Source organism: Oncorhynchus clarkii, chromosome 13 (assembly GCF_045791955.1).
Source record: "Oncorhynchus clarkii lewisi isolate Uvic-CL-2024 chromosome 13, UVic_Ocla_1.0, whole genome shotgun sequence".
NCBI lineage: Eukaryota > Metazoa > Chordata > Actinopteri > Salmoniformes > Salmonidae > Oncorhynchus > Oncorhynchus clarkii.
In genome coordinates this window covers 46,461,880-46,532,321 of record NC_092159.1, presented here as the reverse complement: position 1 = coordinate 46,532,321, position 70,442 = coordinate 46,461,880, and the positions used below count along the sequence as shown (strand labels likewise).

At 43.5% G+C, this 70,442-nt stretch overlaps 5 protein-coding genes and 1 pseudogene across 18 annotated transcripts in view; all 6 read right to left on the bottom strand.

Moving 5' to 3' along the window:
• LOC139364898 (ubinuclein-2-like) overlaps positions 1-780 on the bottom strand; it is a 13,418-nt gene extending 12,638 nt beyond the window's left edge. For 5 of the 10 annotated variants that reach the window (XM_071102109.1, XM_071102112.1, XM_071102106.1 and 2 more), the window contains exon 1: positions 156-769. In XM_071102109.1, coding sequence (XP_070958210.1) covers positions 156-467 — 312 coding nt within the window. In that variant the 5' untranslated portion in view covers positions 468-769. The other 5 variants (XM_071102107.1, XM_071102111.1, XM_071102113.1 and 2 more) reach the window with 3 other exon arrangements.
• A 348-nt stretch (positions 781-1,128) lies between these two features.
• LOC139364897 (intraflagellar transport protein 56-like) lies at positions 1,129-8,311 on the bottom strand. Of its 2 annotated transcripts, XM_071102104.1 has the most exons (19): positions 7,955-8,181; positions 7,211-7,345; positions 6,977-7,069; positions 6,750-6,864; positions 6,620-6,669; positions 6,356-6,501; positions 5,896-6,067; positions 5,659-5,733; positions 5,451-5,553; positions 5,279-5,334; positions 4,991-5,029; positions 4,780-4,833; positions 3,524-3,587; positions 3,315-3,403; positions 3,119-3,202; positions 2,930-2,999; positions 2,727-2,833; positions 1,672-1,805; positions 1,129-1,465 (listed from the first exon to the last, which is right to left on the bottom strand). In XM_071102104.1, the coding sequence occupies exons 1-19, from the start codon at positions 7,955-7,957 to the stop codon at positions 1,354-1,356; spliced, it is 1,701 nt and encodes a 566-aa protein (XP_070958205.1). In that variant the 5' UTR covers positions 7,958-8,181; the 3' UTR covers positions 1,129-1,353. The 2 variants fall into 2 exon arrangements, with proteins under 2 accessions (XP_070958205.1, XP_070958206.1); XM_071102105.1 differs by lacking the exon at positions 4,991-5,029 and having other exon boundaries at positions 7,955-8,311.
• A 4,959-nt stretch (positions 8,312-13,270) lies between these two features.
• LOC139364896 (small ribosomal subunit protein uS2-like) lies at positions 13,271-20,149 on the bottom strand (annotated as a pseudogene).
• A 2,041-nt stretch (positions 20,150-22,190) lies between these two features.
• LOC139364895 (mitochondrial glycine transporter B-like) lies at positions 22,191-30,145 on the bottom strand. Of its 3 annotated transcripts, none has more exons than XM_071102103.1 (8): positions 29,967-30,145; positions 28,309-28,461; positions 26,446-26,570; positions 25,984-26,068; positions 25,690-25,869; positions 25,387-25,555; positions 25,000-25,166; positions 22,191-24,771 (listed from the first exon to the last, which is right to left on the bottom strand). In XM_071102103.1, exons 2-8 carry the CDS (start codon positions 28,321-28,323, stop codon positions 24,649-24,651), a joined length of 864 nt encoding a protein of 287 aa, XP_070958204.1. In that variant the 5' UTR covers positions 28,324-28,461; positions 29,967-30,145; the 3' UTR covers positions 22,191-24,648. The 3 variants fall into 3 exon arrangements, with proteins under 3 accessions (XP_070958204.1, XP_070958203.1, XP_070958201.1); XM_071102102.1 differs by lacking the exon at positions 29,967-30,145 and adding an exon at positions 28,588-28,713; XM_071102100.1 differs by lacking the exons at positions 28,309-28,461; positions 29,967-30,145 and having other exon boundaries at positions 24,439-24,771; positions 26,446-26,860.
• Positions 30,146-30,458: 313 nt separating this feature from the next.
• On the bottom strand, positions 30,459-61,832 carry LOC139364894 (myosin-9-like). Of its 2 annotated transcripts, XM_071102098.1 has the most exons (41): positions 61,570-61,832; positions 49,350-49,684; positions 47,800-47,956; positions 46,938-46,965; positions 46,700-46,793; positions 45,995-46,015; positions 44,050-44,142; positions 43,866-43,929; positions 43,330-43,428; positions 43,109-43,252; positions 42,930-43,025; positions 42,427-42,698; positions 41,988-42,161; positions 41,544-41,717; positions 41,307-41,421; positions 39,947-40,134; positions 39,658-39,779; positions 39,446-39,515; positions 39,176-39,336; positions 38,943-39,051; positions 38,683-38,814; positions 38,339-38,545; positions 38,110-38,247; positions 37,905-38,028; positions 37,661-37,832; positions 37,317-37,529; positions 36,911-37,055; positions 36,612-36,818; positions 36,400-36,504; positions 36,125-36,277; positions 35,740-35,988; positions 34,645-34,857; positions 34,317-34,529; positions 34,036-34,197; positions 33,775-33,903; positions 33,416-33,504; positions 33,175-33,298; positions 32,855-33,063; positions 32,561-32,669; positions 32,148-32,320; positions 30,459-31,908 (listed from the first exon to the last, which is right to left on the bottom strand). In XM_071102098.1, the coding sequence occupies exons 2-41, from the start codon at positions 49,677-49,679 to the stop codon at positions 31,800-31,802; spliced, it is 5,886 nt and encodes a 1,961-aa protein (XP_070958199.1). In that variant the 5' UTR covers positions 49,680-49,684; positions 61,570-61,832; the 3' UTR covers positions 30,459-31,799. The 2 variants fall into 2 exon arrangements, with proteins under 2 accessions (XP_070958199.1, XP_070958200.1); XM_071102099.1 differs by lacking the exon at positions 45,995-46,015.
• Positions 61,833-70,115: 8,283 nt separating this feature from the next.
• LOC139364893 (thioredoxin, mitochondrial-like) overlaps positions 70,116-70,442 on the bottom strand; it is a 7,966-nt gene continuing 7,639 nt past the window's right edge. Inside the window, exon 4 of the mRNA XM_071102097.1 lies at positions 70,116-70,442. This exon is cut by the window's right edge and continues 625 nt beyond it. The gene's annotated coding sequence lies outside the window, so the exon portion shown is untranslated.

Here is a 70,442-nt window from a genome sequence, read left to right as displayed (position 1 = left end):
CATATCTAAGAATACTGTAGCTACAGTTGGCCAACATCGCTCTTGTTGACAACAGCACCATAGCCTCGAGAGCTTACACTTCAAGCTGCCTACGCGTTCACCAGCCCAGCCTGCTGTGTTATCACTTGTAGCCTTGACTGATTTCACGTCTTTACCTGAGTAGATTGAACAAGTTCACTGTAGTTGAATTCAGCAGATCCCCGTTCGCTGGGTTCGGGCAAGGAGAGGTTCAAGCGCACTGTTACACGTTTAGTTTCCGCTGAATCCCCGTCACCGGATTTCACGACACCGAATGGACTAGCACCAGTACCACCTCCTGGCCTGGTTGCTGCACTTCCACCCCCTCCATCTTCCCCCAAACTGATTTCGGCCTCATCTTCCCGGCGGCGTTTCTTGGATTCCGAAAGCGGTGCATTGTTGTTAAAAGAAGAGATTGTGACAAACGGTACTTTTCTCGGTTCGGCCATTTGATGCTGACCGTCACAGAGTGCCTCGGTACGAACACACAAGGGAGGACGAGACTTCACTGAACTAACGTTACTGTAGCTTGCTATCTAAAATTGGGAATGTTCGACAACTGACGTTAGTTTACCATCTAGCTATATCAGGTAATAAAATGCCTTAAACCACACAGTGGTATGTTCTGCACCTCCCAGGTTAGCTCCGGGGCCTTTGAATCACGAGGAAGAGTAGTTTTAGTTGTTTCCATTAAATTGTTCGGTAGTTACCGCAAGGAGGCATCTGAAGTAGCCATCTTGACCATTATTATCATTATTCAGTGAGAGTAGTAACTGGGCGTGCGTATGAAAAGCGGAAACAGAACAGTCCGGGAGCAGTCTTTGACCAATCATAGGGCGAGAACGCCCCTCAAGAACCGCCCATTTTGCATACTAGCGCGAATATGGAGAATCGATTGTTCCCTGACTCAGGCACGCGGGAAGTTTAGACGAGGTTCCTTGAACACTTTTATCTGGACTGAACGCACCGAAACACAGGACTACCGTTCATTAGAAAATATGCCTTGAAACCAACCAATTCTAATGTTTTATATTTATGTATGCATGATAAGGACTGGTCTTTTCTTCATAAAACGTTATGTCAAGGCCAGAGATAGTAAAAGCACAGGTGTGGTATAATATTTAAATATTTATTCACATAGGAAAGTATGTACAGAATAAATGTGCATAAAAACGACACCAATACAATGTACTAGCAAAATAACAAACAGGAAAGAGATGAATGAATAATGAACAAACTGCCACTTATGGTGAATTTTTGCATTTGACTGTCAGTTTGCCCAAAGGACCCTTTTCTTCATATAGGCTATGCATTCTTACGTAAGGAATCATAATATCACAGAGAAACCCTGTTGTCCTTGGCCCATTTCTTCAGAATCCTGATGATGTATTCCACCTGAGGATTCCCAGTGTTCCTCAGCAAGGGCAGCACTTCCCTCAAAGCCTCCCTGAAAAATACACACAATTGAGCACATTATGGTAACATAAAAACTCACACTGTTAGACTTCAACAATGCAACATACAGCCCATCAGGTCAAAAGAAATGTGTTAGGTCACTGAGTGGAGGACAGATTATTTCAACGCTATACAAAGTGGTGACATTCATGATCCTACATCAATCCAATAGATTGTTAAGGTAGACACGGTACCTACCTGGGTTCTCTGCTTGCCAAAATTAGCTGAAAGATACCCACACAGGCTCCCCTTTTGCCCTCCCAGTACTCAGGGTTGGGGTCCAATCTCTCCAAGATATCAAATGCCTTTGCTGAGTAGTAGAACTGGCCCATCTGTAGATGAGAGAGAGAAGAGTTACTTACACATGGTGCAAATTTTTTTTTATTTTTTTTTTTTTTATTTTACCTTTATTTAACCAGGCAAGTCAGTTAAGAACAAATTCTTATTTTCAATGGCGGCCTGGGAACAGTGGGTTAACTGCCTGTTCAGGGGCAGAACGACAGATTTGTACCTTGTCAGCTCGGGGGTTTGAACTCGCAACCTTCCGGTTACTAGTCCAACGCTCTAACCACTAGGCTACCCTGCCGCAAATCAGTGGTGTAAAGTACTGAAGTAAAATTACTACTTAAGTAGTTTTTTGGGGTATCTGTACTTTACTATTTATATTTGACTACTTTTACTTTACTACATTCCTAAAGAAAAGTATGTACTTTTTACTCCATACATTTTCTCTGACACCTAAAAGTACTCGTTACATTTTGAATTAATTTACTTATCAAGAGAACATCCCTGGTCATGCCTACTGCCTCTGATCTGGTGGACTCAATAAACACATACTTGGTTTGTAAATGATGTCTGAATGTTGGAGTGTCTGTAAATAAAAAAAATCTTGAAAAAGTGTCCGTCTGCTTTGCTTAATATAAGGAATTTGAAATTCTTTGTACTTTTACTTTTGATATGCAAGTCTTTTTTTTAATTTTTTTATTACATTTACTTTTAATACTTAAGTATATTTAAAACCAAATACTTCTAGACTTTTACTCAAGTAGTATTTTACTGGGTGACTTTCACTTTTACTTGAGTCATTTTCTATTAATTCTATTAAGGCATCTTTACTTTTACTCAAGTATGACAATTGTGTACTTTTTCCACCACTGGCGCAAGTGCTCTCAGAATGAAATAACTTATGTCCTGATGGGGAAATTAAACATTTAGGAAGTTGAGTGATTTTGGAATTAATAAAGGAGAGTAACCTTGTAGCAATCGTTGGCAATGAGCTGCAGGAGGCTGAAGGACTCTGCTGAGGTCTCCATCTTCATGTAGAGCTCCCAGGCCAGACGGGCCTTCTGGTTCATAATGTCTAAATAGGACAACAGGGTTCATTGACAACAATAGAACAACCACACAGTGTTATATCAGCAAATGTTTACATCGTTTAATGAGAAGGAGAACATACAGCAGCGTGCCAGCCAGCTCAGGTACACATAGTCACTCTTGTTCTTGTCATTTTGAATCAACAGGAAGATCTGGGAGACAAAGAGAAAGCACACACTTTTAACAGACAATAAAACATACATTTGTACCAGTGAAAAAGTTTTAAAAAATGACATCATAATAACCCCAAAAGTACATGTCAAGGTTTTACCTCTTCAGCCTCCCTGTAGTTGCCAACAGCAGCTTTGGCCTGTGCATAGTTGAAGTTGAAGGCGTCATCGTTGTAGAAGTAACTCTGTGAGCAATGAGAGTTCAGAGTATTTAGAATCCATTGAAGAATGATAATTATAGAACATCAATATTCTATGTGAACACAAATATGTGTCATGGTATTACGCTGTGCTTACCTTGACAGAATTGAGGTAGATGAGCACATCCTCAAACTGCCTGAGCAGAAAGAAACAAGAAGCCATGCACTGTCTGCCAGGGATGGTGTCTAAGACACAGGGAAAGGAATTGTTAAAGAAAGCATCAGTGTAAAAACGTACCATTGAATTAGTGCAGTACAAAAAATGTTACTCTAGTCAGTATTTTAAATATCTGGAGGAGCACTCACCACATTCGCTAGCTGAGCCACCAACCAGCTGGAAAAACTGCTGAGCAATCTTCAGATGATCTCTCTGTAATGGAAAAATAACATAATTTCACACAAACAAAATCAGGCGGGTATCAAGGCAGAACTATAGATATACTGTACATGAATCTATAGTTGTATATACACTGAACAAAAATATAAAACACAACAATTTCAAAGATTTTACTGTGTTACAGTTCATATAAGGAAATCAGTCAATTGCAATAAATACAGATATGCATCTGTGTCACAGGTACCTTCAAAAAAGGTTGGGGCATGGATCAAAAAACCAGTCATTTCCTGGTGTGACCACTATTTGCCTTATGCAGCTCAACATATCTCGTTCGCATAGAGTTGATCAGGCTGTTGATTTTGGCCTGTGGAATGTTCTCACTCATCTTCTATGGCTGTGTGAAGTTGCTGGAGATTGGTGGGAACTGGAACATGCTGTCGTACACATCAACCCAGAGCATCCCAAACATGCTCAATGGGTGACATGTCTGGTGACTATGCAGGCCATGGAAGAACTGGGACATTTTCAGCTTCTAGGGATTGTGCACAGATACTTGCGACATGGGGCCGAGCATTATCATGCTGAAACATGAAGTGATGGCGGCTGATGAATGGTACAACAATGGGCCTCAGGATCTCGTCACGTTATCTCTGTGCATTCAAATTACCATCAATAATATGCAATTGTGTTCGTCGTCCGTAGCTTATGCCTGTCCTTACCTTAACCCCACCGCCACAATGGGGCACTCTGTTCACAACGTTGACATCAGCAAACCATTCGCCCTCATAACACCGTACACGTGGTGTGCAGATGTGAGGTCAGTTGGACGTACTGGCAAATTCTCTAAAAAAAAGGTTGGCGGCGGATTATGATAGAGAAATAAACATTCAATTCTCTGGCAACAACTGCAGTCAACATGCCAATTTCACGCTCCCTCAAAACTTGAGAAATCTGTGGCATTGTGTTGTGTGACAAAACTGCACATTTTAGAGTGGCCTTTTATTGTCCCCAGCCCAAAGTGCACCTGTGTCATTGAGCATGCTGTTTAAATTAATCAGCGTCTTGATATGCAACACCTGTCAGGTAGATGGATTATCTTGGCAAAGGAGAAATGTTCACTAAGATGTAAACACATTTGTGCACAGAAAGCTCATGAAACAAGGGAACAACACCTGCGCTTATATTTTTGTTCAGTGTAGTATCTAAATGTATCTCTGGTACACACCGACCCCATCTCCTGTCCGAGTGCAGCATTCACAACCCCCTTCAAGATGTACTCCTGAAAAAAAGGCAGGGAGAGGTTACAGCACATATGCACTTACCATACACCACAATCCATTGAGTTTATGGCTGCACTAACCCTGGCAAAGAGAAGAGGAGGTTTGATGAAAGAGGGGGAGATGGCGAGAGAGAGCTGGCTGCACACACACACTTACTGTACGCTGATGTACATTAAGACTAACACTGCCCTGAACCTGAGAGAGAGAAAGGGGAGGTTAATACACAAACGCCTACCACAAATGTCTACCCTGCAAACGCAGAACTACACCGCAAACTACACTATCCTTGTAGAAGGAGGAAGAGGAAAAGGGAGAGCAGGGAAGAGAGGGTAAGATTACTGGACCCTAAAATAGCTGAGGGACAGGAGACGAATGATAGGCGGGATGAAAAAATAAGGGAGGGAGTGAAATCTGGAAATGGTGAATGGAAATAGAGGAATGAACCTGTGGTGTGGTGGGTTCTAAGTCTTTGATGAGCTGGTAGGACTCCTGGACATCATCTGAGAGAGATAGAAAAATAAAATTACTATCCATATATTAACAGTAAAAAAAACACACTTAGTTATCAATCAGTTATCATTACATTGGCTAGTCAGTAATAAAAGTGGCAGCCCACCTTGTCTGAGGTAGTAGATGACCAGATTGAGACGAGCCTCAGTAATGACATCAATCAGTGCAGGCAGCACTTGCAAGGCCCCCTCCCCGCTACGAAACACCACCTGAACACCAGAGAAAGAATCAAAAGGGTAATTTGCTTGCATGCAGCTACACACGTGAGGTGCAAAACTGCTATGTTCCCTAGGCTGATAAATCATGACTCTCACCAGGTTGTGTCGGATTAACTCCTTGGCAAACTCAAAGGAGCTGGAGGAGATATCTATCAGGTTTTTCAGTTCTGTCTGAGAGAAGGAAAATGTGATTTTAGTTGTTTAATACTACAATGTTGTACACTTCGGAGTCACTGACTGAAGCCTTAGAAACATTAACAAAGCAACATTCAGACAAACAAGGTTTAATTTTGAGAATGATTTGCTCAGGACTCTCTTGTCAAGTTGCGTTACCTCTGCTGCTTTTCCGTTGTAGAGCCTGAAGTGGTTGCAAGCCTTGAGGTTGAGAGCGATGGTGGAGTCTGGGACGCTCTGCAGGTAAACAGCCAGCACCTCCTGGGACACATCGTAGTAGTCCAGCTTGTAGTAGCACAGAGCCACATACACATTCAGGGCCAGGAAGTCTCTGCAGCAGACACAGTATGAACAGAGCATGAGCTCCGCCGACTCACAGTAGGTACAATGAATCGCTCTTTCCCACCCTCTGACCTGCATAAGCAGTCACTAGCCTCCTCTCCAGTCTCCGTTATCGTCTCTCTGTCTCAACACAGGGAAACTATCACTCTCCCGCCCTCTCTAACTCCCCCTATCCTCATCTCATAGCCTGTGCCGCTACTCCCATATGTATCAGGATTACATTTGGAGTGTTTCCCGGTGTCTCTGTCACTCTGTGGTGCATTCTGTTGCCTGTCACCTGTTCTGCAGCAGAATGCGTTTGTAGATGTCGATGGCCTCCTGGTAGTGGGAGCGCATGTAGTGGATGGAGGCCAGGCTGAGCTGGTCCTCTGTCACATCCTCCAACTCCTGGTGGAAACCCATCAGCTGCTTCTCATCATTGAACTGGGGGAAAGAAAGAAATAGACCAGAAATAAGGGCATAATATAACTAATTCTGTTATATAAGTTGTTTGGTACCATAGCACTGAATGAATGAGCTAGAGATAAGGGTGAAAGCTGACCTTGTGAGCCAAATGGAACAGTACTCGATTCTGCAGCTGGCATTTAGGGGCTGAAAGAGGAAGCACGTAAGGTCACCTTTTGTAATAAAGCAACAAAATGTGAGAATGGGGAACAAGGTGGATGAGGTACCCTTGCGTGAAGCCTCCTCTGCTTCTTTGTAAAGCCCCAGGAAGAAGAGAGTACAGGCCAGGTAGACCCACACATCCGGGCGGCAGTCTGGTTTGTCTGTCAGGGCCTTGTATTCCTGAAGAAGGAATAGACACATAGGTTTTAGTTCATGTCTCACAAATAAAAAACAGGAAAATACTTTCACACATCCAAACCAATGTTACTGAATTCAATAAAGGTTTTCAAACCTCCATGGCTCTCTTGTAGTCACCAAGGTGGAAAGCACAGTAGGCCAACCACAGGTCTGCATCCTCCCCTCGCTCGCCAACATTGCGCTGAAACTGAGCAAATTGAACCATATTGATAGGATGAGCATCATATTTCGCAGACAGTAATGTAAGCACTGCATTGTTCAAAGATATAGCAGCGCTATAAACCTATATGTCACACTTCAGAAGGCATGCAGCCAGAATGGCATTTACCTCCAACAATGTAATGGCCCCCAGATAGTCTCTTTGAATTAGGAAGTCCTCGACAAGCGGTGACTTTTTTTCTTTTATCTTCTTATTTACTGGGATCTCCCCACCAACAGCTGCTGGCTTTACTCTGGACAGAATCTGAGAGAATGAATATGAAAATTATATAGAACTCCACAGCCGGTGCTGTCCACAACAGAGCCAGCCATAATTACTAAGGGCCCATCCAACTAGTTACTTGTCTCAAACCTGTGGCTGGGCTGCAACCTGGTCTCAAAGCATTTCGTATTATTCTCTATGTAAATCCCTGACACTCCCATTTAGAATGATATGTTATGTTTCGTATGAAATGTATTAATTTAAGATTGCCCATCACCCATTTCGTATGATATGTTACGAATTTGCTAAACATACACTATGTAACCATACAACCTAAGTAACCATACCAAACATATTATACTAATTTCAGTATCCCGATTTAAGTGTACTGTTACGTATGTTACGGTTTAGTCTATGAGACCAGGCTGGCGTGCTAGGTAACGTTAGATTTCTGCAACAACAACAAAAAATATAATCATCAATATAATCAATCAATATAAATGTTTACAGACTTCTTCGTGTGGTAGCTAACCTAACGTCAATGCTAAATTGCATAGACTACTAAGCAAAGGTTCAATAGCTAGCTAACAGTACGTTCATGTTAGCGAACGTTACGTTAGCGTAGCTGCATTCAGTAAAGCAAACACTTACCATGGCCAGTGGAGTTAGTCGTCACGAAAGCGCAGTAACAGCGCTCAGATAATCAGACAAGATAAATGTTTTTCTAATCAAGAAATATGTGCTAACCCAGCTAGCTAGTGTAACAGATAGCTGTCGACAAACATGGGAGCTCTTGTCGCCAAGCAACGTCCCCACCAGTCTTCCCCTCCCTAGCATACTGGTTTATCACCGTGTTAAGAGCTGGAGTTGTAGAAAGTGAATTATAGACGCATGGCGAGTATGCCAAAAAACATTAAGGTTTTATACTGCTAACGCTATTACACACGCTTGTCTTATAAATGGACATAAAGTCTCACATCCATTCACCATCACAGCAGATTCCTCAGTGGTTGAAAATTGTACCACTTCTCCCAATATGATGTAACAGGGTAATTTTGCAGCTACGGGCACTATGTCCTCGGGGTAATTTTGGGGGATTTTATTAATACACGTGTTTAAAAAATCTGGGGTGATTGTAGTGTGAACTTAACATATAAAGACTAAAAACAACTATATCAAGTATTTTAGCTACTTTTCAGATGCATTTTATACCTACATTCCACTATTTTACCCTTGTCCCCGACCCATACTTTTGTGCTTCAACTATGTTTTTCTATGAGAAAACAAGAATAATTACATATTATAAACTGGGTGGGTCAAGCCCTGAATGCTGATTGGCTGACAGCAGTGGTATATAAGACCCTATACCACAGGTATGACAAAACCTTAATTTTTACTGCTCTAATTACGTTGGTAATGAGTTTATAATAGCAATAAGGTAGCTCGGGGGTTTGTGGTACATGGCCAATATACCAAAGCTAAGGGCTGTGTCCAGGCACTCCAAGATGCGATGTCCTAAGAACAGCCCTTAGCCGTGGTATATTGGCCATATACCACATCCCCCATGCCTTATTGCTTAATTATATAATGTTATCTTGTAGAAAGAGTCAATTAAATAAATTCTATATCAATATTTATTGTGAGTATGCCCTTTATATTTACACAAAGTCAGTGGTTTAAAGTACTTGAGTAAAAATACTTCCTTGTACTATTTAAGTAATTTTTGGGGGTATCTGTACTTTACTATTTATATTTTTGACAACTTTTAATTTTACTTCACTAAAGAAAACAATGTACTTTTTACTTCATACATTTTCCCTGACACCCAAAAGTACTCGTTACATTGCGAATGCTTAGCAGGAAATGAAAATGGTCCAATTCACAAATTTATCAAGAGAACATCCCGTGTCATCCCTACTGCCTCTGATCTGGCACTCACTTAACACAAATGCTTAGTTTTTAAATGATGTCTTAGTGTTGGACTTGTACTTTTTACAAGAGTCATATTACTATGAGTCATTAAAAAAAACTTTTACTCAAGTATATTAATTGGGTACTTTTTCCACCACTGCACAAAATACACCTGTCCTTTGGTAGTGGTGCCATTTCCGCCACTGAGGGCAAACTTCCTCATAAATAAAGTTTGGCCAAGAGAATGTTAATTTAGTTACCATGGAAACATATTGAAACACTGAAGCATATGGCTGCAGTGGACAGTTGTTCCAGGTGTGCTGTCCAGAAGTTGAAGGAAACTCAAGGTAAATATTGCTGGTGTAGAGAATATTTTTTATTATCAGTCATTTCCAAACAGGCCATAATTTATTTAATTTGTGGTAGAATTTGGATTTTTTGTATTTATTTTGTGCTTAGTGTAAACGATATGCTAGATAATACTAGCCAAAGCATGCTAAGCAGTCTGTCATTTTTCTCCAAAAACTTTAGAAGTGTCATTTCCATCCCAGTCATTTCCCTCACAAACTTACAATGGCTTGTGAAAGTATTCACCCACCTTGGCATTTTTCCTATTTTGTTGCCTTACAACCTGGAATTAAAAATACTTTTTCGGGGGTTTGTATCATTTGATTTACACAACATGCCTACCACTTCAAAGATGCAAAATATTTTTGGGAAAACAAACAAGAAATAAGACAAAAACAGAAAACTTGGGCATGCATCACTATTCACGCTCCCCCCAAAGTCAATACTTTGTAGAGCCACCTTTTGCAGAAATTACAGCTGCAAGTCACTTGGGGTGTCTCAATAAGCTTGGCACATCTAGCCACTGGGATTTGATGCCCATTCTTCAAGGCAAAACAGGTCCAGCTCCTTCAAGTTGGATGGGTTCCGCTGGTGTACAGCTGTCTTTAAGTCATACCACAGATTCTCCATTGGATTGAGGTCTGGGCTTTGACTTGGCCATTCCAAGACATTTCAATGTTTCACCTTAAACCACTTGAGTGTTGCTTTAGCATTATGCTTAGGGTTATTGTCCTGCTGGAAGGTGAACCTCAAACAGGTTTCCCCTCAAGAACTTCCCTGTATTTAGCGCCATCCATCATTCCTTCAATTCTGACCAGTTTCTCAGTCCCTTCCGATGAAAAACATCCCCACAGCATGATACTATCCCCACGCTTCACTGTGGTGATGGTGTTCTCGGGGTGATGAGAGGTGTTGGGTTTGCGCCAGACATAGCGTTTCCTTGATTGCCAAAAATTTTAGTATCTCCCATATGTTTGTGGAGTTTCCCACATGCCTTTTGGCGAACACCAAACATGTTTGCTTATTTTTTTTCTTAAGCAATGTCTTTTTTCTGGCCACTCTTCCGTAAATCCCAGTTCTGTGGAGCGTACGGCTTAAAGTTGTCCTATGGCCAGATATTCCAATCTCCTCTGTGGAGCTTTGCAGCCCCTTCAGGGTTATCTTTAGTCTCTTTGTTGCCTCCAATACCCTTCTTGCCTGGTCTGAGTTTTGGTGGTCTCTTGGCAGGTTTGTGGTGCCATATTCTTTCCATTTAAAAAAAAATGGATTTAATGGTGCTCCATGGGATGTTGAAAGTTCTGGATATTTTTTTAACCCAACCATGATCTGTACTTCTCCACAACTTTGTCCCTTAGCTGTTTGCAGAGCTCCTTGGTCTTCATGGTGGCCCTTGCTTAGTGGTTTTGCAGACTCTGCGGCATAGATAGATTGCACACAGGTAGACTTTATGTAACTTCTGAAGGTAATTGGTTGCACCAGATCTTATTTAGGGGCCTCATAGCAAAGGGGGTGAATACATATGCACGCACAAATTCTTTATTTAAAAAAAAAAAAAAAAAAAAAAAACTTTCATTTCACAAATGGACTATTTGGTGTATGTCCATTACATGAAATCCAAATAAAAATCAATTTAAATTACAGGTTATAATGTAACCATTTAGGAAAAACCACCAAGAGGGATGAATACTTTGCAAGGCACTGTAACTGGTGGAAATGACCAAACATGTTAGTTTTATTTACTTTAGGCTTTTTAAAATCATGTTTCAAATTCATTTAATCTAGAAAATGCGCCAAGGTGTGCAAAATTTGACAACTTGTATTCCTTTTGTTTTTAGGAAGATGACACATGAAATAGACAGCCATAGAAACAAAATTAAAAGATCCTATACAATACCAGGAACATCTGCAAAAATACAGGGAGATGCTGAAAGAAAAAAAGGGAAATCTGAGTTTACAAAAACAAAGCGGCAAGAGAACACAATGGAAATGCAACCAACAGAACAGCAGATGTTCAAGACAAGTTGCAATGGAGACCTACCTATAAGGCAACAACACCTTAGTCACCAGATGACTTGCAGCTAGAGGGCAATATACATGCCCCATACTTACCTGATGCACACCCTGATACCCCTTCCTCATCGTCTGCAACAGGAATGAGAAGTCAAATACTTGCTAGAAGAGGTCACTCAGATTTTTGAATGACAAATGTTGAACTTGATAAAATACCTTTTTTTGTATGATCAACTGATCAAGAAAAAAAATAGAGACAAGAACCCCAAAGACAAAACCGCAAATATGGGAACTCTGAAGAACTTGAAGGATTTTGTTTCAAAATGCCATTATTGCAGAGTTAAAGCAAGTATCAAAACATGCCTAGTGCCAAGGACAAACAAGTGGCTTAAAAAATGCTCGGAGGCAACATCCTGAAAAAGTATGGCCTGCTCAAAGCTGCAGAGAATTTGGATTTTCAGCAAAAGCAACGAGGGCAAATGAACAGGCCAACAAGTCTTCAATACTCCAGGAAAAAGCAATGTAACAGAATTAGAACAGCCACAGAAGAGGAAATCACTGGATTCTATGAACGGGACAACAGTAGAGCAACATGGAAAGAGGAAGGCAAACCAGCAGAAGTGCTTCTTGAACGGCACAATTCAGAACCTTAATCATTATTTTAAGAGGGAATATTCAGAGATTAAGATGTCCTATGAATTCTGCAAAATACTTCCTTTGGGGTTGTCACGTCAACAGTCCATGATAGGGACACATGCCTCTGGAAATACCCACACTGACCTCCAGTTCATGGTGGAAAAACTACAATAAAGTGATCCGCTTGCAGCTTGTTTTTGTGCTGTGAGAACCAGAAGAGTGCATGTACAGAGTGCTCCCTTTGCCAACCAAAACCACAAAACATATGCATTTGATGCTGGTTCGAGTGGAAAACAAAGCTGGAGAGAGAGAAAAAAAAAGGAGAAAAGACAAAGGGAAACATGGAGGTCCCTGTACATTTGACAGTAAAATAAAAGGTGGCACACTACAGACTACTGGAGGACTTCGCCAAAGGATTGAAAAGAGAAGTTGGGGTAACACGTATACAACATTTGACACCAATACTCCAGAGAATGTAAAGACAAAACTGCAGAAAGAGTTGGTGCATATTGACTTTGCGGAGAACTCCGTGTAATTTCAATGAAACCCAGGCAATTCACATCAGTGATTCTGCGTCACCCTCTGCAATCTGGGCCCATCTTTCAAAAACACTGGCCTAATTCCTTGAGCATGGCCCTTCAGCTACTTTTGGAGTTTAACTTTTGTCTTATGTTTAACGGTTGATTTGTAAAAATTTTATATACACACGTCATCCCCAATTCACCCATATGATGTACATGAGTATGATTTGTTTTAGATCGGGAAATCAATGTTCAAATGTTTGGCGGAAATATCTTATTTTTCATTTATGTTTTCAGCTATCACAAGGTCATACATTCAGGCATCATGTGGAGTTATGAAAACCTTAACACAGACAAGTTCATGTACAAATGTATAAGTAGTGTTTTCAATTATATTATTTGCAACTAAAATTGATGGCTGTAGACAAATGTAACTTCCATCATGTCATTAGACGTCTGAGAAAAAGATACATTCCTGAATAGTACAGTCACAGCCATTATGAGATATTATTTCTAGACAAATCATAGACACCTGGTAAAATGGTGTTTCACTAAGTTTTAATTTCTGAAAGCTTGCAGGGCAGAATAACCCACAGTTTAATTAAAGAGCTGTACCCCTTTTGTCAGCATTAAGAGGGCTCAACATAAGGCAACAGTCTAATTAAATGTTAGTAAGTTTTTCAATGTGAAATGTAAGCATAACAGTTGTGTTAATATTCATGTAGAATTGCCGTTAAGGTCACTTGCCTACTACACTGTAGTGTTTAAATTGTCAGGGGTCAGTTTGTACAACAAAAAAGCAACTTATTGTACTGTCAAACATCAGGCCACTATTACTTAGGACCAAGCAGCAGTCTCCCCACCCCATTCAGAGGCCTGGGCAGTAGGGGCAGCTGACCAATCCTCAGTGGCTGGCTGGGCACTCCAGTCCTCTGCAAGAGAGAAGACATTGAAGAGGTGCAAATACATGACCAACAATCATACATTTCAGTGTATTTGAGTAGGTTAAACAATCAACCCGACTGATGACAATTATGGTGCATCAATTAGAGGGAGGCTGATGTTACACTCACAACACTCACCAGTGAACCCCTCAGCAGTTGGCTTGGCAGGAGCAGCAGCTGAAAGTCAAGCAGAAACTCAATTAGGATTACAATTAAACATGAGACCTTTCAGACAAACACATTTGATAGGTCCTGAAGTACCAAGAGTCATTTATATCCAACTCAAAATTAGATTTAGAAAATGCTACCAAGTGCATCAGTCAAGAAACTAAAACCAAGTCTTAGCATAGTGGAACCAGAAACCACATCTCCACTTTCCTTACCTGCAGAGAACTGCTGGATGGGGACTGAGGGCATAGCCATTCCCTCAGCTGCTGGAGCAGTCCACTCTCTCTGGAACTCCTTTCCAACAGCTTTCTCAGACTCAGCCTGTTCCTCCTTCTCAATCTGACAGGTAAAACAATGAGCGGCAGGCTAACAAGGCGAACAGAACATGCAAGATCCATTACTGTTGAAGGTAAGCTTGTCCTACCAGTAAATTTAGTGTATAATGGTGTCTAAAAGGCCTGCTTCTTACCTCCTCAGGGTCCCTGTAGAAATAGAGATCAGGCATGACCTCCCAGGGGTGCTCCCTGGAGATGGTGCCCCGCATCCTCAGCACCTCCCTGGACAACATCCACATCAGACCCAGAGTGGTGACCCTGGAGCACAAATCAGACCATGACCAACTACACCAATGAGACTAGAACACCTGTCTTTTACAGAAACATGTAGCAAGGCCTATACCAAATTCCCCTCCCTCTTACACACAGATGGAGCAAGGAGAGAAAAGAGGCACTGCGTTTCTGTAGCACACATCCTACACCCAGCACCGCACTGACAGGACTGCGCCGGGCTCTAACGGTATGCAAGACAAACACCAACCAGGAGACTCACATAGGTGTTAAGTGTATGAGGGCAAAGCAGTCTAACCTTGTTGTTGCAGGGGATGGCGATGTCGACATATCTGAGTGGGGAGTCAGTGTTGCACAGGGCAATGGTGGGGATGTTGACGTAAGAGGCTTCAGGGGCTGGTGGTCGGCACGAGGGTCCGTTACGATTAAGAGGCGGGGCTTCCCGAAGGCAGCCTGTATTTGATTAGTCAAGGTTCCGGGGGTGAAACGACCATGGCACCAGTGGCCGAGGCAAACTTCAGCACAGCTCTCTACAAAAATGTATATGAAAGGCTATTAGCGACCTAGCTGCAGACAGCATGTGTAACACCCATCACTGCCCTTGGAATCTAAAAGCAAGTTGCACTAGACTGCATGCAGAATTGATGTGGCCCAGGCCACTATCAAACGAAAATCATTGTGCGGAAGCCCTACCGATGTTACATCGAGAGCATCACTGGTTGCATCACTTCCTGGTACAGTAACTGCTCGGCCTCCGACCGCAAGGCACAACAGAGTGTAGTGCGTACGGCCCAGTACATCATTGGGGCCAAGCTTCCTGCCATCCAGGACCTCTATACCAGGTGGTGTCAGAGGAAGACCCTAAAACTTGTCAAAGACCCCACCCACCCCAGTCAGACGGCTCTCTACTACTGCATGGCAAGCGGTACCGGAGAGCCAAGTCTAGGACAAAGGCTTAACAGCTTTTCACCCCCAAGCCATAAGACCCCTGAACAGGTGATCCAGGCTACTTGCCCCCCCCTTTACACTGCTGCTACTCTGTTTATCATATATGCAGTCACTTTAACCATACCTACATGTACAAACTATCTCAATTACCCCGACTAACCGGTGCCCCTGCACATTGGCTACCCAGACTATCTGCATTATGTCCCGCCACCCAACAACTCCACTTTTACACTACTGTTTGTCATAAACTCATAAAAAAAATAAAAAATAAACTTCCCTTTTCAGGACCCTGTCTTTAAAAGAACATTCATAAAAACACAAATAACTTCACACTTCATTGTAAAGAGTTTAAAGGCAGTTTCCCATGCTTGTTCAATGAACCATTAACAATTATGAACATGCACCTGTGAAACGGTCATTAAGACACTAACAGCTTACAGACGGTAGACAATTAAGGTCACAGTTATGAAAACTTAGGACACTAGAGGCGTTTCTACTGACTCTGGAAAAACACCAAAAGAAAGATGCCCAGGGTCCCCGCTCATCTGCGTGAACATGCTTCAAGGAGGCATGAGGACTGCAGACGTGGCCAGGGAAATAAATTGTAATGTCCGTACTGAGAGACACCTAAGACAGCACGGACAGCTGATTGTCCTTGCATTAGCAGACCACGTGTAACAAAAACCTGCACAGGATCAGTACATCTGAACACACTTATGGGACAGGTACAGGATGGCAACAACTGCCCAAGTTAAACAAGGAACGCACAATCCCTACATCAGTGCTCAGACTGTCCGCAATAGGCTGAGATGCTGGACTGATGGCTTGTAGGCCTGTTGTAAAGGCAGGTTCTCACCAGACGTCACCGGCAACAACATCACCTATGGGCACAAATCCACCGTTGCTGGACCAGACAGGACAGGCAAAAAGTGCTCTTCACTGTCGAGTCACAGTCATCTCACCAGGGATGATAGTCGGAGTCACGTTTATCGTCGAAGGAATGAGCGTTACACTGAGGCCTGTACTTTGGAGCAGGATTGATTTGGAGGTGGAGGGTCTGTCATGGTCTGGGGCGGTGTGTCACAGCATCAGACTAAACTTGTTGTCATTGCAGGCAACCTCAATGCTCATGTGGTACCCTTCCTGCAGGCTCATCCTGACTAGAGGTCGACCGATTAATCGGAATAGCCGATTAACGGTGGGTTAACTGCCTTGTTCAGGGGCAGAACGACAGATTTTCACCTTGTCAGCTCAGGGGATCCAATCTTGCAACCTTACAGTTAACTAGTCCAACGCTCTAACCACCTACCTCTCATTGCACTCCACGAGGAGCCTGCCTGTTACGCGACTGCAGTAGAAGCCAAGGTAAGTTGCTAGCTAGCATTAAACGTCTTATAAAAACAACAAATCAATCATAATCACTAGTTATAACTACACATGGTTGATGATATTACTAGTTTATCTAGCGTGTCCCTTGCATATAATTGATGCAACGCTGGGGGATGATTTAACAAAAGCGCATTTGCGAAAAAAGCACAATTGTTGGACGACTGTACCTAACTATAAACACCAATGCCTTCCTTAAAATCAATACACAGAAGTATACTTTTTTAAACCTGCATATTTAGCTAAAAGAAATCCAGGTTAGCAGGCAATATTAACCAGGTGAAATTGTGTCATTTCTCTTGCGTTCATTGCCCGCAGTCAGGGTAAATGCAACAGTTTGGGCAACCTGGCTCATTCCGAACTAATTTGCCAGAATATTACGTAATTATGACATGACATTGTACAACCTTCAATGTAACAAGAATATTTAGACTTAGGGATGCCACCCGTTAGATAAAATATGGAACGATTCCGTATTTCACCAAAATAAAAGGTTTTGTTTTCAAAATGATAGTTTCCAGATTCGACCATATTAATGACCAAAGGCTCGTATTTCTGTGTGATTATGTTATAATTAAGTCTATGATTTGATATTTGATAGAGCAGTCTGACTGAGCGATGGTAGGCAGCAGACTCGTAAGCATTAAGTCAAACAGCACTTTCGTGCATTTTGCCAGCAGCTCTTCGCAAGCACAGCGCTGTTTATCACTTCAAGCCTGTCACCCTAATGGCTGGTTTAACCGATGTGAAATGGCTAGCTTGTTAGCTGGGTGTGCGCTAATAGCATTTCAAACGTCACTCGCTCTGAGACTTGGAGTAGTTATTCCCCTTGCTCTGCAATGGCCGCAGCTTTTGTGGAGCGATGGGTAGCACTGCTTCGAGTGTGGCTGTTGTCGATATGTTCCTGGTTCGAGCCCAGGTAGGGGCGAGGAGAGGGAAGGAAGCTATTCTGTTACACTGGCAATACTAAAGTGCCTATAAGAACATCCAATAGTCAAAGGTATATGAAATACAAATGGTAGAGAGAAATAGTCCTATAAATACTATATTAACTACAACTTAAAACCTCTTACCTTGGAATATTGAAGTCTCATGTTACAAGGAACCACCAACTTTCATATGTTCTCATGTTCTGAGCAAGGAACTCAAACGTTAGCTTTTTTACATGGGACATATTGCACTTTTACTTCTCCAACACTTTGTTTTTGGATTACTTAAACATGTTATATTATATTAAGTTAAAAGTTTTCATTCTGTATTGTTTTAATTGTTACAAAAAAATATATTTTTTTATTATTTATTTTAATTTGGTTGATTAATCAGTATCGGCTTTTTTTGGTCCTCCAATAAATCGGTAACGGCGTTGAAAAATCATAATCGGTCGACCTCTAATCCTGACATGACCCTCCAGCACGACAATGCCACCAGCCATACTGCTCGTTCTGTGTGTGATTTCCTGCAAGACAGGAATGTCAGTGTTCTGCCATGGCCAGCGAAGAGCCCGGATCTCAATCCCATTGAGCACGTCTGGGACCTGTTGGATCTGAGGTCGAGGGCTCAGAAATGTCCGGGAACTTGCAGGTGCCTTGGTGAAGACTGGGGTAACATCTCACAGCAAGAACTGGCAAATCTGGTGCAGTCCATGAGGAGGAGATGCACTGCAGTACTTAATGTAGCTGGTGGCCACACCAGATACTGACTGTTAGTTTTGATTTTGACCCCTCCCCCCTTGTTCAGGGACACATTATTCAATTTATGTGGAACTTGTTCAGTTTATATCTGAGTTGTTGAATCTAGTTATGTTCATACAAATATTTACACATCAAGTTTGCTGAAAATAAATACAGGTGACAGAGAGGACATTTCTTTTTTTGCTGAGTTAATATGCTGTCACTTTAACCATACCTACATGTACATACTACCTCAATTACCCTGACTAACCTGTGTCTGTATATAGCCTCGCTACTGTTATTATTCACTGTTTTTTTATTCCCTATGCATTGTTCACCTATTTTTTTTAACTTAAATTGCACGGTTGGTTTGGGCCTCTAAGTAAGCATTTCACTCTAAGGTACACCGGTTGTATTCGGCACACATGACAAACTTATTTGATTTGTTAACAAAAACCTGGGCCCAATCCCTCTAGCAAACTTTCGACACCTGCACACCGACATCGGTGCAAGGCTTTGTGCACACATGCAGTCACATCTATACAGAAACATGTCTAATTGATGGGTAAACACACGGCAAGTATCCAATTACACTCATTATTCACCGTGTCCACTACGCTGCCAGCTGAAGCTCTACCTGTCCAGTGTTCCTGGAGGAGATGGCCCAGACGTCAGCTGGGTTCTCCACGGCAACAATGGCACAGGCTGCCAGCAGTAGCTTCTCCCAGGTATTCCTCATGTTGATGATGTACACACCTGAGGACAAGGGGCAGTCAGTAAACCCAGATCTGTGTCCAGTTTACCCTGCCCAAATGTGCTCCATCTAGTGAGAGAAAGAATCAATAATCAACTCTAGTTCTGTGAGCTGAAGGGGACTGAATCATTTTTTGTTACAGCCCAGCATTGAAACAGACATCCATTTCAACTATTAATCAAGACCTTGAATATCAATCAAATGTATTTATAAAGCCCTTTATACATCAGCCAATGTCACAAAGTGCTATACAGAAACCCAGAACAAATAAATAAAATCAGGCATGCTTGTGCCAGACCAGCAGCCTGCATTAACAGTATCCCTCCTCAACCGGGGTGGGTTGACCACTGGCCACAACAAGTAGTTTTGTTCCACTGAGTGTTTTGGGCGTTAAGGACTGCCAACCACTCACCATCACTCTTCCTCTTGTAGGTGTAGTGCTCCATCTGAAAGTCCATGTTAGTTCCTCCCAGATGGGTTCCTGCAGCCAGGAACTTCAGCACATCCTCCTCCTTCATTTGAAGGACATCTAGATTTCCAGACATCTTGACTACTTTCCCTGCATTGAGTCCGAAAAAAAAAAGAAAAATGACTAAGAGTCAAAAGTGCATATAATTGTTTTTTTTTTTTAAGTATTCAACAATTATTCCAGGCACAGACATTGTAGTTGATAGGGCCATCTACGCGTTGCGCTTAAGCCCGAGGGGCCTATTGCCTAGAATTAAATGGCCTGGCTAGTGTACTCGGCAGGACACCGTGCGTTAAACAGCATGTCAGGCATGTCTACTCGACATGTTAGTGTTAGCTTTCAAGTCATATAAAGCCTTCAAATTCAAACGTCTAGATAGACTAATGTGAGATATTCTGCACATAGTCACTGATTACTTCGTCTATTTAAGTGACGCTTGACATTAAAAAGCGTGAAATGTAACTTACAACGCACCACGAAACAACGCGAAACCTGTAACACGCGGCGTCAAAGAGGAAGACGAGAGGAAATTACGCCACTTATATACTCAAGTTTCAAAGCACATGATTGGTTGTTTCGCTGACTGGAACTATAACTGTCTACTTGGATATTTTATTCCCTAGATGGCGCAAACACTCCAGCGCACCAGCAGCACAGAGTAGTAGCGTATGTTTTGGGTGAAACCGGTAAGTAGAGGTCGGACGAGGAGCCCATATTAAGACAATGCGATGGAAAGACCATATTAAGACAATGGGGAGACGTTGACTTCTCGGTTAGAGTGGCCTGTGTTGCAACTTTATTTGCTAGAGATACGGAGTTCCTGGTGAAGGTATCACAATATGTACATAGTGATTTTGCAAAATGTTTTAAAATGCATTTTTTTTCATAAGAGAAGATACATTGCAAAAATGCCAACTTGTCTCAGATACAAAGATAGAATGGTTGCTAGACAAGATGGCTTGGACCTCTTGGGTTGGGAACTGGAAAAAAAACCATTGCAATGTTTTGACCAATGTCAAGGTCATGGGGTAATTACAGGTGGAGGGTATGACATGTTATTGCGGGAAGTGGGGTTATGTGACTGAGTGAATAAAAATAACAAACTTTTATGACTTGTTGAATAGGCCACTTAAAAATTGATAATTAAGTTAATATGTAGACTGGGGTGTTCTCAAAGTCCTTCCAGTGGCTCAATCTTAATATATTTGCATGCATCTATTTATTTTATTTAACCTGTATTTAACCAGGAAAGCCCACTGAGACCCAGTCTTTTTTTCAATGAAAACCTGGCCAAGAAGGCAGCAACAATCAATACATTACATAATTAAAACATACAACAATACAATACAACGTGATCCAGATAAAAAAAAATTAAAAAGCATTTACACTCCTCTGTAACAGCGTCTCCCATCAATATTTTAAATGCATTCAGTGGCACTAACATATCTAGGTGAAGCATGGACTTTAGACTATTCCATGCGTCTGGGGCACAAGAAAAGGCAGTCTTACCTAATACTGTGTATTCCCCACAGAAAGTTTACACACATACATCATCTACGACCTCAATAAACTCCTAATCTGTGTCAAACTTACTTCATATGTCAGTGTTCCCTATCTAATTTTGAAAGCAAAGGCCACTGTGACACATGCCATCACTGCAGTCCTTGAGGTTTCCAATGAGAATAGCTGATTGGGTTGGAACTGAGTGTCATGTCATTAAGATAAAAAAAATAACCACAAAGTTGCACAGGTTTCCAATAGGTTAACAGTGTTTGTTTTACATAATGTGTTAGACATGTAATGCACAAACAATTAAATATGACGCATACTTAACTAATAACATGGTTTAATTGTACAACAAGGTTTCTAGATTAAAAAAGAATCAAATACAGACATAGCCAAGAAGCAAACTGGTTTAGATCAGTATAGCCTAATGCCTTACACTCTCCTTATCATTAACTATCCCTTTGATGTCACAACCCTGCCCCCTTCTCCCAGTCTTATGTCTGACAGCTCTGTGATAAGCATATTATCATCATGCACTGCTATTACTGTTGGTAGGTATAATGGCTGTGTATAAGGTGAAATGAAAATAAAACCGTACTGCCGTACTAATGCTGGAACTGAGAATGACCCATGTGCTAGAAACACACATGGGTCATATTACCTCTTTGAATAACGAGGGCAATGTTGGGTTGTAGGTGTAGTTATTAATGCTCTGAGACCAACAGTCATGTGATTTATGGGCCGTATAAGTAGGGCAATGCTGGAACATGTGTCTGGACTAAGCCGAGCTGCCTGGGTGTCAGCCTGTCTCTCTCACAGTGACCCCCTACCCACCGCCTCAGCATGTCATGTGTCATTTAATTTCCTTCCGAGGACGCATGGGTTGCAGTGGTGGAAAGGTTCCCCAAGGCACTAATGTCATGTCACTTTCTGTTGTTTCACAGTGTGGAGAGAGAGAAAGGGAAGAGAAAAGGGAGAAGAAGAGGTGTAAAGGGATGCATGACAGACACAAAGCAAATGCCTTATATAATGAATATTAGCAGACTCATGTTGTATTCTTATATCATTTTATAAATGTTCTTTAAAAAAACATGTAAAATGTTCTCAACACAACAGCATAATTATTCACCATTACAATAAACAGTAATAAATTATATCAAATATGAAAACATTAACAATTATAATATCCTTTTAAGGCAAATCAACTGTACAGCTCAAATGGACAGTAAGCAAATCTTATTATATGTTACAACATCTCTACCAGAATAATAACTTAGAACAGTGGCATTAGTTTGGCACAAAGGGAGGCAGGCAGACTCACTGCAGCATGAGACACTCCAGGGTTTTAGATTACGGAAGTGGTTAAAGTGCATTTCCAGCTAAGGATCAGCATGTTAAGCAATTAGTGTTCTTTACCTTCAATTTAAAGACAAGCAGATACAAGTTGTGCTAAAGTCCAGGGAAAACAGGTACAGTTGAAGTCGGATGTTTACATACACTTTAGCCAAATACATTCAAACTCAGTTTTTCACAATTCCTGACATTTAATCCCAGTAAAAATTCCCTGTCTTTGGTCAGTTAGGATCACCACTTTATTTTAATAATGTGAAATGTCAGAATTAGTAGAGAATGATTTCTTTCAGCTTTTATTTCTTTCCTAGTGGGTCAGAAGTTTACATACACTCAATTAGTATTTGGTAGCATTGCCTTTAAATTGTTTAACTTGGGTCAAATGTTTGGGTAGCTTGCTTCCCACAATAAGTTGGGTGAATTTTGGCCCATTCCTCCTGACAGAGCTGGTGTAACCGAGTCAGGTTTGTAGGCCTCCTTGCTCACACATGCTTTTTCAGTTCTACCCACAAATGTTCTATAGGATTTAGGTCAGGGCTTTGTGATGGCCACTCCAATACCTTGACTTTGTCCTTAAGCCATTTTGCCACAACTTTGGAAGTATGTTTGGGGTCATTGTCCATTTGGAAGACCCATTTGCGACCAAGCTTTAACTTCCTAACTGATGTCTTGAGATGCTGCTTCAATATATCCACATCATTTTCCTGCCTCATAATGCCATCTATTTTGTGAAGTGAACCAGTCCCTCCTGCAGCAAAGCAACCCCACAACATGATGCTACCACCCCCGTGCTTCACGGTTGGGATGTTGTTCTTCGGCTTGCAAGCCTCCCCCTTTTTCCTCCAAACATGACGATGGTCATTATGGCCAAACAGTTCTATTTTTGTTTCATGAAACCAGAGGACATTTATCCAAAAAGTACAATCTTTGTCCCCATGTGCAGCTGCAAACCATAGTCAGGCTTTTAATGGCGGTTTTGGAGCAGTGGCTTCTTCCTTGCTGAGAGCCTTTCAGGTTATGTCGACCAAAGTACGTTCATCTCTAGGAGACAGAACGCGTCTCCTTCCTGAGCGGTATGACGGCTGCGTGGTCCCATTGTATTTATACTTGTGTACTATTGTTTGTACAGATGAAAGTGGAACCTTCAGGCGTTTGGAAATTACTCCCAATGATGAACCAGACTTTTTGAACCAGAATTTTTTTTCAGAGGTCTTGGCTGATTTCTTTTGATTTTCCCATGATGTCAAGCAAAGAGGCACCGAGTTTGAAGGTAGGCCTTGAAATACATCCACAGGTACACCTCCAATTGACTCAAATTATGTCAATTAGCCTATCAGAAGCTTCTAAAGCCATTACATAATTTTCTGGAATTTTCCAAGCTGTTTAAAGGCACAGCCAAGTTAGTGTATGAAAACTTTGGCCAACTGGAATTGTGATACAGTGATTTATAAGTGAAATAATCTGTCTGTAAACAATTGTTGGAAAAAGTACTTGTGTCATGCACAAAGTAGATGTCCTAACCGACTTGCCAAAACTATAGTTTGATAACAAGAAATGTGTGGAGTGGTTGAAAAACTAGTTTTAATGACTCCAACCTAAGTATGTAAACTTCCGACTTCAACTGTACCTGACATTCTAGAATTCTACAGTGGGATATATATCTAAAGCCTGGAGTAGCTTAAACAGTCAAGTTTGGCTGGGAGTCCAGTGGCTAGTTAGGGACCAACAATATTATATGACTTATAGTGCAATATAGAATTTTGAAAGTAGCCCAGTAGAATAAATACATTAAAGTATTGTTTGGTGTAGCCTCACATACAATGAAGACAGACAATATTGTGCAATGCAAAACTATTGCAATCCATTCAAATATACAGACATTTTAATAAAACTACTAGTCCTCATCTTTCTGTCAAAGTATGGATACCAGTGCTTGAGGTATCATATCTTTGCAATGGGTTAATAATGTTATGGCAGAATACTGTATGTCAGTGAAGAAGTCCATTGGCACACTCACAACTAGGCAGCCTTAAGACACAAACACAGCAGTGCCTTCCAGGGCACTCCTTACTGTACTGGTTTGTCCTCAGTGACTTGACTTTCACTTTCTTCCTCGGTCCACATTTCATTCTCTCTCTTCAGGACTTGTCATCCCTCCTCAGGACTTGAGCCCCATGCGGGCCATCAGCTGTTCATACACCGTCCATGCCATGGCAGCAATCATGGTCCTCCTCAGAGAACGTGGCACCCCACCCCGGAAGAACCCTTGAAACCCGTGCTCCTGAGAGACGGAGAGAAAGAACGGCACATGTCAACTACTATTAATCAACCTGTATGTTTTATTACATAGTGTGACACTGTGTGCAGGCTAGAGGTCAGTATATAAACACATACAGACAACAGTTTAGCCTGACCCACATACGAACAACATCAGTATATTATAACAGTGCTATTGCCCTAAGCATAGTAACAACGCTGTATTCAATAAAACACCCAGAGAGATAGTTACATTGTAAATGTATCGCACAGCGTCTGCAGTCCTCCTGTACAGATGTGGGCTGACTTGGACATGGGTTTTGACCACGTCAGCTGGCTGGGTGACTAGGGAAGCCAGGACCCCGGCCAGAATCCCACAGCTGAAGTTAGCCAGGGCCGCGTAGGGAGACGTGCTTATCTCTGGGAGGAAGAAACAGAGAGACACTATAAATTCCACTCCACACCAAACAATTCACATTGAGACAGATACGTCAAAGTTATCAAATGTGGCTTCTAGTGTAACCAATACTACTGCTCCATGTTTATGTCATCGGCGTCCCCATACTGACACTTCAAAGTGATCGCACACTAGTGAAACAAATACCAGTGTTGAGCATTAGTGTGGTTTTCTGATACTGACCCTGTGGCAGAGTGTTCTTGCCCTGGCTGTAGAACATGACATAGAGGCCTGAGAAGGGAGCATCTCTGAGGAGGGTGGCGGTCAGCCCTGAGAACAGAGCTCTGGGTCCCTCTGTTTGACACACACTGCGCAAAGCCCCTGCCACGCTCCCGTAGTTATACCTGCCACTCTGAAACAACAGACACTACAGTAAACACCCACACATTAAACAGTACTCATGTAGTTACTGTAATCATACAGTATATAGAAAAGCATTTATCTTTTCCTTCCTGCCCCTCCCTACGTCTCTCTACCTGAACATACCTCAAAGCGAGTTTTAATGACAGTGACAGGCAGCATGCAGACCCCTGCCACAGTCCTGGCCCCAGCTCCCAGCAGCACAGACTCCATGGCCCCGGGTCCCTGCTCCAGGAAGTAGTGCTGCTTTAGAGAGTAGTAGGTGCTGAAGTAGATCCCTACGCCGGGGATGGTCCTCACAAACGACTGGTGGAGGAAGCAGAGCAGACATGCTGTCAGAGTCATATCCTCAACACACAGATTCAACACAATTGATGTGTTTCTGTTTATATTACTGATCATAAAGAGAGGCCAACTTACTGGTGAGACCCCCTTCCAAAGTCCTATGAGCTTCTCTGTCCGTACAACACTCAAGAACACAGTCACCATCCCCACTCTTGCTGAACTGAAAGAGCGTAAGAGAGAGAGAAAGCCGTATTAACACACTGTCCTATGAAACGACCCAAAAGTTACTTTGCAACTGCGCTTCATTTCAAAATAGCTGACGTGACATTGAGTTGGTACTAGCATGCAGGCCATGTGGAACCAGCATGAGTTTTATGACTCTTTGGAATCTCAATGTTCAGATCTACAATCTACAATATTGCTTAGTCAATGAGGCGAGTCAATAGAGTAATGCAATGCTAGTTGGTCTCATGGTCTAGGACAAGACTGTAATCTAGAGCCAGAAAACTTACTACAAACGTAACCTCACCTGATTACTATGTGGAAGTGTGGACTATGCTGTAGAGGTGTTGACTGAGCCAGCTGAAGGCTACTCACCCAGGCTGCATGTTGCTGTGAAGGGTCTGCAGGCGGGTCTTGACCAGGTCCAGAGGCTGGAAGAGCAGGGTGGAGCATGTTCCACTGAGAGAGCCACACATAAAGGCTTTGAGAGCCGGGTGACCCTGAAGGGAGAGACAAGCAGAGAGGGGAGGAAGGGAGAGTGATAACATCAAACACACACCAGTCACGGTAGAGTGCTCTTCAGCGAGAGCCCAAAGCATGATGGGCTTTATGATTGTTTACGATGGAAAGCCTGGGAAATAGGACAAATGCACATACACTCCCTACAGTAATTCACATTACATAAATACCCACACAAGCAGTAAAAACAAACATTCTGACTCAAGAATTGTGTGTAAATCAACATGTGACCATGAAGAGAACAGGCAAAAGGGCAAAGGACTCTCCATTGAAAAACTAAGATGCACCAACCCATGAACACGCACACTATTCCCCACCCTGCAAGTGTCACCCTACATCAGGTAAGTGTTATAATGCATTATAATTGGCATGCTTAGTTCTCTAAACAATCTGCCAACACAAAAATCAACAAAGAACTAGATGGCTGCAGAAAAAGCATCACATACACCATACCCGGTCCCTCTAATTTTCACATGCTGTCATTACAGACAAAAAAATACAACGCCACACACACAATATACAAAACAACACACACATCCCTCCTACAGTCCACATCCCTACCTTCCCCAGGCTACTTTTCAGTGGCTTATCCTGTTTTTCCTGCATTTGTCCCTTGTTTTCTTCCCCTCTCCGGCTAAGCTGTTATAAACTGTGGTGGGTTGTCAGGGCAAAAGCCTCCATCCCTCTCTTCACTTCTCTATAAGCTTTCCTCGGTTTCCCTTCACAAAGCAGCTTAATCCACTGGCGTATGTTTTCACTCTCTCTCACACAACCTCTCAATGCTGCTTCTCCTACTCTACCCCTCATCTTTCTGCTTCCAGTGAATGCACATCTCTGCAAAATGCCATGCGTCATACATTGTAAATGTCAGTGTGTGTGTGTGTGTGTGTGTGAGCGCATGCGCATGTTTTTGTATGTTCTGGCTTCCATAAAACAACTTATCACGGTTTACATTCTAGAGAGTATGTGCTGCTCTAGAACTAGTAATTGTGTATTTATTTCCTTATCACTGGGCATGAATTCTAGTACATTTCAATGTCTACAGCTCTGGTAAATTACTTGGTAGTTCCTGTACTGTGACATTGACAACCTGTACTCCTTCACTGGGACTTGAACCCCACACTTTCTAAACATGTCCCTGCTCCTCCCTTAATGAGGGTGCTATGGCAACAGCCCACCAACAGTGCTTGTTGACCAATGGCAGTGTTGGCACAGTGGAGGCTTGGCAAAGCCTTGCTCACTTGTTTGGCATGTCTATGAAGATTTAAGGTGGCACACCGGAGTTTGACCTACTTCAGGGCAGAGGACAATAGAGAACTTGTAAACACAGAAAACATTGAATATTCTAGAACAGCCTGAGAAAGTGCAGAGTATGAAAGTGGCCTGAAACTTCCAGCAGGTTAAAGGAGGGGTAAAGACAACTGGGTTAATCAACGATGTCACAGGATGGTACTGTGATTAACATAGGGGCTGGATTGAGAACGTAGGCCTGGGTACCCTGATCCAAAATCACAGCCAGACATAAAATGCATGTGAAATGTTAACTGAGATATTAAATATTATAACCCAAGCCATTAGACCACTGAAACCACATCAATAAAACATACTCAGCTATTCACAGTACATGTACAACAGTCACTGAAGTTACTCTAGAATTATTGTCCTTCAGACTTTCACCATGGATCAAATACTAAATGATCTATAAAAAATCCCACTCACCAGAGACAGTTCCATGGTTATTTTGAAAGTTGAGAATAAATTCCAATCCAATAACGTTGTCCTTGTATGATCAAAATCCTCGTATTTTCCTCTTATTTAATCACTTTCTCAGTCCTTACTCTGCCCCTGTCCATTCAACTTTTCCAAACGCTCCTGCACAAGAGATTACAGAGAAGATGACGATTTCATGATTGGGCATTTCAGCTGCGCAACCCACTACATAACACAGACAGAATAACCTTTCAAAACAGATACAGAATGTTACAGGCTGTAACTTACAGCACTGGTGTTTTGCAATGTTGATACAGTGTGTCCCTTACACGAGATACTGGAGAGCTGCACTGCCTCTGACTGACCCACTGAGGGGTTGGGGCACTCACCACAGCACAGACCCAATGTAGGAATCATCGGACTCACACTATGGTTCCCATTTAAGACACACAGTTACTTATTAACTAATCAAAGATCACCACCCAGTACATTAGCATTACATACACCCTGATCACGTTGCACATGTTTCTCATGCGTTTGTGTGTGCACATCTGTGTGTGTGTGTGTGTGTGTGTATGTATATGTCTCTGTGTGTGGGGGGCCCTGAAGCACCATGCTCTCAATACTGTTTGAGGAGGCACAGGTGGCCAAAATAAGTTTAAGTGCTTTTAAGTCCAGGACTGTTTTTAATAATGTGTCCAGACTCCAGACTCTTAAATCCTGATATACATTTATGGAATATGTTCTGTCATTTCAAGACATTACTTTAAAATGGCATCTATGTGACTGATTTTGTGAGAGAGTCAAGTGACTCAGCACACATATACATTGAAACAGATTAATACATTAACAATAGTCATTAATTGTAACACAGACATCACTAAATGACTAGTTGTACACTCATTCAGCCAAATTTTAGCACGGGACTGGACAGAAGTGATTATGATCCGGGGTTATAGAACTGTTGCAGAATCAGGACAGTACAGGAAAGACCGACAGGAATGAATTTACACTCCCATGTCAACCTCGAATGTACATATCGACAAATATTCAAGGTAGTTAAACATATTTATGTTAATTTTAACAAATATGATTAACATTTATCACAGGTCTCACACTAGATCCTTTTCAATCATGATAAACAGAGGTCCATAGTCATCTTCTTTGGAACCATCTGCATCTCAGGATTCCCACGCAAGAATTTAGGAGTTAATGCCTCGTTCTCGTGCTAGTCGGGAACTAGGAAACTCTGACTTGGAAACATGAGCTCTGAGTTTCCAATTTGAAAGTAGCAGAATCAACAAGGAAGCTCTAATACAAAACCCTAACAATCATGAACCAGACAGTTTTCAGAAGCGTTTCCCAGTCCAACAAAACATTTATACCGAAAATCGTACGTCTAATACGATTTCAATTCATTAGAATGAGAACACAACCCGAAGACAAGTTAGTTATAAAACGTGCACAATGAGAATAGAAACTCACATTTATAAATGCATAGGGCAAAGCATTGAACTGGAGAATGGACAAAAGACGTAATCAACAGAAACAGGCATCTGTAATTATTTGATTAAAGTGATTAACAAGCCAAGGCCATTCGCTGAAATATTGTAGCTTACAATAGGCCGTTGTATTAATACAATATAAAAACGACATTCAGTTCTCACCCAAATCTGTCCATCCTTGTGTCCAATTTTCTGTTTAAACCGGTTTAGACTTGCTTCATTATTATGCCGTTTGTCCTGGGGAACCATTTCAATTGGGATTTGTTCTGATTCAAGACTGTCCTCTTGTGGTCATGTCTGAGATCACGATGCTAAAAAAATAAAGACTACAGGACAATATTAGATCAGAGTCTAGTGTATTTCCAGTTTAAAGCCGCAATCAGCAGTAGAAAAATTAACGCGAAATCCCAGCCCGTGTCAGTGAACAGCTGAGGGATGGGGCTGTAGGAATGTAACCACTCAAATTCATAGACAAAGCTACGAATGCAAGGACCATGATAACTTTTTTTAGTTTTAACCATGTTTCGAGGCCAATTGTTTTTTTACGTTTACTTTGAACTTTAGTTATATTCTTTAAGAATCAATAGGTAAACTAAATGTAGCAAAGTAAAAAAAAATATATTTAATAGTAGACAAATTCTCATGAGTCAACGGTTGCAGTTTAGAAAGCCATCTTTATTGCAATAATACCAACAATTCACAACTCATCAAGATGTCATTTTTTTCAGAGCTGCAGAGAAAATAAACAGTACAAAATTGAGATTTCTTTTTTTGCTTCCAAGTGCGAGAGAGAGTGATCCTTTGTCTGTTATCCATCATTAATAATAACAAATTCCTCACTTCCCAGCAGTGTGAGCAAAAAAGGCAACCCTGAGCACAGCCTGCAGGGGTCAGTTCACCCAGACCTAAAGCACCTTCACTCATCTACCTCCCTCAACCACCCCTATACCCCACCAAGCAGTGCTCTGAGAATACAGCGTGTTTGTGAGTAATAAACTACCCCACCACCCCGTAACTGTCGCCCTGCGCATCAATAAAAACATTGATAGTAGTAAAGAAATATGTGGATCCAGGTAATAACAACCTTGAACAGTAGAATTTGACTGTAAGGCTTTAGTGTGTTGGCATGAATACATAGGAGCCTGCAGTTCCTCTGAATTTGTATTTTCTTGTTTGAGGTGCATCTGCCATCTATCAATGTCTTCAATTTAATGCACCAGTGGTCTATCATTTCTAATCCAGAGTCACACATCTCAGTGCAAAAATAAGACAATTCAGCACAAATCAAATGTTTGTACATTAATGCGTTTCTCTAATTCTGTGTGTGCTTTTTGTGCGTCTATAGATGTATTGTTTTCTTAAAGCCCAAAAGCATATTCATGTTCTAAGTACTATCCGCAGCTAAATTAATACGGTACAATTGAGCACATAAACCTCCATTATAAACTGAGGTGAGAGCGAGCGAGAGCCATAGACGTGTAGTACTTTCATACTTAACCATTATAAAAACTACAGCATAAAATACAAATCTATAGATTGCGATATTACTTTGGTCCCCTTCGAGTAATCCTTCTTCATTTATTTATATTCATTTCGTTCGTTCTTGCTTCAGTTAGAAAAAGGGCCCAAAAAGACTATTTCTAATGGAATGTTTCCTTACAAAAATATCATTCATTTTTATTTTTTTCCCAGAGAATGAAGCAGGAGAAAATCAATTTGGCCCACAAATTTGTATGAGTTATGACAGTATGGTGATTGTCTGAAGTACTGTTGTATTGGCTTGTATGGAATATAAGTGTACATAGATTGTCAAGTCTCCCATTAAAGAGAGACTGAGGTTTGGCTGTGAAGTATATTTACTGCCTCTAAATCATACAGTATCATGTGTGTCCACCTGTAAGTGCATGCGTTACTTTAAGTGGTATGTGTGGGTTTGTGTGTGTTGTACGACTGTTGCAGTTCCATCCTATGGACAGAAGGGAACACTGTGGCTGTTCATTCAGGCTTGGGCTCAGGGGTCTCGCTCTTGGGCTCGCTCTCCTCGTCGCTCTCAATGCCTGCGCGGCTGACAATGCGGCGCATGGTGAAGGGGAGGTCCCCACGCCTGGAACAGAGACGGTAGAGATCAGTGATTAGGGCAGAGAGATCATGACAGGGGCACAGCACATACCATGGAAGAGTCATGGAGGGCCCCCCCCCAAAAAAGTCCCTCTGTGGAATGTGATTAAAACATGCATTGTAAATGCAAGTATGCTGTGTAGGGTGCTAGTACAGACGGCTTCATTTACAACCGAGTTCAGTGCGTCAGCATTTAGTCCGGTTGGGTAATGGAGGTGTACGTACCTGAGCTTGCTCTTGAGGGTGCTGACCTCGCGGTTCATGGCATCGGCTGACTCGGAGGCGTCCTCCAGCTCCCTTTGCAGTTTCCTGCGGTTGGCGTTGGCTCTCTGGGCCTCCTCCTCAGACTCCTCAAGCTGCCTCTTCAGCTGCTTCATACGAGAGTTCAGCTTGTCCGACTGCGTACACACACACACAAGCATTAGCGTCAAGTACCAAGGTGGATGCTACATATAGGTGGTGGATAGGTTGAGATCCAAGACAATGTAAAGTACAAAGATGGTGTGAAAGCTTTATATAAATGTACTCCATTAAATCATTCACATACTTTCAAAATAGAGTCACACAGGGGGAAATAGAGACTAAGTTTGCTGGTGTAAAGCTGTTGGGCTTGTGTTGAAACTTGTTTGAGTCCTGACCTGGTCTTTGTACTGCTCTGTGTTGCGTCTCTCGTCGTCCACCGCGAGGACGACCTCCTTTAGCTTCTTCTCTGTGCGGCGCACCAGCTTGGACGCCTGCTGCCTCTCCCTGTGGAAAGAAACACCTGGGTCACATGGACAGGCTGAAACGTCTACTTAGCTTGTGGGATTTTCACCATCTGATCTCACCCATGCTGCAATTTCAGTTATTTTTTGCAGTATGGAGAGCACAGGAGATGCGGGATATCTGAGGGAGGATGCAGGTGGTCTAAGGTCAGGCTCAGACCCCCTCACCTGGTCTCGATGTCCACCTGCTCCTCCAGCTGGGCGATCTTGGCCTCCAGGGCGGCAATAGTGGCCTTGTACTTGGACTTGACAGTTCCTTCCAGCTCCTGCAGCTTCAGCTTCAGCTCCTTGTTCTGGCGCTCCAGCTGGGAGCGGGCCCCCTCCAGGCGCTGGGAGGTACTGCGCTCTGCCGTCAGCTCCACAGTCATCTGGTCAGTCTGACAGAGACAGGGGGTTAAACTGCCTGACCCACCTTATCATTAGAAGTACACTATCCCAGTCTGTACACATGGGACATGAAAGTCAATTGCCGTCCTTGGCTGTCCTACCTGCAGCAGAGCTCTCTTCAGCCTATCGTTGACCAGCTCAGTGTTACACTGCTCCTCCTCCAGCTCCTCCTCTAGCTGTGCAATACGAGCCTCCAGTCTCCTTTTCTCCTCTGCAATCAGAGCACTGAGGGGAAGAGGAAAGGTGGGAAAGAAAGGAGATAAGAGAGCAAGGGAGAGACATTTTGGGTCATTAGAAGCAGAGATAAACAGCAGGTTATGAAAGAAAATAAATGGTTCCTACTTCTTGGCGGCCTGGTTGTTGATCTCATCCTGCAGCTCGTCTCTCTCTTGCTGGGCCTGTCTCTTTACACGCTCTGCAGAAGCCAGCTCCTGGGGGGTGGGGTGTCGGTGTATGTGAGAACCAAAGCGTGTACGTGGGAGTAGGCCAAATCCTAACTTGAGAAGCTCTCATAACTAACTACCTTTCCACATTAATCACGATTCCAGTGGAGGATTTGTGCAAATACAGTTTCACAGTAGGATTTATAAATAGTTAGAAGTAGGTTTTGTATTGTTTGGGAGGGCGAGGTGTCTGGTGAGAATAAAACGAGAGACTAGTGTGAGATGGTCAGGTGAGGGGCAGCAGCAGCGCCGACTGACCTCTGTCATCTGGATCATGTCGGCCTCCATGCTTTTGAGCTTCTTCTCGTTCTCTTTGGCCTGGGCCATGATCTCATCTCTGGACATACGAGTGTCCTCCAGCTCCCTCAGCAGCTCCTTCATCTGGGCCTGGTGGAGAGGGAGAGGTTCAAAGCATATTTCAAGCAAACTATTCACAATCTGCATGCATCTTGATTAGAATGTGGTCATGGTATAAAAACATACTAGTCAGAAGCTGGTGATAATGTAATTGGTTGTTACCTGGAGCTTCTTAAGCTGTTTGAGGGCCTCATCACGGTTCTTGTTGGCCATGTCGATGGCTGCCTCCAGCTCCTTCAGGTCCAGCTCCAGCTTCTTACGGGCTGCCACGGCAACAGATCGCTGCTTCCTCTCATCCTCCAACTCCAACTCCATCTCCCGCACCTGAGGACCAGAGAGATTCAAGCTTTCAATCACTGGACTACATGTCCCATCATGCAGTGGACAAATGACACCTTAAGGAACCACTACCTACAAAGTCAAACCTGTAGCTACTAGTGTACCTGTTTGACCAGTTGTCTCTTCTTCTCCTCGCCCATCTCATCTCGTCCTGCCAGGTCTCTCTCGTACTGGGCCTTCATGGCCTGCATGTTGACCTCCAGACGCAGCTTGGCGTCCTCCGTGGCCTGCAGCTCGTCCTCCAGCTCCTCCAGCTGAGTTCTCATCTCCTCCAGCTGCTGATCCATGCCACGCTTGGACTTCTCCAGCTCGTGTACCTGAAGGAGAATAGTAGAGATTGTGATGAGAAATAGGAATTTGGGACCAGTATGAAAAGAGGATTTGAATTGATTTCTACCTAGAACAATTCAACCACCCCCTAGGCTGTCTTACACTCTTGCCAACGTCATCCTTGGAGGAGACCAGGTCCTCCATCTCAGCACGGAGCAGCTTGTTGGCGCGGTCCATCTCATCCTTCATGTCACGGAGGGATTCCAGCTCGCGGGTCAGAGCCAGGGTCCGGGTCTCCTTTTCCCTGGCCTCAGCCTCAGCCTTGTCCCTCTCCTCAGCATAGCGGCATGAGATGGTCTTCTCCTCGGCCAGCATCTAGAAGTAAAATGGAGGAATGTCATACTATACTTCAAGACACAGATTTTTCCCTGATAGTTACAGATCTTCAGAATCTTCATGCGAGTAAAGTACATCTCTGGTTTAATAAAAAAAATTTAAAAAATTTAAACACAGGCCTGATGGAAACGGCAAATCTGTCAACTCAAAATACACTAGACAAGATGTGATCTTTTTGTGTCTAAAATTAAATTCTGCGAGAAATGGTGAAACACCTTTATGCACAAATATTGATATAGTAACCATCATATCGAAGTAAACTTGGAGTAATGCGATGACATGTGTGGTCCTCCCACTACGACTCAGGAAAGCATACAGTTTACTAGGTTAGATTAAATAAGTTAGGATGAATTGCACAGGGTGGTGAAAGTGCACAGTAATGAGCTTGATGCTCCTTTCCAATAAATATTGAGGGTCTTACTCTTATTCTGACATGGTCAATGCAAGGCTGCCATTTAACAAATAAAAACCTTTACTTATGTCCATAACCTTTTTGTAGGTAGCTTACACACACACTGCATCTGCGAGCTGTAGGCTAAAGCACCCATATCAAGGCCAGAGCAGTCACATTTGTTATAGAACACCCCCCCCAAAAAATGAGGACAAAACCATTAGTTGAAATGCCAAGGAAACCCATTTAAAGGAACTTTCTTGGTTTCCCTCGGTACATGGGCATTTACCCACAAAAGGTATTTTTATGTGCACTACGTCATCACCTATAGCCTTTTATTCACAACAAGTCAATTTGGTGGAAACATCTCTGCTGGTAAAATGCATATATTGTTTTTATGCAGATTTTTGAATATTTGCATGAAAATCTGTCACCAATTGGATGGAAACCTAGCTAGTGTTACTACTAACCTGGTCAAACTTCTTCTGCTTCTTCTCCAGGTTGGTTACGATCTGTCTGAGGTGGTCCTGGTCCACCACCATGTCGTCCAGCTCCTGCTGCAGACGAGTCTTGGTCTTGTCCAGTTTCTCAAAGGCACTGCACTTCTCCTCCATCCGCTGGCCGAGCCCCTCCAGGTCCCTCTGCAGCCTCTTCTTCCCCTCCTCCGCGTTTTCCAGACAGCCCGCTTCCTGCTCAGACTTCTTCTTAATCTCTGCCAGCTATAGGGGAACACCGCTTGTCACTCAAACATTCTGTGGTGCGGTTTATGGTTCTAGTGATGTGTTGACCAAAAACATTCTAATAGCACATTTGCATCAATCCAATTTTAAGGTGTATGTTGCTGCAAGTGTCTACCTGAGCCTGCACGGTGAGCAGCTGCTTCTCCACGTTCCTCTTGCCCTCCTCCTCCTCCTCCAGCTGTTCTCTCAGAGTGTTCTGTTCATCCTCCAGCTGACGCAGACGAGTGCCCATGGACAGCTTCTGACGAGTCTCCTCCTGGAGCAGCTCCTGTAGGTAGAAGAGAAAGACTGGCACAGTTATAGCAGCTTAATGACTGAGCTTCTACAACCATGACAAAACTAGTGCAATATTGAATACTTGGATCTGTTGTCGTCTATGGAGTACTATACCTGCACATCCTGCAGCTGAGACTCCACAGAAGAGCAGTCCTTGGACGCTTTGATGGACTTACCCTCCACCTCACTGAGCAAGCCATTGACCGTCTCCAACTCAGCCTGGGGAGGAACACAAGAACCAAAACAGTCATCAACATGGGCCTTCCAGCTAGTGTACAGGCCATATGCGCCAAATCGTGCCTGAAAGGAGATTAATAGTACTGTACCTGCATCTTGGCCACTCTCTCTGCCAGCTCGATCCTCTGGCGCTCGCTCTCTCCGTGTTTGACCTGTAGCTCTTGGACCTGGCCCTCAGCCTTCTTCCTGCGGTGCTCAGAGTCTCCCTTCCCCTGCATCAGGGTCTGCAGCTCAATGGCCAGCTCGTTACGCTCACTCTCCAGGGCCTGCTTAGTCTTGTCCACCGATACCTTGTTCTGTTAGGGGAGGGCAGAACACCAGGGGTCAGTGCATGTACAGATACTGTAATGCACAGGAATTCGAGGGTATATCTATATCTCTCACTCACTCTCTTGGCCTGCTCCAGTTGCTCGTTGAGCTCGTCGAAGGCCTGGCTATGTTTCAGTCTCATCTCCACCACCTGCTGCTCGTGGACCTTGCCTTCATCCTCTAGAACCTTCTTCAGCTGGTTTACCTCAGTTTCACGCTTTGTCCTGACAGACAGAAGTAGAGAAACGAAGGAAAGAGGGAATTGGAAATTGTCAGATTGTGAGCTAAGCTAAATACTGGGAAACAAGGAACATAACGGAATTTGAGTCTGAGAATTGTCATCAACTCATGAAATCATTTTTCTAGAAGGTCAACATGAAGGCATCTAAATAGCATCCACTATGTGTCATCTTATTTCACAATAAACCAGTTTCATTGAAACACAGTAGCCGACTACATAACTGATCTTCTCCGGGTGTCAGTACCTGAGCTCTTGCTGGGCAGCGGTGGAGTCCAGTGTGTCCTCAAGCTCAGTCTTGAGGGCCTCCAGCTCCTCACCCAGGTCCCTGCGGTTCTTCTCAGCCTTGGTGCGTGCGGCCCTCTCTAGCTCCAGGTCCTCCTGCAGCTCAGATAGCTGGGCTTCCATCTCCCGGATCTTCTTTTGGGCCAAGTTCTTCTGGGCTGCCTCCTCCTCAATCCTGAGGGGACGAGAGGGAAAATGGAGGGTGTAATAACATTCATTATGCCATGAAAATACAATTTACAGAGTGATCACACTAAAGTCATTGTATGTATGCATGTGATTGCAGAGATCTTGTAGAGATCCCACCTGGCCAGGGCTGCCTGCAGCTCCTCCTCCTTCTTGGCCAGCTGGGCGCGGAGCTCAGCGATCTGGGCCTGCAGCTCAGCTATCTGGTCAAGGAGATCAGTAGAATCTCCCTCCAGCTTACGCCGGTTCTTCTCCAGCTCCTGACGGCCCTTCTCCTCCCTGCGCAGGCGGTCTAATAGATAAGGAGAAAGTGTTAAGTAGGATATAAGAGCAACTTGGTCAACATGGTGTGTGCTCCACCTACCCTCTAGGTCAGTGATCATGGCCTCGTGTTTGTTCTTGAGTTTCTGAAGGCTCTTGGACTTCTCCTCCTCCTCAGTCAGGTTAGAGGTGAACTCAGAGATACGCTCCTCCATTAGCTTTTTCTCCTGTGGGACACAGACAAACAGGAGTTCACAACACAATTCTATCCATCCATACAACCGTCTGCCCATTGGTTGTGTACGGACCTTCATGAGTTTGTTGTTCTGGTCTTCAAGAACCATGACGTCCTCCTCAATCTTCTTCAGCTTGGAGTCTGTGGTCACCTTCTCCAGCTGCAGCCTCTGCCTGGCAGCCTCCTCCTCATCCAACTGCTGCTCCAGGTCCTACACACACACACAGGAGGGGAAAGAGTTATTACATTGTGTACCTGCCATGCTGCACACAAAGTGTGTTGGTTTGTGTGTGTGTCCTCACTGTGATGTTCTGCTGCATCTTCTTCTTCTCGGTCTGCAGATGTGTGGCTCTCTCCTCCTCTTCCTCCACTCTGGCCTCCAGGTCATGAAGGATCTCCTCCAGCTCCTGCTTCTTAGCGGCCAGACGGGCTCTCATCTCCTCAGCCTCGGCACACAACTCTGTCTCAGCCTGCAGCTGCTCCTGCAGGGCCTGCTTCTCCGCACTCAACTGGGGGAGACAGAGACAATATGGTGTTATGGGTTCATGAATGCATTTTCAAGTAAGCTTGAGCAATTATTGTTTCATTATAAAATGATCAACATGTCACTTCAGGGCTGTTTCAGTGATGAGGGCCTCCATCTTACCTGGTGCTGTTTGACCTCCATCTCCTGCAGCTGAATCTCAGCATACTCCTGCCTCTCCTTCACCTTGCTCAACTCATCATCCTTGGCCTGCATCTCCTCCTCCTGCCTGCTCACCTGCAGCAGGGGCTTCACCTGGGGAGGGGGACAGAGGAGAAGAGGAGGAGAAGAGAAAAGGCAGTTATACGCCAGTATTCCCCTGGGGTTTGGCTGAGTTGAGTAGCATTGTATAGGAACAACATTAGCATAAGTATAATGTGTACCTTGGTGAAGAGTCTCCACCACTGCCAGTTCCTGAGTTTGAGGTAGGCAGAACAGTTCCTCTGGATCACCTTCATGGCAGTCAGCTGCTGCTGTCTCCTGGCAAAGGCCCTGCAGAGCAAGCAGAGAGAGCGAAAAACACTTTGGTATCGTCCAAATACAGTTATAAGACATGAATCAGAACGTTTCCACTGCAGCCATATGATAGACAGTTGGAGTCAGGGGGTCTCCTTACTTGCGGGCCACGTAGCCTCTGCACCAGGCCTGGAAGCTGATGATGACGTCAGTGATCTTCATGTCTCTCTCCTCCTCCAGGTGAGCCAGCACTCCAGCCCTGAAGAACACCTTACTCTGACCAATCCTGAACAGGTTGGGATCCAGCTCCAGGCTTTTGATCTGACAGAAGGAGGGTGAGGTATACAATCAGCTAAACTGACAATATTCATCTCTTCATTCTGAATGAGTGACAATGTTGTAGAACAAGATAATAATGCCCCTCTCTTACCATGAGCACACAGGCCTGTTTGCCATCCATGAAGCCCTTGGGGATGGAGTTGGGTGTGAGGATCTCATACCTTATAGAGAGACAAAAAGGTATATGCATGGGATCATCAGTTGGACTCAACTCACTAAAAGCAACATACACAGCATGATGCAACAACAATATGAGGTTACAGACATATTTGTATACAGCCACAATGGGAGTGTTCACGGTACCTCTGTCTGAACTCCTGGAAGACGATACGGTTGGGGAAGCCCTGTCTGCAGATACGGATCCCCTCCAGAACACCATTACACCTCAGCTGGTCCAGAACCAGGTGGGGATCTAGTTTACCAGCCTGTAGGGGAGGGAAGAAAGGGAACATGTTTAGATGTGTAAATAAAAAAGCTGCCAAGATTCCACTAACATAAGCTGTGGGTGCCTCTGTTGCGTATTGTGTTCGATGGCATCTTGAGAGAAACTATTGTTTGGATGTTTTCACTGGTGGAGTTGATCTACTGGTACCTTCTTCTCGTGGTTGGGGATGATGCAGCGGACGAAGTTGGGGTTGGTGTTCCTCAGAGTGGCCATGAGCTTGGACAGCTGCTCCTTGTAAAGCTGGCCCACCGTGCGGAACATGCCCTTACGGGTCTTAAAGGCACCAGGCATCTCAGACATCCCTGCAACCTTATCCAGACCCACGATACGATCCACTGAGAGGGGGAAGACAGAAGAAAAAGAGGAGGAGAAAGGGTGACGTGAGATAAGAGGCTTTCACATTTTTTAATATCTAAACCAGGCAAACTCCACACAGTGAAAACAAACCACAACATAAAACACATGAGGCAGAGTATAATGGTGATGGGGGTGATCCCATCTCTACATGGGGGATGGTGAGAGATGGTGACAGGTTCAAAACCAGTGACACCACAATACTGGGTCAATGCAGAGAGGACAAATACAGTAGGAAGGGGGATTTGGGGAATGAGAGGGGTCAAAATGCCAGTGAAGCGTGGGGTAGGAGGGAATCACACTAGAATGAGACGCAACTCGATGCAGTGAGTGAAGTGTGTGTGTGTGTGTATATACACGTAACTGCTTACACTATGCCACCATCTTAAATATGTCAAATGTGTGGTGCGAACCGACATACTATGTGGAAATCAATGTTTTGTGACAAACTGTGCATTTACGGGCATGTTTGTATTGGTGACGACGGAACCAAACCCATGCAGTATATACCCATTGCTGCAGTACCCATGAGCAACACCAGGGGTCCCAAACCACACTATTACACAGAGGGAGAGAAGGAGAGTCCAATGAAAGAGCAACAAGTAGTAGATCTCACTGCACACAGAGCTGGGGGGAGGGGGGGACGGTCATTACAACCCCTTGTAAATATATATGGTATATCAACATTGAACCACAGGGAAAACAGGGTATGAAGACAGGATAAAAACATAGGCAGTTGATGCTGAGAAGATGGAAAGGTTCATATTAGTGTGAACAGAAGGATGAGCAGAATTGGAGTAAATAAAGGAGACAAAAGAAAAAAACAGTCACCTGAATCTGAGTGGAGAAAAGGAAAACGCTGATAAAAATAGGCTCTCTGAGACCTCTGTACCTCTGAGACCCAGTAAGAGGGAGAATAACAGACGAAAACGGGTCGTACAGAGGAGCAGATGGATAGAAACCAAAACAGAGTGATCGGTAAGAACAAAGGTCCAGACACCAGACATTGGATACGAGACGAGAGAGAAAAGTGGATATGAGACAGGAAGAGACCCTTCACTGAAAACATAGCAGCAATTCCCAGCATGAAGGTTAATCCACTCAAGTCTGTTCTTCTTACTGGTTGCTAACTCTCATCATTGGCTGCACTCACCATCCTTCCACAGTTCAGACACAAACTTGTCAGTGGACTGGTTGAGCAGCGTGGCCACATTGTCGTTCAGAGGGTCCATGTTCTTCATCAGCCACTCGTCAGCCTTGTAGTCCACCTGAGGAGACGGCACAACATATATAGACAATAGTATTACACAAGGTTTGCCTGTGACATGATGTCCAAGGGCACACAGTTTAAGCAGAGTCTAAGCTTCGCCTTCATTACTGGTCTGTTTACCTTCCCGGCGTAGTGAATGATGCAGAAGTCAGCCTCATCTTTCAGTTTCTTGGGCTTGTGGAACTTGGAGTGGGTGCCCTGCTCCTGCAGGACCTTCTCCACAAAGCTCTTGTCAGTGGCTTTGGGGAACCAGCACTCCTCATCCAAAAGGGCCAGGATACCAGGGGGGCTAGCCTGAGGGAGAGCAGAGAACAAGGCTTACAGAGAGACCAGGGAGCCTGGAGGTGCAGCATAGCATGGGACCTAACTGAAAGAGATGGAGGGGGAAGAGAAAGGGAGGTGGCAGGTGGAGAGATATGGGAGAGGATTGGGAGAAAGGGATGAGACTGTAGGAAGTGAGAGGTTAAAAGGGAGTTACATACAGGGAAGGGTGGAGTGAGAAAGGGAGTATACAGTACATGATTAAAGGTAGGGAGATACAAAGGGTCAGAGGGGTAGACTCACAGGCTTCTCAATCAGGTCGATGCAGGGCTGCAGGTCCAGGCCGAAGTCGATGAAGCTCCACTCGATGCCCTCCCTCTGGTACTCCTCCTGCTCCAGGATGAACATGGTGTGGTTGAACAGCTGCTGCAGCTTCTCGTTGGTGTAGTTGATGCACAGCTGCTCAAATGAGTTCAGCTAGAGGAGAAAGAAAATCAGATGCATTCACCATCATGAACAAAAACTAAGAGGCTCAAGTGTATTTGTCCCCTTTTCCTAATCTGCAGTGATGTGAAAGAACTAGACAGGTGAAAACAGATTCCCTGTAGGCATCCACCCCCATTCTGTCTTACTAGATAAGTGGAGATGGCGAGAGAAGAGGAAATCGCTTTTAACAAATATACCCTCTGGGTCTTACTCAAGACATTGTAATCGCGTTTGTCTTTCCCCCACTCCAGTTTACCTCAAAGATCTCAAAGCCAGCGATGTCCAGGATGCCGATGAAGGAGGCTCCCTGTCTCTTGGTCTTGTCCAGGGCCTTGTTGATCCTCATCACCAGCCAGCGGAACATCCTCTCGTAGGTGGCCTTGGCCAGGGCCTCCACTGCAAACTCAGCCTGTTCCTGGGTCTGGGCCTTCTGCACGTAGTCCCTGCCCACCTTGATACGAGGGGACAGGATGGCACGGGTGAAGTCTGTCACACTCATGCCCATCAGGTGGCACACCTTCTGAGCAGCTATGACAGGGCAGGATGGGGGACAGAGAGATGAGAGTTAGTGTTGAGAGGGAGGGACCCCCCCAGGGAATAACAGTTTGATGCCTACAGCAGTGCATGGAACTAGACTTTGAAACAAAAAATAATTCTGGTGGACTGAAAAGTGTATAATCTGCTGGTCAGTAGTGTAATTGACAGATACTAGGATCTCCTTGTCATGATCAAACCAGCCCACGTAAAGGTTTGCTGTACCCGTGTCGTCAGGCATGGAGGCCTGGTCTGAATGGCGCTCCTTCTTAAAGCTCATGTTGCCCAGCTGGAGCACGGAAGACACCACCTTCAGCAGACCTGCATGAGGAGTCCAGAGGTTAGAGTCACACCCCCCCAAAGTAAACCAGTGAGAGGGTAGTGTGTCCCGTCCTCCCCCTCACCAATCTGCTCATCCTCTGGAATGCCCATGATCCTAAAGGCCTCCAGGGTCTCGGTGAACAGGTCCTTATCTTGCTGGCCAGGGATGGTCACGTTTCCATTGACCAGGAAGCGGTAGTTGTTGTAGCCCTCCAGACACAGCTCGGCTGAGGGGAGCACAGAGTTATTACATCCGATATGCAGTTAGCAGTACTTGATAAAGGTGATAACGAAGGAGGCTTACAACGGAGTTTGTCTCCAGCACCAGTGAGCATGTAATAGAAGACATGGAAGGTCCTCTCGTCTTTGGCCTGGCGGATGGCACGGGACTTCTCCAGCAGGTCTGGTGGTTAGACCGTCAAGGAGCCACTCATTCAGACTGGATTGTGAGCTTCTACTGGCCGGGGCAAGTGTGTGTGACTTACTAGTTTATTGGAAAGACTAACAGAGAGATGTCTGGAGTTAGTCTATAGATTTGAAGTGTAGTTTAAGGCATTTTTATTTAACTAGGCAGTTAAGAACAAATTCTTATTTACAACGAAGGCCTACACCGGCCAAACCCTAGCCTGGATGACGTTGGGCCAATTGTGAGCCGCCCTATGGGACTTCCAAACACGGCTGGTTATGATACAGCCTGGATTCGAACCAGGGTGTCTGTAGTGACGCCTCTAGGACTGAGATGCAGTGCCTTACACCGCTGCGCCACTCAGGACCCCAAATTATTGTATATTTCAAATGAGGGAGTGAATTTCATTGTGGTTAACATAGTATGAAGGATACAGGTTTCAATGTTGGCCCCCACGATGTATCCGTTGACGTCGAAGTTAATCCTGATGAATTTTCCCTGGGAGAGAGAGAACATAGTGAATGACTAAGGAAGCAGGAAATACTTATCCAACAGAAAAAATACATAAATTGAAGTCAAACCACAAGCATCACTAAGAGATTTAAAAAAAGGTCTTACGAATCGAGATGAGTTGTCGTTCTTGACAGTCTTTCCGTTACCAAAGGCCTCCAGGATGGGGTTAGCTTGCAGCAGCTGCTTCTCCAGCTCACCCTAGAGGACAAACACAGAACCGCTCCATCAACCAATGACTTTATCCCATTGGATTCTTTAAACCACCACCTCCTTATAAGGACACATCTAGATTAGTGCAAATTCTATAGTGACACTAACAGGACATGCCATTTGTCCTTTCTCAGCAGTGGGCTCAAACTGTGAATACCTTTGGTGATTCCAATGGATGATTCGTAGTCATGCACTGTGAGAACTACAGTCATCTGCTTTAAATTTACTTTAGTTTCACTTAATTATGAGGATTTCAGTTGCTTAAACATTTGATGTGTTTGGATGTTACCTTTTAACACCCATCATTTAATCATAAGTCAAAAGATAATTCACACAACTGCATTACCTTACTTATGGAGAAAATAAAAAAACTGCATGCAGACCATTGAAAATCACGACACACGGGAACATACACAAGTCCACAATACCCCACACACAGCGCAGTGTTAGTGCCCACACCTTGACACCCAATGGACAACCCTGTGGCCCTCATCAGTAACCCTTCACCCAGAGTAACCCCCAGACCCCATGCAGAGCACTGACTGTCAAGATTCACTACACCGACATGAAGTATACACAACCCCTACAGCCAGAAATCTGTACATAGTTCACACTGAGCTCTACTTCAGACTGTTGTACAGGTGGATCCATGCACATGACTCCATCTAAAATGCCATTAGTAATACTACAGTGAACTTCCAATTTTAAAAGGATCTAATGCATGGACAGGAAAGCCTACTGATAACCTTCAAGAGTCTGCTACAGCTGAGGCGGTGTCAACATGTGAGGAGCTTGGCGCATATTGGGTGGAAATCACTTCAATCCACCCAATAAAAATACAGACTTGCACTAATATTCTTACATAGCATAGCAGTTAAGAGGTTGCTGGTTCGCATCCCCGAGCCGACTAGGTGTAACATTTGTCAGTGTCCCCTTGAGCAAGGCACTAACACTAATTGCTCCTGTAACTCTTCCTGGATAAGAGTGTCTGCTAAAATGACTCAAAATGTTAAAAATGAAGCTGCTATAGTAGTGGCTTTGTCACTGTTATCAATCTGAGGAGCTCACTGAACCTTTTACCCTGAATCTTCAAGGACAATGTTAGTGTAAAACCAATCCCTAACTAATCCTATACATTACACCACTATCAGGCTTTAAACAGTAGTAAGGAGCAGGGAATAATGATATGATTGACTGGTATGAAGCATCCCCAGTGAACGAACACACACTTATACAACTAGTCCACTGGCGTCACGATGCACACAGCAACTCAGTGAGTTTGTCCAGAGATCTTTAAAATGGTGTGGACAAAGAGTGAGAAATGGAGAGGGAGCTGAGAGAACGTTGACCAGATCTCTGAACAGGCACACTGGAACACACACACACAGCAAGCAGACATGATGGAGTCTCACACACAGGTGAACGCATCAATCACACTTCTGGAACCACCAGGGGGAAACAAAGGATCAACAGCGTTACGCAAAATTCAGCCAGACTTGTCAAACTGCAGAGCTGTTTACTCATTAAACATCTTTAAACTTAGTATTTAGAAGATCAAATCAACAAAACGGGATGCGCTCTCGGTTTTGTCTGGCTGAATTCAAAATGGCAATTTCCCCTTTAATAAAGAACATTCCTTCCTCTGGACCGACACTGGTCATGTGACCTACACTTCCAAGTGACCCACTAGCCCACCACAGAGCACGCTCCAGCAGCACGGGGGAGGAGGGAGCGACAGTGCAAGAGCCAAGGAGAGGGAGGAAGGGTGTGGAGGAGGAGATCCAGAGATGTGTGATGGGAGAGGAAGGAAGGGGGTGATGGGGGGGGGGGGGTAACTCACATGTGACAGGAACGAGCTGGTCTGTTGATGGGAAAAGAGAAACACACAACCTCAAAGGAATGATAGATACAGATACTGGTCTGCTTTCAGAAAAGACCTCTCTTGAACCCTGTAGTCACAGCTGCATCTATCACAGGGGTGGCCAACTACAGCACTGCAGGGTTACATTTTGTCTCATGGCGTTAGAGTTGACCGGTGGTCACTTTGATTCAGCTCAACTGCTGGAGGAGGAATGTCAACAAAAGGAATAATATAGTCAGTCCACTGTGGTTTAGATATCACACTATGAACCAGCTACCAAGGGAGTTTAATCTACCTCCTGCAGTGCTACGGTCAGTCTTAAAGAACCAAGACTGGCCAACCCTTATTTAGAGGTCCTCTATGGCACCATAGAGCGGTGTGACTGATGTAGAAGCAGCACCTATCCAAGACCTGGAACAATATGGCGATGGCTTGACAATGATGTAATGTTAAGTACCACTGGCAAAACTATTTCTCAAACACACATACAATCACAGTACAAGTAGTTGAACATTGAGGACTCGGAAAAGCCTGGTTCCGAGCTGATAAAGGACCATAGGAAACCAGGCCCACGCAGAGTGTGAGAGCATGGTGAAGAGAAAGAAAAAAGGAATAGGAAAGAGAGTAGAGAGAAATGGAGAGGAGAGGGAATTATGAGAGAGAATAGTAGAGTAGATGACTGACCTGGTCTTTCTTGGTCTTGTGGGAAGAGGCCACATGGGCCAGATACTGAATGACCTTCTTGGTGTTCTCCGTCTTCCCAGCACCAGACTCTCCTCTGTGGAAGAGAAAAGGAAGGAGGACAGAAGCAAAAAAGTGACTTCCTTAAATCGGTTGTCAGCAATATCACACCAAACATTGATATTTCAAGGCCATGTTGAGACCAAGATTTGCTGTTCATAGAGTTGTGCTCAAGACTCACGTGCAAAGAATGGACTGGTCTTCACGGTCTGTGAAAAGAGGTGGGGCCAAGATTTTTAAAAGAGGTCCATATTACATGCATTAAGTTGGATTGAATAACATGAGGGGACAGTTGAATTCAATAGTGACAGAATAGTTTCTGCTATTACTTGCAGCCCTTCATGGGTGCTTGTGGTGCAGAGGAACTTCAGTTCCATTGTCAGAACAACTAAAGTATGTTGTTGCCAGCTGGCTTCATATAAAATGTGAATTCTACAGTGTGTATTTGCTATCTCAGGAGCACATGCACCACATTTTTGTCTCTGAAACAGGAAGCGCATTGGTCACACAGGAAATCAATATCCGGCTTCCTGTGAATGGAAAGGGTGATGCCTTTTAACCAACAAGCCACTTAACCATCCCCATACTGCACGGTAACTCCCTCCCTCTCCTCTAGAGTTAAATGACTCCCTTTACTTAAATGGGGGCCAACCATGGACTAACAAGACAAGAGGGAGTGAATGGACAGCCTGACAACACCAAACAGTACATCAAGGTAATGGGTCTGAGAAAGAGAGTACTGAGAATGTACTGCATGTAGACTACATTCCCTTACAGACTGACTAATGGCCTTTCCTTGGTTATGGAAGGCAGGAACCCTCAGAAATCAAGGCTAACGCTTCACTACTTAAATGCAGACTTTCAGATCCAAGTCTGCCTGGGAGGAGTCTGAACCGATTCCTATCTTCTAGACAAATTATCTTATTAAACATGGATGTTAAAATACTACCAATAATACTACCGTTTTACTCATTAGCCTTATCGGAATACATTTGCTAGGTTACTTACTACGATGTTGTGGTATAATAAGGACCTTGGCTTACCCTGCATCATGCTCCTGTAGGCCGTGTCAGTGATGGCATAAATATGGGGGGGCATTTCATGCCTCTTCTTGCCCTTGTACATATCCACAATCTCTTCTGAGTAGATGGGCAGATTCTTATAGGGGTTTATAACCACACAGAAGAGCCCAGAGTATGTCTGTGATACAAAGAGACACTTATTAATATTAGTTACTGAACATACATGCTCTCCTCTATCCATGTCCTGAACCAAGAACACTAGAGTCGGACTTGACTGGCCTTCTTACATTGGATTTTGGCTAGTCTTGAGATGTCACTTCAATTAAAATTCTGTCGATATCAGTGAGAGACTGCAGTAGAAATCACTCCCGACCTGCCAATGTAATAGTTTAAACTGACTGTATATTTTATAACTGATGGTCTACAGTCAAGAACAAGACTGGACAGATGTATATGGGGAGATCATAGTGAACATTATTTTCTGAATCTAACCCTCTCCAAGTCTCTCGTCAACACCAGCTCCATACTTTATTTCCCAATCTCCCTCCCTGACTACAGCCAGAGGCTGGGCTTGATCAGTCATGTTTCACAATCACCAAGACCTTCTACCAAACAGTGACATCATCTGAGGTAATTTCACCCCACCCCCTCTGTCCCTTTCATTATACCTATCTAAAGCCTCCCCTCATCTTGGTATGGGCATCTGGAGCAGCTCTCCTCCCCACTTCACTTTTGTTCATCAGCCCTCCATATTTCTATTTCCTTCCCTCTCAGCTACATTCCTGTCCTCCACTCCCCATTGCCCTTGCTTCTGGTCTGTTAGTTGTCTCAGTTGCCTCTCCCAAGGGGGGAGGTCTCAGAAGGGTACCCGGTTCAGTGGCGCACAACACGGCAGGACCCAAACCCCAAGAGGGCCAGGGTGTGTTGACTTGACCGGGTCAAAGCCCAATGTAGCAGGCACCAATTCACTCCGTCGTGGACAGAGGGATAAATGGCATTATGGGGGAACAATAATTGGAGCACGATTTACATTCCATCTCCATTTAAAACTCAACTCTGAACAGCTTTACTCCCCCCCCCCCCCCAGGAGAATATTGTTCCCTGCAGATTCCTGTTTACAGCAGTACTCCAAACACAGAAGGAGCGAGTAAGAGAGGGAAGGGAGCCAGAAAGGGAGGACTGAACATACTCGTATGTTTGGTAAACATTACAGCCTTTCATTTGGGATGACAACCTGCACATAATGGGTCATCTGACACAATTGGCTTAATGGGGCAGGAAAGGAGGACTACCTGGTTTGGAACCAGGCCAAGTCGTGACATGAGCAGACAGTGCTTTCGTAACCAGCATTAAGCAAGACCTTGGATAACAGCTAAAAATCAGCTCTCGTATGGGGGGGGGGCAAGAGTGAGTCAGGAGTGTTCACATGAACACAGAGTAATGATTGACACATGTATTATACAATGAGGTGAGGTCCTTCAATGTGCTGTAGTATCAGAATTTCTTTTTCAGGTTCTACAGGCTGGGAATATGTCATTCAGTTCAGTGTGTGCCTTGTATATAATACTCACGTAGATGAGGCCAGAGTAATATCTCTCCTTGAGGTTGTGCAGCACCGAGGCCTCGTTCAGGCAGGTGAGCTCGGCCATGTCTTCCACCTTGCTGAACTTGGGCGGGTTCATCTTCTGGATGTCGTCCTTGTTGACTTTCACCTTCTTGCCAGAGTCTGCCAGCTCCACCAGGCACTCTTCACCTCGCTCCTCCTTCACAGATCCCGCCTCGAAGCCCAGCCGCTCCGACGGCACCCACACCAGCTTCTTGGTGGCCCAGTCTGCCTGGGCCAGAGGGTTGTTGACCATGTTGCGGTCCACGTACAGGAACTTGTCTGCGTCCGTTGCCATGGTTGCTGTGGAAAGAGACCCGGAAGTTGGTTAGGGCTAGGAAATCGAGCATTTAGTTGTAGTACCAATTCTATTTAGTTAGACCGCAACCAACAAACAAACCTGACGTAAATGTGCAACAGTCCTGACATATACTGAGCCAAGTTAACAAAGACTTCTCTTAAACTACAAAGCTATATCTATCCCCAAAACAAGAATGTGGGCATGAAATTTTATTTCACCCTCGCGGCAATCTATATCCACAATACCCATGGGTTGTTCTGATCTAAAGCTAGCCACTGCCCAGAAAGTTTGTTGGGTTGTGAGTTGATGTCTGTCAGAGAGGTCTGGTCCCTGGCCATTTGCCTTGATGTAATGTCTGAGGAATGCCGGGGTCACCAATGTTTCCTCTACAACATGGAGTGCTCGGGTTAGGTCAGGTCAACATAAAACACGCTTATCTCAACAAGGCCCCACTATTCAGGCAACCGCTACAGATGCTAAATCAAATTAAAGGGCGCGCTCCCTCTCCAGCCAAGAAGGTCTCTAAAAAATCGTAAATTACAGTGCTGTGAAACTTAGTTGAAGTTGGAAGTTTACATACTTAGAACAGTCATTAAAATTTGTTTTTCAACCACTTCACAAATTCTTTGCTTGACATCATGGGAAAATCTAAAGAAATCAGCCAAGACCTCAGAAAAAAATGGTAGACCTCCACAAGTCTGGTTCATCCTTGGGAGCAATTTACAAACATTTACCACATTCAACTGTACAAACAATAGTACGCAAGTAACACCATGGGACCACGCAGTCGTCATCCCGCTCAGGATGGAGACGCGTTCTGTCTCCAAGAGATGAACGTACTTCGGTGTGAAAAGTTCAAATCAATCCCAGAACAGCAGCAAAGGACCTTGTGAAGATGCTGGATGAAACAAGTACAAAAGTACCTATATCCACAGTCAAACGAGTCCTATGTAACCGACAACCTGAAAGGCAAGGAAGACACTGCTCCAAAACCACCATAAAAATGCCAGACGACGGTTTGCAACTGCACACGGGGACAAATATCGTACTTTTTGGAGAAATGTCCTCTGGTCTGATGAAATAAAAATAGAACTGTTTGGCCATAATGACCATCGATATGCTTGGAGGAAAAAGGGAACGGCTTGTAAGCCGAAGAACTACATCCCAACCGTGAAGCACGGGGGTGGTAGAATCATGTGGGGGTGCTTTGCTGCAGGAGGCACTGGTACACTTCACAAAATAGATGGCATCATGAGGATGGAAAATTATGTGGATATATTGAAGCAACATCTCAAAACATCAGTGAGGAAGTCAAAGCTTGGTCGCAAATGGGTCTTCCAAATGGACAATGACCCCAAGCATACTTCCAAAGTTATGGCAAAATGGCCTTATGGACAACAAAGTCAAGGTATTGGAGTGGCCATCACAAAGCCCTGACCTCAATCCTATAGAGAATTTGTGGGCAGAACTGAAAAAGCATGTGTGAGCAAGGAGGCCTACAAACCTGACTCTGTTACACCAGCTATGTCAGGAGGAATGGGCCAAAATTCACCCAACTTATTGTGGGAGGCTACCCAAAACGTTTGACCCAAGTTAAACAATTTAAAGGCAATGCTACCAAATACTAATTGAGTGAATGTAAACTTCTGACCCACTGGGAATGTGATGAAAGAAATAAAAGCTGAAATCATTCTCTACTATTCTGTCATTACACATTCTTAAAATAAAGTGGTGATCCTAACTGACCTAAGACAGGGAATTGTTACTAGGATTAAATGTCAGGAATTGTCAAAAACGGAGTTTGAATGTATTTGGCTAAGGTGTATGTAAACTTCTGACTTCAACTGTATATTCATGGTAATGTGCAACATGTGCTGACCATCTCATTTAAATATGTGGTTTTGGGACAGACTTCATTGATTACATACTTGGAGGAAAATCTTCAAAAACAATGCGTTTCGCAACGTTCGGTTTCTAGGGACGAGGAGCACGTCAGAGTGGGAGGCTAATAGACTGATACATAATGAGGCCTGAGGAACCTACAACATTCAAAAATGTTGGAGAACATTCAAGGGACTAAAAGTTGAAATACTTTGGGGTTAAAGGCCTAAACACAATGTTCAGTCTTGAATCTTGTTTACAACGCTTGTGTAAAACAACCACAATGCCAGACGTGAGCGACATGGCTTGCAGGCCCAAACAGGACCGGTTCACAGCTCATGAACAACATCTTTAAGTCATTGAAGTCAGTTCCATGGTGTAACCCACATGGAGACACTAGACAAGTATTACCAGAATCCAGTGGGGGTGAGGGACGGGTGTTTCATAACGTTTAGCTATACACAGAGGTAGAGAAAAGGGAAGGCCATTATCTGAACATTCCAACAACGGGAGAGTTGTGCTTTCCCACCACCGCCAGGGTCGTTAGCCTAAAACTTTCCTTTACTCCCTAGGGTAGAAATAAAATTTAACATTTTACAACAAATGGCAACGTTTTGTTTTACATACTCAACTCTGCAAGACAGCACACACTCAAAAAGGTTAGAAGTTTTTTTTCCACTTTACCATACTTATGAGCTTTGTTGGCAGAGTTTCTGTTTGGATAATTTGGAAATGCAGTTTGTGAAATCTTGGGGGGGGGGGTTTACAGGTGGCAAGTTCTCTTACAGTGCCTGCCATCATAAAGCTATTCTTACGAAATAGCAGCATTATTGAATGTGAGGTTTACCTGCTGTAGAATGGGGAAAAGTTATTTTATAAGCATGTTAACCTACACTGGGGGCAATGCAGTCTACTGCACACAAAGGCTAGGGCAAGTAGATGTTTGAGAATGTATTGAGAAAGGCTGTACTGCACTGCTGACAGAGGGTTATGAGAAATACTAAAACGGCACATTAACCCTGATCTAAGTTAGGGAACCAGGACTGTAGCACCATTCTTCTCCCTCCTCAGAGCTCTACAGCTGACTTCCATCACTACACCCTCCCCTTTCCCAACCCTTACTTCACCGTTTCCTACTTTAGAGTGAGGTACATCACAAATTAGTCCCCCCAGACTCCTCTCGGTCAGCTCCAGTCTCCCTCTCCCCACCCCCCCTCTGTTTATCCAGTCTTCCAGGGTCACATTCCTCCCATACTGACCCTTTATCAAAGACAGAGAGCAAAGGAATGCTGCACATTTCTTTCCTCTGATCACCAGTCTCCTGGTCTTTCCTTCCAGTCTCTCTGCCTCTACTCCCATCACCACATCAGTCGAGGATCGCACACGTTGAAACGGATGTGGATCTCCCATTCGTCAACCAATTGTTCAGCACGCTGTTGATGTCTGAGGACATTTTTGCGAGATTCGACATACATTTTTTTATATTTTAAAAAATTGGTTGCAAAGTGCTCTAAGCAGGCAAACGCTATTGGTGTGTTCGAGCCCTTAAAAACACTCACGATACATCAATATCACCTAGCCCTGGTAATGCACCCACAGGCTGTACAGTATAACAGTTGACTGTGGCAGGGCCTAACTATTTGCAACGTTAGGCAAACATAACCAGCAACCACACCAAGGGGCAGTCTAGTCAGTTCCATGCAGTCCTAACACAGCTAATGCCTGACTGCAATAGTTAACCATTGTTTTCCTGCTTGGCAAAAACAAGCAGTAGGGAGTACAGCCTCAACACACCAACACTCTGGGATTGATTCTTATCAGCGTCAGCTAGGCTAACGTGGGCGTGCAACATGAAGAGAGAAGAAAAAAAACGTGTAGCCTACATGAAAACAAAGTCAAACAAGCAGCTCAAACATATACAGGCCATCTGTTGAGTGGAGGCAGGATGGGGGCCAGAGAGTTGAGCTTGTATTGTCTACCAGCAAGGCATGGATAAGCCAGCAGGATAGGAATATAACAATGATATTGAACAGAAATAACAATGATAAAATGAGACTTCAAAAAGGAGAGCATGCAGCCGTTTTGGACGGCCCTGGGGAGGGAGCAGAGAGGCCTGTGCTGTGTCCTATACACGTCGTCTTGACACAGATTAGTCAGTGACGCATCTCCTTCATCCATCTCCTGAGAGCAGCACAGGGCTACATTTATAACCACATCTATTCTTTTCATAGTCATTCTATGGAAGGTGCTCTACATTGAAAAGTGAAGGCAAACCTGAAGTGTGATGGTCAGCCGTTGTCAATGATGTACAGGCTAGGCAATGTCTATGGCATTACGAGAACACTGGGCAGACCAACGTATTTTATTATGACTCAGAGTCCACAGCCTTCTGTCTGGCCACCAAAGTCCACAGCCTTCTGTCTGGCCACCAAAGTCCACAGCCTTCTGTCTGGCCACCAAAGTCCACAGCCTTCTGTCTGGCCACCAAAGTCCACAGCCTTCTGTCTGGCCACCAAAGTCCACAGCCTTCTGTCTGGCCACCAAAGTCCACAGCCTTCTGTCTGGCCACCAAAGTCCACAGCCTTCTGTCTGGCCACCAAAGTCCACAGCCTTCTGTCTGGCCACCAAAGTCCACAGCCTTCTGTCTGGCCACGTCTTCACTCAACCTGGGACGCCACTAAGCCTGAAGCCAAGTACTGCGCAGCTGCAAGGCCCCCCCATGTCTTGTCACGTTAAACTCTGTTCAGCTGTACAAACAGACTGATCTATTGAAGGTTGGCTACATTGAGATTAGCCATTCTGGTAGTTACTCATGCAGAGTTACAGATTAATGAAGGCGACACGTGGAATACAAGGAAACCAATCCCTCCAACAGTCCCTAAATGTGACCGAACCCATCTGACAATCAATGACTAGCCAACATGTCATTCAAGGCTAAGAAAAAGACTCCGACATCTTGGAAGGGTGGTGCTTAGTCAGAGAAGTGGCCTACGATAGGAGCGGAACCACGGGCTGAATAACAAGGGGGGGGGGGGGGTTTTAGAACCAACTTCAGAGACAAGAATGAAGGCACAAAGGGGGGAAGTAAGGAGTGTCCTTGTCAACTCCTGGCCCTCTCGTTAAAAAGGCACACTAAGGGCTGCTTGCTCATCAGAGCCATCCTTCCCTCCCTCCCTCCTTCCTTTCTCCACTCAATTCATTCCAGCTCAGTGCCTTCCCCTGCTCCTCCTCACACAGAGCTATGCTGAGTAGCTGGAAAAACCAAGGTCTTGATCCTCCATCTCGTCAGTCAGAGACCAAAGGCTACATTTAAAACCTGACCATGTACAATAAGCCTTGTATCCCACCAGCCACATTATAAAGCTGTTAAACAGCTGTGGCCAACTGGCCATGGTATAGGTCTCCATTGACTGGAATATTAATGGAGCCATTAATACATCCTCCTCATATCACATCCTACCCTGTCCGTCCCTACTCTAGTCATCAGATGGTCTCTTGTTGGGTCCAGTCTAGCATGCATGTTAAGCTTCAACGGCCTTTCGCTCCATCTCCTGCCCCCTGACCTTACCTCTTCTAGTCCTCACCACTGTCTGATGCCCTGAGGGAGAGAGTGTGACTGCCAGACGAGGCCAGAGGGCAGGAGAGGTGGAGTGTGTCTAAGTTCATTATGGACTCAGACACCGTCTCCCTGCCTAAAACAGGGGAGGGAGGGGGAGCCGAGGAGAGAGAGAGGGAAGAGGAAATGACAAAGCGGGAAAACTATTTTGCCATTTGTGGAACGTGGTTGTGTGAATTCTTGCAGAGTGCGCCAGGGGACACCGTTGAAACGAGAACTTCTCAGCCCTCTGCAGACTGCAGTAAATTAAGTCCTGGAAACGAACCACACTCCATGACAAACCCTTATCCACTATTTTTCCACATTCCTCACTAAAGATGCACATAAAAAACAAACTCTAAGCAACCGGTTAGTCTTGCAGCACCATTTCCTTTAGAATTATTATATTAACTGTACTGGTTGACAGCCAGTAGGTGTCAGTCTGACACATACGCCTACACACGTATAATGATTTGGGGTCAAAGGGCTTATGAAACGGCTCATATTTCTGTTGTCATTCTGACAGCCATATTGAACAAGCGAAAGCGCATTGATATTAGATAATGTTACATAAGCCTTTTAACTGTTGTGAAAGAATGCTGGAGGGAGTCATACATACCTGCTTCCTCAGTCATTTAAATAAACATGTTTTATGTCCTGAGTAGGGTTTAGAAAGACATCTTTCACCTGACCGTGAACACTGAACATGTCTTCATCTCATTTTTACCCCCACTTAGACTAAACCATCCCCTCCCTTTTGGTCTGCTAACTCCTATCTCTCCTTACCTCTGACTAGAAGTCTTATCTACAGTATAAGAGCACTCCCTTTGAATCACTATGTAGTCTAGGCTACATGAAGACAACAAATGGTGTCTAGCGTTTATGGAGGCTATTCACCAGTCAAACAAAAAGCACTCACGGCCAGTTGAACATGTGCTGTATTGAAACTAGTTGGGTATATGGAACCTGACCTGCATTTGCGTTGACAGAGGAATAAAATATGGAGTGGCAGTCAGAGGGACGTCCCCGTGCAGAGAGCGTTTCAAAGTTCAGTGTGAAACTGTTCGAGTGCTCAAGTTGACTGTGTTGGGCAATAGCCAGTCTGACACACACATGTATACACGCCTACAAAACCAAACACATCAGGTGCGCAGATCACACCCAACATGGAACAAAGTCTCTTTTCTGACATGCAAGGTAGCTTTTCACCACCCACATGGTGTAAAAGACCTCTACCTAACTAGTAATCTGCTTCTCTCCATTAGTTACATTGAATAAAAATATAACCGCAATAAAGTGTTAGTCATATGTTTCATGAGCTGAAATAAACATTTGCAGAAGTGTTCCATACACACAAAAAGCTTCTCAAATTTGGCTACATTCCTCTTAGTGAGCATTTCTCCTTTGGCAAGACAATTCATCTGACAGGTGTGGCATATCAAGAAGCTAGTTAAACGGCATGATCATTACACAGGTGCAGCTTGTGTCGGGGACAATAAAAATACACTATAATGTTTAATTGTCAGACGACACAATGCCACAGATGTGTCAAGTTAAGGGAGTGTGCAATTGGCATGCTGACTCGAGGAATGTCCACCCGAAATGTTGCCAGAGAATGAAACGTTCATTTCTCTGCCATAAGCCGCCTCCAACGTCATTTTAGAGAATTTTTGCAGTATGTCCAACTGACATCCCAACTGCAGACCATGTATGGCATGGTGTAGGTGAGCGGTTTGCTGATGTCAACAGAGCACCCCATGGTGGTGGTGGGGTTATGGTATGGGCAGGCATAAGCTACGAACAATGAACACAATAGATTTTATCAATGGCAATTTGAATGCACAGACACACCGTGACAAGATCCTGAGGCCCCTTGTTGTGCCATTCATCTGCCGCTGTCATCTAATGTTTCAGCATGATAATGCACGGTCCCATGTCGCAAGGATCTGTACACAATTCCTGGAAGCTGAAAAAAAGCACAGTTCTTCCATGGCCTGCATACTTATACATGTCACCCATTGAGCATGTTTGGGATGCTCTGGATTGATGTATATGACAGCATTTTCCAGTTCTGCCAATATCCAGCAACTTCACACAGCCATTGAAGAAGAGCGGGACGACATTCCACAATCAACAGCCTGATCAATCCTATGTGAAGGAGATGTGTCACGCTGCACGAGGCAAATTGTGGTCACACCAGATACTAACTGGTTCTCTGATCCATGCCCCTACCTTTTTTTGAAGGCATCTGTGACCAACCAATGCATATCAGTCTTCCCAGTCATATGAAATCCATAGATTAGGGCCCAATTCATTTATTTCAGTTGACCGATTTCCTTACATGAACTGTAACTCAGCAAAATGTTGGAAATTGTTCCATTGTTGCTTTATTTTTGTTCACTATAAATTAATAAAGGACAACTATCCCCCCACCCAGCATAGGCCTGGCATGTATCATAAACCAAGCAGCAATCAGTGTTTCCACAGTTAAGTCCAGAGGAGTGAGAACAAGCCTTGTTTGTTTGGAACCCCAGACATAGATTAGTCATTTCCTGCTATTGTTGCAGTCAGTGGAACCCTACAGGTGTGTGCTGTGAGAGGGAGGATGGGAAGGGGGCCCCAAATAGGAGGTATGGAGAAATGGAATGGAGTAGGAGGAAGGAAAGAAACAAGTAAGCAAACAGTAGAATAGACCTAGTAGTGGGATTTGCACTAGGCCTTTTTAGCTGATACATTGGGTGTCCCTGCCAAGTCGACCAATCCGATTGACCCAATTCAAATCATATTGTTCAAGCCAGACTGAACAATGGAATGAATTTATTACATATAAATAGATAGCGAGAGTAATGGCAGTAAAATAAATGTTTAAAAGAATGTGACTGGCAAGCCAGCTGCAGTAAAATATGACTCGAGCCTGAATCAGAGAGCACAGATGTATGCACGCACGTAATATCCTGTGTTTGATGTCTGCAATACTAAGAATCCATGATATCCAACCTGTTATTTAAAATAGTGATGGCAAAGAGATGTACTTGAATTTTATTTTAAAAATCCAGTATTTTTCCTTCATAGCTTGTTCTCCATCTTATTAAAAAAAGGGAGCCAATTTGTTTATAGGACACTTCCATTATGTATTTCTCATGCTCTCACTTGTATCTCAGCAGCATACATATGGTGAGCAATGTTTGGAACGGCAAATTCCAATAAAAAAAAAAAAGATGTACATTTTTTTAATATCAGTACCAAATCGTAATACATATACAATTGTGAGAAACGCAATGCATATCGTATCGACACCCAATTATCATGGAAATATTGTGAGGTCCCTGGCAATTCCCAACCCTAGTTAAAGATGGAATCCGTATTAGGGGAAACAGCTCCACTGTCCTCCACAGCACCGTCGTTATCGTTTTATGGATGTAACAGAGGTGAGGTGCGTCGAGCAGTGTAGTTAAAAAAGGTTGCAGTACATATTCTGCTGTTGTATCACACGTGCAATGACGTCTGATGAAGAAACTTGTTTACAGTAACTTTGTTGTAATATCCCAAACTGACATGAGTTTCACCACTAAGGATTCCAGCTTTAAGAGAATGTGACCCATGTTTATATGCTGATCAGTGGCTATGAGTAGGTCTGTATACATTACTCAAGTTATTTTGACTCTCATGTGGATGATTGATCTTTGTGTTCTACTTGCCCCTTTGACTGGAGATGTAGTGTACATTATATGACATGGCTCATAAATAGCAATGAAGCATAAACTGTAGTCCTGTCTAGATTATGACCTTTCATCTGGTCTGCTGTAGCTAGCTGGGATATAGGGCCTAAAATGAATATAAAATTAGGATTATTTACTTGGGGAAATGACCTAATTTTGACGGCATGTTCAAAAATGTAGTGCTCTTTATTTTTTTTTGCTTCCATTGTCTGGATTATCATTTAGCATTTTCCCATGTTACTGTCCCTCATCCCTGAAAGGGCAGCTATAGTCCTGTAAATCTACAGTTAGTTTAGAGGACCTCACCTGACAGAAACCAGGTCAGAAACATCTTGGGACTAACTGATAGCATCAACTCAAGAATCACAGCTACCACTGAACCCTGGATAACTGTGGGACACTTGTGCCACGGTGCCCTTGACCCAAATTGAAACAAAAGCAAGTTAGTTCCTAACAGTAATCTACTTTAGCCAGGATGTCTGCATTCTAGTTGTCCTTCAACACATTAACAGGCATTTGAATTGTCCTGTATGATTTTAAGCAGATTTTTAGGCTAGACTACATACTGACCAAATGTGGTCGACCCACTGTTCATGAACTGGATACAGTCTAGTAAGGACATCATTGAAACAGTCAGTAAAATGTAAGATCACGACAAGTTAGACTAATCAGTTTATATCTAAAAGGTCATTATAACTAATAATAATGGTGAATGCCTTTCCAATGAGTAATGTTGAAATCCAGAGGATTCGTTTCAGATGCTGCCAGGGGTTTGATTCACAGTTCAGTGCAGTGAAAGCACAAACAGGAAATTATGTTATTCTGACAGGAACCAACACCCTGCTTTAGTGAAATAGAAAGACACCAGAGAGACCAAGGATGTATGCAAGAAAGTCATGAACTTGACTTTGCATACTGTTACCTTCAAAAGACAGAAACTCTGTTCTAAGACATAGGCCTGTGTTTCCCTTGAAATAACAAGTTTGAATTAATGGGCATGATATTCAAATGTGGCTATATCTGTAGGGCAGATATTCACTCAGTGCAGTGGGAACAGACTTTTGCACAGGCCTAGACTGAGCCATGTTCCTATATCAGGAGAATTGCCCAAGCTCAATGGAGAACCATGCGTAATTTGTGAGTCCCAGATTGCCTGACATCTCACACTGAATTCTTCCTCTGCTCTATATTTCGCTACAATTCAGCTTGAGACTGCCAAAGTTGAAGTTGTTTGTGGTGAGGTCAAAATTAAGGTCACCAGTGATTGGATCATCTCAAACCAATCAGACTATCAAAGCCAATGAGTTACAAAATGCTGCTTTACCGACTTGTGTTCGTTCTGGTCCAAATCAGAATGGTTAGAATGGGTTTGTGTTCTAACAACCTAACTGGCAGGCGTAAAAGAAACTCCTGAAACTAGATCCCCTACATACTGGTCTTGACGAGAAGATAAAAGACAACTTGGGGTGAGGTTCTCTTCTGTAATGTTCAACCAATCCGATAAATGTGGAGGAGTTAAGATGGAGTCACATTGTTAACATCCAAAAGTGGAAGTGGCATCAGACGCTTTCCATTTGCCCTGAAATCCGGAACATCCCCTTGTTAGGGACTCTGATTTCTAGAATGCTAGCCTCTGCGTTGGGGAGGTACTCCATTCCAGACTCATTGTGGAGAAGAAAAATATATATCAGTGGGCGTGGCATAGCGTTTGGCCGGAGCAACGAGTTTGGGTAGCCAGGCAAAGTCCCTGAGGTCGAAATAATCAGAATCAAAGTACTGCATCAATCTATAATTTCACAAAACAAAACACTGACCAAACCCACATTACTGACAAAGAATTTAGACTGGTGTCATTGCATATGTAATGTCTGGTCGTGTAACAAGGTTCACTAGGCCTACCGAGTAAAGTGAATATAGTCTAATTTAGTTCAAATACTTAAGCCAAGAAAGATAATTTATCATAACTCAGAAAATGTAAAGTAATACTGTACACGACTGGATACATTGTCATTTCACGCATAATGAGTTCATTGGAGTGTAGGCTGAAATACATGAAACAAATTCAATGACGTAGACCTAAAGCATCAATCGAACAGGAAGCGTGGACGTACACAGCGAATCAATTATAGAGTGACGTAATGGTGCGCAACAACACTCCCGGGGTACGTTAGCCTACAAACTTGTTTGCTTGCCCAGCGGCTGATCACACAGCGAAACCTAAACTATACAACATGTTAATCCGCGATGAAATAGACACGTAAAAAGGGTTGTAAACAGGACCGTGCTTATAGTTGATGCGTTCCATTATTTGGAGTTACTTTTCATTCCCTCCCTTTCTACATCTCATTCATGCGAATCACTTCCTGTAGTTAGCAAGTTAGCTTACGTTACTTGCAACATTTTCTCGCCATTGCTTCTTTAGTCGCTGATACCATCTTTCTTTGACACCGTGCCTGTTAAAATGAAACTACTTTCCACCTGAAATTGAATCAACTATGTAAACAAAAGTTAATACAGTTGGATGTTGAAAAGTGAACAATTCATACATCTGGGTTATGAGTTCCCACCCAGTGAGGTGATGAAGTTGCAGTTCCCGTCCTTCCTGATTAGGTACACTTGTTCACCGCTAGACACAAGCATGTGAAGAGCCAAGGCTGAAGGAAATGAGAATGTAGCTAGAATAGATTATTACCTGCTGTTGAGATGCAGAGTCTTTTGGGGTTGGCTAGCTACAACCGGTGGCTGAGTCTGTCTCCGTGTCGCCGCGAAACAAACTCCTTTTCAGTCGACAGCAGCCTCGCAAATAACTCGGATCAAACTATAGTGTTCTCTTCTTCCCTCTCCCTCACTCTTTTTTTCTCTTTCCTCCTCTCTTCCACTAGCTAGTTAAATTCGCTCTTTGCGTTGTCAGTCGGGGTGCGGTCCAGAGGAGGAGGGGCCTATATGTTATGTCTCCGCCCTCCCAGCTTCTCCCAGCCAATGTTATAATAATCCTTACCGTCTGGGCCAATAATGCTATTGAAGGGGCGTTTCCAAGTGGAGAAACTAGTGCCACTGGGCAAAAAAAAATCTTGAACATGAAATAGTTGAGGGGAGGAGAAGGGGGGCACAGATAAGGTGGTGTTTAATGAAGGAGGTATGTGCACTGTAAGGATTTTTATGACCATATAAGTACCAGTCCATTCAGGATGGGCTACATCATCCAGGTTATCCCCGTGTGTCATTAGACTGGGGCTAGACTGTCTGCTTTGAAGCTCACCGACACTGCTTAGAGAGAACCTACCAAGGTTCATGTCAAGGAATCTACCACTACACAAACTGGGCTACAACTGTAGCCTACTGTTTTACTATTTATCCATTTACCTTTATTTTGACAGGTAAGTTAACTGAGAAAACATTTTCAGTTAGTGATAGTATTACCATCACCACACTAATAATAGTGATATTTAGGGACACAAAAACACTATTGTCCGGAGAAACATAGTGATACTAAAATCACACTGAGGCATAATAAATGTAGGTGTATGTGCATATAAAAATACACACCAAATAGACAAACAACAATTCAGATTATTTTTCCACCCTAAGAAAAAAATGTAAATTGCATTCAATTGGTCAATAGCAATCCAAGTGACAGAAACTTGACCTGTGCAAATATAACAGTATAGCTTCCGTCCCTCGCCCCGAACCAGGGACCCTCTGCAAACATCAACAACTGCCTCCCACGAAGCATCGTTACCCATCGCTCCACAAAAGCCCCGGCCCTCGCAGAGCAAGGTGAACAACTACTTCAAGGTTCCCCTCAGAACAGCCTCAATTCGTCAGGGCATGGACTCTACAAGGTGTCAAAATGGTTCCACATGGATACTGGCCCATGTTGACTCCAATGCTTCCCACAGTTGTGTCAAGTTGGTTGGATGTCCTTTGGGTGGTGGACCATTCTTGATAAATACAAGAAACTGTTGAGCGTAAAAAAAAACAGCAGCGTTGCAGTACTTAACTCAAACCGGTGCACCTGGCACCTACTACCATACCATGTTCAAAGGCACTTAAATATTTAGTCTTTCCCATTCACCCTCTGAATGGCGCACACACACAATCCATGTCTTAATTGTCTCAAGGCTTAAAAAGTATTCTTTAACCTGTCTCCTCCCCTTCATCTACACTGATTGAAGTGGATTTGACAAGTGACATCAATAAGGTATCTTAGCTTTCACCTAGATTCACCTTGTCAGTCTGTGTCATATACAGTGCCTTGCGAAAGTATTCGGCCCCCTTGAACTTTGCGACCTTTTGCCACATTTCAGGCTTCAAACATAAAGATATAAAACTGTATTTTTTTGTGAAGAATCAACAACAAGTGGGACACAATCATGAAGTGGAACGACATTTATTGGATATTTCAAACTTTTTTAACAAATCAAAAACTGAAAAATTGGGCGTGCAAAATTATTCAGCCCCTTTACTTTCAGTGCAGCAAACTCTCTCCAGAAGTTCAGTGAGGATCTCTGAATGATCCAATGTTGACCTAAATGACTAATGATGATAAATACAATCCACCTGTGTGTAATCAAGTCTCCGTATAAATGCACCTGCACTGTGATAGTCTCAGAGGTCCGTTAAAAGCGCAGAGAGCATCATGAAGAACAAGGAACACACCAGGCAGGTCCGAGATACTGTTGTGAAGAAGTTTAAAGCTGGATTTGGATACAAAAAGATTTCCCAAGTTTTAAACATCCCAAGGAGCACTGTGCAAGCGATAATATTGAAATGGAAGGAGTATCAGACCACTGCAAATCTACCAAGACCTGGCCGTCCCTCTAAACTTTCAGCTCACACAAGGAGAAGACTGATCAGAGATGCAGCCAAGAGACCCATGATCACTCTGGATGAACTGCAGAGATCTACAGCTGAGGTGGGAGACTCTGTCCATAGGACAACAATCAGTCGTATATTGCACAAATCTGGCCTTTATGGAAGAGTGGCAAGAAGAAAGCCATTTCTTAAAGATATCCATAAAAAGTGTTGTTTAAAGTTTGCCACAAGCCACCTGGGAGACACACCAAACATGTGGAAGAAGGTGCTCTGGTCAGATGAAACCAAAATTGAACTTTTTGGCAACAATGCAAAACGTTATGTTTGGCGTAAAAGCAACACAGCTGAACACACCATCCCCACTGTCAAACATGGTGGTGGCAGCATCATGGTTTGGGCCTGCTTTTCTTCAGCAGGGACAGGGAAGATGGTTAAAATTGATGGGAAGATGGATGGAGCCAAATACAGGACCATTCTGGAAGAAAACCTGATGGAGTCTGTAAAAGACCTGAGACTGGGACGGAGATTTGTCTTCCAACAAGACAATGATCCAAAACATAAAGCAAAATCTACAATAGAATGGTTCAAAAATAAACATATCCAGGTGTTAGAATGGCCAAGTCAAAGTCCAGACCTGAATCCAATCGAGAATCTGTGGAAAGAACTGAAAACTGCTGTTCACAAATGCTCTCCATCCAACCTCACTGAGCTCGAGCTGTTTTGCAAGGAGGAATGGGAAAAAAATTCAGTCTCTCGATGTGCAAAACTGATAGAGACATACCCCAAGCGACTTACAGCTGTAATCGCAGCAAAAGGTGGCGCTACAAAGTATTAACTTAAGGGGGCTGAATAATTCTGCACGCCCAATTTTTCAGTTTTTGATTTGTTAAAAAAGTTTGAAATATCCAATAAATGTCGTTCCACTTCATGATTGTGTCCCACTTGTTGTTGATTCTTCACAAAAAAATACAGTTTTATATCTTTATGTTTGAAGCCTGAAATGTGGCAAAAGGTCGCAAAGTTCAAGGGGGCCGAATACTTTCGCAAGGCACTGTATGTCTTCTAACCTTCCATTCAGCACCTGAAATGAATGTGATGTCAACATCTGGAAAATACTTATTTTCATTGTAATTTTGCTTACTGAGAGGAGTCTAGATACAGTAGCTGAGATTGCTAAAACTATGGCTGTAGTGAGAAGGGCAAGCGTAGCCCCACTGGAACCCAAGAGATGTACAGCAGGCTGAAAAAGTGGAGAGAACCAGATTCACTCCCAAGTAGAGCACTGCTCTGTGTGTGTATGTATGTGTGTATGTGTGTGTGTGTGGGTGTGTGTATGTATGGCTGCACATCCTCAGCACATCCAGATCTCTGGACAAGTTTGCCTGGAAAGGAACCTTAAAATAACAATACTGGAAAACATAAGACAACAATATCAACTTCATGGTTAAGTGATGGGGGAAGGGCTGGAATTGGGGGTAGAGTAGCAGAAGTGAAGAATGAGACTATGAAAGGATGAAAAAGAAAGAGGGGATGATATGAGCTGATGGATGCTAAGAGGGTAGAGAGCGTAAGTACATAGAGAGTGGTTCAGTACCACGTCTACCTAGTCATTCCATTATGTTCCCCTGAGATCTGGAGAAGGTGAGACAGTCGGACGGAACAAAGGCATTTGACCAGTATACAGGCCACTAACAGCAAGGACAATACCCTTTGCAAAGGAAAAAGGAAACGTGGAAAAGGAAATACATTGAAGAAATGCCCAGGTGAAAATGAGTATGGTGGAACAAGGAGAAAAGGGATAGAATAAAGATGAAAGAGGAAGAATGAGGTCATTTAATACTTTGCACTCCTGCCCTCACTCGTTCTCATCTTCCCTCTCTCCTAGGGGTGACGCCGGCTCTGTACGCGTTCCAAATTACCTGAATGTGAAACAGATGATGTTGTGACCTCATTGGATAAACAAGGGTTAACACAACCAACATTGGCAAAAACATCCTCGACACAGGTGACATCAACATATTGACATACACAACCTATATCTCATGTGCACTTAACAGAGTCAGTCTGGGTAAACAGCTTTATCATAACCATAGGATGACATAACGATTATTAGGGAAAGGAGTTTTTCCAGACCACACAATATGATCAGCAAAAACTCAGGACCCTAGTTATAGCCTATAACTAACTAAAAGTATGAGCCAATAAAGGTATAATGTCTGTTAACAAGCAGAGAATATATGTTCAATGTTCAACATTATACTGTTCAATATGTCAGCAGGTGTGGAATGTGTCTGTGTTCGTTCCTACATATTTAGCAACTGTGCATCACATATAGCACACGACAACCCTGACGAACATGCCGTGTAGTTGGAAAAATCAATACATCGCTCAGTCAGGCCTGGTTGGGAAATACAAAGAATTTAGCCCGGGGGTCAAGGGTCACCTCTGAGCAGTATCAGATGCTGAGGGAACAGAAAGGAAGGGATTTGGGAAAGATATGTGCAGCCGCCCATCCAGACCTAATCTGAGTTGTAGATCATACTCTGCTCAATCATAGTCACAACAGGAGTGACAGGACACAACAAAGTGATTTGGGCCCAGACGGCAGCAACGAGGGATTAAAACAGAAGACAAGCAGCCTATAACTAAGAGTAGATATATATAATATAATATATATCAAAATATGGAGACACACTCCTGACCTCACTCCGTCCCTTCTCCCTTGCTATGACAGTCTCTCTCTCTTTCTCCTGCAGTTGTAATAGCAACCGGGTGTGTCTGTAAAGTCACATCATCTGCTCTGAAAGAAAGGGACCCATTGACTCGCACAATGTGAACAGGCTGATATGAGTTCATTGAGCTCTTTTACACACCAATAGCTTCTGTGAATTCATGTGTGTGGATTCATATGTGACAGTAATGTGTGTGGGCCAGCCTGCATGTGTGTCAGACCTGTAAGTGATTGGAGTGCTGTATCCTGTTAATTCCAGATAAAAACTTTATCTAAACATAGTGTGACACATATTAAGCATACAACACGCTTGAATATGAGCCTAACGGCTATCTGTAGAAACACATTGTCAGCATCCAGCACCTTGCTGTTGTTTTACACCATTCACCAATAATGTCAAACCCCCTGTCAAGACTATTTACGCAACTCACTTAAATTTTGCCAGCTTGTCTTGACATGACAGAGTATGGCTGTGTGAAAGTATTTGTGTGTGTCCTTAAATGGCATAGAGCATCCCTGAGGGGCAATGTCCAAACACAACCGCAAAGTAATTAAAAACAGCTCCAGCATGCCAAATATGCTCTCATGAAATTATAGTAGTTGAACACATGGCAATTTATTCCTTCATTTGTCCTTTTCAGCATCCCTCGCGTCTCCCCTCCCCCAGTAATCAGTACACAGGAAAGGGTGATAAGACAGACCCATGTTGACTCACAAAATTCTGGAATGTAGAGAAAAGGGAAAGGGGGGGGGGCTCCTTTTCTTTCATATTCTCTTTCCCAGTCAGCAGTAATCAACTCTCATAGCCAAAATATAAGTTCAGATCATGTATACTGTATGTATAAAAAGTCAACATTGCTCATTGGGGTGGCTGGTAGCCTAGTGGTTAAAGTGTTGGGCCATTAACTGAAAAGTTGCTAGATCAAATCCCAGAGCTGACAAGGTAAAAATCTGTCGTTCTGCCCCTGAACAAGGCAGTTTACACCACTTTTCCCTGGTAGGCTGTCATTGTAAATAAGAATATTTTCTTAACTGACTTGCCTAGTTAAATAAATGTTAAATATAAATGTACATGATGAGGAAAAGATGGGTGCGAGAAGCAGTGTCTGCTTTGTGTATGGTAAATTTACATTTGTCTGGAACAGAATGGACATTCAACAAGCTGGAGGGTGAAATGTGTTTGAAATATAAATAGAGCGAAGTATTTACTATAAACACAGAATACTCTTGGGCTGTGCCAGGTATGGCTGTTGTTACAGCATCACCCACACACACATTCCAAAGGCATTTTGACTATGTGGCACAGGCAGGGCCAGTCAAATTATCACACAACAAACATTACAAGTTTTAGAGTATGAGAAAAGCAGAGAGAGGTGGCAGAGGAATTCTGCAACTCTCCCTTCTCAGCCCATTTGTTCAACATTCACTGGCTTCCCCAGTCTTTTTTGCCTTATATGGTAACAGAGTGGTTGAGAGAGAGAGAGAGACAGCGGGAGCGAGGATGGAGGTGTGGTCTATTGTTTTTGGCTGAAGAGGTGTAGGGTTACACTACTCATGAACCTTTCCAGCATTCGGTCATCTCTTCACCTCATTCCTTTGACTAATGTCGCATTCATAAACAAGTGGGAGGTGGGAATTTACCAGTTGTGAAGTCGTAAATACAAGTTCATTCATGTGCTTTGAACTTGTTGACAAACACTGATTGGCTAATGACCAACAAGCTGCATAAACCATAAACTAAAAGTACAGCTATAATGCTTGTAAAGAAATGATAGTGTTCAAAAACCCTATTAATAGATTGCTTTTTAGAAATGTTTTGTTATTGCATTTATCTGCCAAAAATGCTGTTAACGAGGTCAGTTCTTTAGTAGTTGTTGTCAGAAGTCAGCATGTGGGAGCTCAGGATGATAGACGAGTTTCCCACTAGTGATTACCAGTTGAAGGGGCGTTAAAGTGGATTTTTCCCAGACATATGTGGTAAATTCTCACTTCCCACTTGGTTACAAACGCAGCACAAGTCAGACAAAGAGTAGTTAAAGGCCCAATGCAGCCGTTTTATATCAATAGCAAATCATTTCAGGGTAACAATGAAGTACCTTACTGTAATAGATTTTCATTAGAACTCTCTTTAGAACTCTTTGTTAGTCTATTAACTAATTTACTGCATAACCATGTCAGAAACTCCCACCTATTGCAAACCTGCTAATTAGAAGGACCTGTGTAGATTGTATTTTCAACCAGCCACTATCAGGAAATAATGTTGACTGCACTGGTTCTTTAAAGAAGAGGAATCAACAAGTACGCCTGTATAAGTCTATACCTATCATCAGCACAGTGGTCCAGACACTGAACATAGAGATAGAAAGGGAGGGGGGAAAAGAGAGAACATGAAGGGAGAGGGAGGACTGGTTCAAAATTGTTAATGATCTAAGGTACTGCTGAACTACTATTCCAGCCATTTCAACTATGTGATAGAGTCCAAACAGAAATGTCTTTCATTGAGTACAACAGCAGTCTGGATTATAGATCGAGACCATAAGCTACTCCAACCGTACCTGCTTACTCACACCTGCTTATGTAATACTTATGGAATTCCTCTTAGAAAATCCCTGGATGTTTATATCCGGGAACTGAACAGCTCAACACTCAACAGTCAATTTCTTGGGGGCCAGTATTTGTGTAACAATGATCTAATCCAAGGTTATTAAAACTACAGACGGAACCTGTAAAATGTACTCTGTTTAAGGGTAGCAAATAAGTAGCTTGGAAGCCTGTGCCATGACGATGTCAGCAGTGATTCTGTAATAACACGCTATGATCGTGAGGCACGCACGGAATGACCCGGTGTGTCGTCATGTGAGACGGAATGATAACTGGAGATGGGGAGTCAGGGCCCACCTAGACAGCTTGGTGAGTTAGGGTGTAGGGGAGAGGACAGGTGTGAAGCTGTGGTCATGGGGGGGAGGGGGAGGGGCTTCAGGCTTCCACATCGTTACACTGATGAGAGGGGGGTGAAACAAGTAAAGATAGAGAGAAACAAAGAGAGAGCGATAGACTGATTAAATAGAAACTGAATTAAAGGATAAATCTGAAAATACAGGAGGGTGGAGAGAGACATGAAAGGGAAAACAGGAGAAACTGAATGGGGGATAAATAGGCCGTCATTGTAAATAAGAATTTGTTCTTAACTGACTTGCCTAGTTAAAAAAAATATATAAAAAAATGAGAAGGAAAAGAATGTGGCAAGGTAGCTATAGACAGAAGACTATTCCAGCTCATTAGGTCCATACAGAAGTTTGTCAGTAATGGTGAGAACATCACACCCATTCTACTAGAAAGAAATATATAAATTAATCTGTGTAACAGAAAACATCCCTGCCTCCCAGGCAAACAGACATCACACCATCATCCTTAGTCAACATTCCATCACCACTCCCCTAACTAGACTGCCCACATAGTTAACAAAGGAATCACATGGCTGAAATATTACCACAAATGATTAGATGTAAACTTCATAGTTGGCATACCCCCAAAAATAAAATTATAAAGAATATTATTTTACAGCTAAAGAAGTCTAAAGGGCTAGGGCTAGGGCTAAAGTCCTCCAATATTACTATGAAACCACTTCCTCATGATTCTTAGTCCTTTAGCGCATGTAATAGCAGACCACAAACCAATTCACACTCGAAATATAGAAAACCTTTAATATCCTTTATTTATTATCTTGGTCATATTACATAGTTTATTGAAATAAAATCTAAATCAAACCCATATAACCATATTTGTGTTTCCCACTTCTCAAATTTCTCAGTCAAAACCAAGAGACAAACTGATACAGACTGAGAAACTCAGATACATCCATACAGACACACTCATGACAGACACATTCCACTCTCACATTAGGCATAATGGTGTAAAATGACCATGCAGCCTACAATGCTAGGGGAAGGCCGCCCTCGAGTGGACTAAAGCAGGAACTGCAAAGAGAGACATCACAGCTCATTCACCAATATCACCTT

Coding starts and splice junctions, on each gene's coding strand:
- LOC139364897 (XM_071102104.1), bottom strand. Junction 6,865..6,976: donor ACTACAAGAGAGCCATGGAG/GTTTGAAAACCT, acceptor TTCCTTCTTCAG/GAATACAAGGCCCTGACAGA. Junction 1,466..1,671: donor TTGGCAAGCAGAGAACCCAG/GTAGGTACCGTG, acceptor TGTATTTTTCAG/GGAGGCTTTGAGGGAAGTGC.
- LOC139364895 (XM_071102100.1), bottom strand. CDS start 26,669: ATGCTTTGGGCTCTCGCTGAAGAGCACTCTACCGTGACTGGTGTGTGT. Junction 26,069..26,445: donor CACAGCAACATGCAGCCTGG/GTGAGTAGCCTT, acceptor ACGCTCTTTCAG/TTCAGCAAGAGTGGGGATGG. Junction 25,870..25,983: donor TTTGGAAGGGGGTCTCACCA/GTAAGTTGGCCT, acceptor TTCCTCCACCAG/TCGTTTGTGAGGACCATCCC.
- LOC139364894 (XM_071102098.1), bottom strand. CDS start 49,679: ATGGCAACGGACGCAGACAAGTTCCTGTACGTGGACCGCAACATGGTC. Junction 41,422..41,543: donor TCATTCACTACGCCGGGAAG/GTAAACAGACCA, acceptor CCGTCTCCTCAG/GTGGACTACAAGGCTGACGA. Junction 33,904..34,035: donor AACAGCTTAAGAAGCTCCAG/GTAACAACCAAT, acceptor CCTCTCCACCAG/GCCCAGATGAAGGAGCTGCT.